This window comes from Capra hircus, chromosome 19, assembly GCF_001704415.2.
Source record: "Capra hircus breed San Clemente chromosome 19, ASM170441v1, whole genome shotgun sequence".
In the NCBI taxonomy this organism is placed as follows: domain Eukaryota; kingdom Metazoa; phylum Chordata; class Mammalia; order Artiodactyla; family Bovidae; genus Capra; species Capra hircus.
In genome coordinates, this window is record NC_030826.1 from 6165569 (window position 1) to 6237657 (window position 72089).

Consider the following 72089-nt stretch of genomic DNA (forward strand, 5'->3'; position numbering starts at 1 on the left):
CACTTTCTAAATGCCAGGCATAGGATCAGCAATTTCACAGACATTAGATAATTTCATCCTTACACTTATATACATATAAAGATTCCTAGAGAGCATAGAATTTTGCCTAGTTACCACCTATACACTCAATATAGAGAACACACAAAATACTGAAACTCTATGTTGAGGAATAAATAAAATAATGGAGAAGCAGTATCTCTAAAACCCTGGGAAGACAATTCGACTCTATGGCAGAAAGATGGGTAAAAAATATACACTTAATCTTATTTTCCACTTTATCCTCATCAGAAGGATGAATTTTGAGAACAAATAAATGTTGAGGCTAGAATTGTTTTGGCTTGCAGAGTTTTTGTTTTGTTTACTTTATTTTATAACTTAAAATTGTATTTGTTTATTTTTGCCTTTCCATTCTGATTTAACACTTTTGGAGGACTTATACTGACTGTCTAGAAGTCCACACGAGAGAGAGAGAGGCAAGAGGCAGAGCAGGATAAGGAAAGCAGAGCTTTTCATTCACAGGCATGGATCCTGGAAGTTTAAAAAAAAAAAACAAAACCTGATTCCCTCAGGGAGAGATATAGAGGCTGGTGGGGGTGGGGGCAGCCACCAATCCCATTTTCTCCTCTATATTTTATTTGATTCCTCTCTAGTGGTTCATAAACTGAGAAACAGCCAATGGAAACAAAACAAGAGAAAAACAGTACTTGGAGCTCAATGAAGGACACACAGCAACTTCTGTTCTATGCCAAACAGCTTAGGAGAGACTGGGTCTGTTTTTAGTGGTCAGGTATTCTGCTCCCTTCATTTTCCAAGGGATAGGGTATAATAGTTTTTCCAGGGACAGTAAGTATTATTTCAGGTCAGTGTTGAATCACTGCTGGATTGCTGAAAGCCCCCAAGTAGGAGTTCTCACTCCACTACACTGTGTGGCTCCTGTTGGCTTCCAGCTACTTCAGGCTCTTGTAAACAGCATTTGTTTTCCATCACAAGCTAGGAAATAGGCCTGGGCAGCCAAGGTGCTTGGTCTCTGGAGAGGGGGTCCAGGGAGCCCGTTTCCTCACATCTCATTTTAGTTTGCAACTTGCTGGTGGGGTTGAGTAATCACTGAAGTTCTGTGTCTTCACATCCTATTCTGTTCCACTAACTTATGAAACAGCCAGTGACCTGCTGGATCAACCAGATGTTTCCTGAGCAGAGAGAGCACACACAGCATCTTGCGAGAGGGAGGGCTGGCGGGCACTCACCCCTCTGACATCACTGGGTGAGGTAACCTATGGGGAATTTCAAAGCAGAGCATCCTGGCCAGGGATGAGCTCAGCTGGCCACTCTGCACTGAAATTAACTGACCCAGACAACTAGGGAGAAGGAATCAGCAATTTAAGTGTGTTTATTCTCCAGGAGTGGCTTCCCAGGTGGCGCTAGTAGTAAGCAACCCAGTTCTCTAGTATTTCTCATTCTATTGTTTTCCTCTACTTCTTTGCATTGTTCATTTAAGAAGGTCTTCTTATCTCTCCTTGCTATTCTGTGGAACTCTGTATTCAGTAGGGTATATCTTTCCCTCTCTCTTTTCCTTTTTGCTTCTCTACTGTCTTCAGCTGTTTGTAAAGCTTACTCAGACAACCACTTTGCCTTGTAGCATTTGTTTTTTCTTTAGGATTGTTTTGATCACTGCCTCCTGTACAATGTTACAAACCTCTGTCCATAGTTCTTCAGGCACTCTGTCTACCAGATCTAATCCCTCAAATCTATTCACTACCTCTATTGTGTAATCATAAAGGATTTTATTTAGGTCATACCTGAATGGCCAATGGTTTCCCTGTGTTCTTCAATTCAAGCCTAAATTTTGCAATGAAGTTCATCATCTAAGCCACAGTCAACCCAAGGTCTTTTTGTTTTTTGCTGACTGTATAGAGATTCTCCATCTTTGACTGCAAAGAATATAATCAACCTGATGTCAATATTGACCATTTTGTGATGTCTGTGTGTAGAGTAGTCTCTTGTGTTGCTGGAGGAGGGTGTTTGCTATGACCAGTGTGTTCTCTTGACAAAACTCTGTTAGCCTTTGCCCTGCTTCATTGTTTAATCCAAGACCAAATTTGCCTGTTACTCCAGGTTATCTCTTGACTTCCTACTTTTGCATTCCAAGCCCATATGATGAAAAGGATATCTTTTGTTGGTGTTAGTTCTAGAAGGAGTTTTAGGTTAGCATAGAACCATTCAAGTTCAGCTTCTTCAGCATTAGTGGTTGGGGCATAGACTTGGATTACTGTGATGTTGAATGAGTTGCTTTGGAAATGAGCAGAGACCATTCTGTCATTTTTGAGATTGCAGCCAAGTACTGCAGTTTGAGCTCTTCTTTTGACTATGAGGGTTACTCTATTTCTTCTACGGGACTCTTGCCCACAGTAGTAGGTTTAGTGGTAATATGAATTAAGTTTTAGTTCACTGATTCCTAAGATGTTGATGTTCACTCTTGCCATCTCCTGCTTGACCATGTCTCGATTTGTGGACCTAACATTCCAGGTTCCTATGCAGTATTGTTGTCTAAAGCATCAGACTTTGCTTTCACCACCAGACACATCCACACTGATCATCGTTTCTGCTTTGGCCCAGCCACTTCATTCTTTCTGGAGTTGTTAATAATTATCCTCCAGTCTTCCCCAGTAACAAGCATACTGGACACCTTCCAACTTGTGGGGCTCATTTTCCAGTGCCATATCTTTTTGCTTTTTCATACCGTCCATGGGGTTCTCATGGCAAGAAGACTAGAGTGGTTTGCCATTTCCTCCTCCACTGGACCACATTTTGTCAGAATTCTTCACTATTGCCATCTGTCTTGGGTAGCCCTGCACAATATCGCTCATAGCTTCTTTGAGTTTTGCAAGCCCCTTAGCCACAATAAATCTGTGATCCCCTTATAAAGGTCACTAAAAGTAACTAGAAACAAACAAATAAATAAACATAATGAAGGTACTATTTGCTATCACTGTGATCTCATTAAAGCAAGATTAATTTCATTTCCTTTACTCAAATCTCTTAAAGGACTTTTCTTCACGTTCATAATCAAGCCCAAACTACTGAGACCTAAAACGTTCCATATGACTAGGAACTGACACCGCCTGGTTTATAGGTTCCACCTCCTCCTCTTCTTATTTCTCTCCCACCTTTTCTCTGTCACTCAAACATGCCCTTGTCTTTGCATTTGCTCTTCCCCTCAGCAGCGTGCTCTTTCCCTAGATCAATGGACAGCACCATCCTGTTGTCTGCAGCTTTCTGGCTGGGCTTCCAGGCATCTGCCTCCTGGTATTCATGTCTGTGTGATGCTGTCCCCTCTGCGTGACTTCTAAAAAATAAACCAGCACAGACCTGCTGTCAAGAAGAGCAACAGTGATGGGATGTCCCCCAAAGATTAGGCTATGAAAGACTGTGAAGTCTTGCTCACTCTCTCTGTTTGATGCTTCTCACTTGCTCTGTGAGTTATCATCTTGGGGCTGCTCTCTGGAGAGAGTAATGTGACAAGGAACTGGAGGTGATCACTTCACCAGCAGCCAGTCAAGAGCTGAATCCTCCAACAGGTTGGGAAGGACTGAGTCCTACCAGCAACCTCCTGAGACTGAAGAGGATCCTTTTCTGTCTTGTCCATCTTTGCAAGGACTGCAGTCCTAGAGGACTCTTGACATCAGCCTCATGAGAGACTCTGAACTGAACACCAGAAACACTGAAAACCTGCAATAAGAAGTGTTGTTTTTAGCCAAGAAGCTCTGGTGTACTTTGATACAGCAGTAATTGATTAATCTTCCACCTCACTTTGCTCAGGTCTCTGCTCAAGTGTCTCCCTGTCTAAAAGAGTCCTTCACCTCCCAAACCAAATAGACCAACAAAATATGACCACACATTATGACTTTTCCTTTACCCACCTCCATTTTTCCTTATGAAAATTATTGCTACTTACATTTATGTTATATATTATTTTTTAGCTGTTTCTTTCCTACTAGAATATAAATTAAAAAAAAAACACACTATGTCTGTCATTTTCCTGGTAAATAAGATGAATATATATTTGTCCTAATGGTACTTAGGTTCATTTGTCGAATTCTTATGGTAGGGCTACTGTATACCAGGGACCACAGATTTATTCCCATCCCATGTCACATAATATAAAGTGCACAAAGTGAAGATGGACTAGGATCCCAGCATTAGTGACTTTGTGCACCCTGACAAGCCTCTGAGGTAGCATTTTTCTCATCCATAAAATAGGGTAATAGTCACATCCTAAGTTGTTCACAACTGAGCAACTGAACTGAAGTTGTTCAGAAAAGTAAATAAAATTATGTACATAATCACTTAGTTTATTTAAAATGTGTCTGCCCCACTTTCACTATTTTCTTTATTTAGCCATCTTGCACGTAACTATTGCTTCCTTTTTTCTTTTTTTTACAAATCTGAATTAAATAGTTAATTCATTCTTTTTCCCTCTTTTACTTTTTGAAAACTAAAACTCTTAGAAAGACAAATCTATAGCATATTATTAGATGCTTCTGTCTAGTAATTTTGGTGTTAGAAGACGTGAGTTCACCCATCACCTTCAAGTTTCTTCTTGTTCAGATATGGGATTGATGTTAAGAAAGTGCCTTTCTTATCCTGGCTAGGTGGTCAGAAATTGCCACTACTTTTTAAATGCTTTATTGCCAACATGTGTCTTGATTCAGCAAGTTCATGCTATTATTGTCTGTGTGTACTGATTCCTCTGCTTACAGTGTTAACTTCCCTTTTTGAATGAGCAAAAACCTTGCACTTCTTCAGAATGAATTCAGTGCTGCATCTTCCACTGAAAGCTTTCTGAATCCCTTCTTCCAGCCTTCACTCATATGTTTCCAGCGTAGTGTGTCGTTATATCCTTTGCTGCTAAATGGTCAGCACCATGCAGCCAGAGGAAAGCGCTCTTTTGTCTTTCTATTCCCAGCTGATAGGACTGGGAACAGCCGATAGGCACTTGATAGAGAAAGCCGATGAGTGCCTGTGTTGATAAATGGCTAGAGTTCATGGGCTTTGGGCATCAGATTTCAGCCTCTAAAAAAGGAGAGATAGCCAGGGGCCTTATTAAGCACATTTAAGCACCAACAGGTGAAGTTTCTTAGCGTTTATATTTTGTTACTCAAATAAAGTATGTTTTTAAATTTCAAGTGTTTGTCTTAATGCCAGAGATTTTGGTATGGTCAGAAGCTTTATGATTTTTTGTTTTGTTTTGGGCCATCCTACATAGCATGCAGGATATTATTTCCCCAATCAGGGGTGGAAACGGCACCCCCTCTGCACTGGAAGCCTGGAGTCTTAACCAAAATTCCCTTGAATTTTGAGCAACTGAGATTTGAAAGCTTATACAACTCCTGTCACTGACTCTTTGCCTGTAATTGCACCAATGATGTGGCTGAGTTATCACTTCCTGACAAAGCCCTCACTCCAAACAAACAAAAATGCATCTCTTCATTTCCTTCACCTCCGTCTCCCGGATTGCCGGGCTTAGCACGTTCCTTCAGTTCTGTGAAGGTTTAGTGGATTCACACATCCTCCAGGCTGCTGGGTCTCTACATAAGTATTAAGATAATCTGGGCTTTCTAGGTCTCAGACCATTTAATCCTCCAGCAGCTACTGGGTCCAGTTGCTTGGAAAATGTTTAAATTCTAAGCTAACATACTGTGAGCCTCCACTAATTATTAGAGAGGATGAACACCACTAGGGGTGAGGAGAAATGCTGTGTGTGCTTGTGTGCTCCGTCACTTCAATTGCTTCTGAATCTTTGCAACCCTACGGACTGTAGCCCACCAGGCTCCTCTGTCCATGGGGTTCTCCAGGCAAGAATGCTGGAATGGGCTGCCATGCCCTCCTTCCAGGGGATCTTTCCACCTCAGGGATCAAACCCGTGTCTCCTGCCTTTCCTGCATTGCAGACAGATTCTTTTCCCCTGAATCACTGGGGAAGCCAGGAAGAATATTAGGGAGGTGCCAAACCTAATATTTCACCCCTCCCTCCTCACTATTTAATTACCAGTCATGCAGAATATACTTAATATTCACAGTGCCCTACACTGTCATCCAATCCTTTACTTCTACTTGACACAGTTGTTGACTCTTCTCTAACTTCTGTGTCTGCTAAAGCTTATTCATCCCCCGGGTCTCAGCTGAAAATATCACTTCCTACCAAAGGAATCTCCTGATTCTCCTATTATAACACTTACTGCACTCTTTGGCAATTTTAGTTGTGTGTGTGTTCTCTTAATTGCAATTTGCCTATGGGATAAGATGCTCCCTCTTTTTTTTTATTGTTTTATCCATAAAGCTTAGCACAGTGTCTGACACACAGAATACCTCATCCTATGAAAGTGAAGTCACTCAGTCGTGTCCGACTCTTTGCAACCCCGTGATCTGTAGCCTACCAGGCTCCTCTGTCCATGGGATTTTCCAGGCAATAGTACTGGAGTGGATGGCCATTTCCTTCTCCAGGGGATCTTCCCAACCCAGGGACTGAAGCCGGGTCTCCCACATTGTAGACAGACGCTTTACCATCTGAGCCACCAGGGAAGTCCCTTACTTAATGAATAAATTAATGAATGCAGGAGTCCCAGCTCTCATAGGGGCTGAAATGTTATAGAATGCACAAAATAAGCATGCAAATTGTCAATATTATATTCACGCCTATTGTTTATTCTTCCCAAGGAATCTGGCATTAGCATTATTTCTCCTATTTGCAGAAAGGAAATTTTAGACTTAGAAGATGTATTCTTACCAAAATGACTTTACAGCTAGAAAGTGGCACAAGTGGATTTGAATTCTAGTTTTGTAATATCATGTTAAGTGTTCTCTACATAATGCTACCAAAATATGCAGCAAGTGGGAGAAATTGGTACAAAAATCTATTGCTTTTCAGAAATGGGAGAATTCGTTTCTCCATAAAGTATTTGAGTTTGAATCTGAACGATAAATCAGTTTTTTTTTTTTTAAGTAATTATTTTCAACTAACAAAACAATCACACAACTCTTATGCATGCTGAGTCACTTCAGATGTGTGTGACTATTTGCAACCCTATGGACTGTAGCCTGCCAGGCTTCTCTGGCCAAGGGGTTTTCCAGCAAAAACACTGGAGTAGGTTTCAAGCCCTCCTCAAGGGCATCTTCCCAAACCAAGGATCAAACCTATGTCTCCTGCGTCTCCTGCATTGTAGGCAGATTCTTAACTGATGAGCCACCTGGGTAGCCCTTTGTATTAGAATAAATTCAACTATACAGACAAATTGATTGCAAGAAGTGAAAGTTTGGCCCACTCTTGCTTTAATCACACTCACAAGACATAACCATCATAAAACATATCTGTGTATGTATACATGATATGCTGGTTTTGTTTGCTTTAAAATTAATCATACTACAAATACCGTTTGGCAGTGCCCCACCTTTTTAAACTCCAGTATAACTTGGACAGCCTTCTACTTATTATATTTATATTTATCTATTGTACATTTAACTTCTGTATTTCTTTTCTTTGTAAGAATGTTTCATAATTTGCTTACCCAATCTGCTCTTATGGGCATTTAAGTGATTTTCTATTTTTTCTTTATGAATATTTCTGGAATAATTCTCTTATATATGCATCTCATATACAATGGCTCTAAAAAAGTCATTTAAGACTTTCTGTCCATTAATTCCTAAACAAGAATTTGTTATGTCATGGCTTATATACCTTTTTAGTTGTGAATATACTACGCATACAGTTGTACATTCTGTGAATACAAAAATGTGCAGAATGTGAAAAGTTTTAATTGGGGGGCAAAAAACATTCGAGGTGGGGGCAGTCACATAAGTAAAGGTATTGAAAAGCGCTAGTCACTTTCCTTTATTTCTCCTGAGAAACTTCAGCATTCTGACACTGTGAGTGAACCCAAATGACAAATTCCAGCTCCTGCCAATTGACCACAAGCTATTTGTCAGTTTCTCTTTCTCCTGGCCCTTCAGTGATGAAGTTCCCAGAGGTTAAACTCTCTCATTAGTAATCTCACCACTAGAACTCCTGAAAACCAGTGTTTGCTGCCCTTTTAAAAATTTTAATGACTCTGCACCACACACAGACCCTTCATTGTGCTTTTGGAACTTTCCAAATGAAACCAAAGACTTGATTCAACTGTAGTCAAAGAAAAGGAATTCTGCAAAATTTCACACACATACTAACCCTCCATTTTCTACCAGCAACTAAAACTTAAAATTGAATGATCATGATGTGAGATGTTTCTAAAGAGCTCTCTCCTTACCTTCAGTTTTATTAAGGCACAAATGTGCAGCCACATTTAATGATGTTTACCTGGAAGAGTGCATGCTTACCTTTGGAAATCTATTATGTATCTCTCAACTTACCATGAGCAAAGGGGCATTGTTACTTCATATATTCTGACTGCTTGCTTAAATTTATATCTACACTCAAATGAGAAAAATGCTTGTGTATCAGTCATCTTGGAATCCAAGGGACTTATTCATAGAGCATGTGGGGCTCTATTCATAAATGATTTATGTCTTTGCATAAAAGGGAGTGGGGGCTGTGTGTGTTTGTATCTCAGAGAACCATCAATTGCCTCTCCTGAGTAATTTATACAAGATCAATATTTATCAAAGTGAACCAAGAATTGTGCCCTACTCACTGAGAGCCAGATACTTCATTTTCAGTTCCTTCACCCATGGAAGGGAGCACGACCGATTGAAATGTTTGCATAGAAACCAAAGTGGTCCTAACTTTGTTCCTATTGCTTTAGATGCAGCGTAATTCTCTGGTTAGATTGCAGATTTCTGTCATGAATAATGCTCATAACTAGTACATAGTAGATATTCAAAGTGTATTTGTTGAACAAATAACTAAAGAAAAATAAGCAAGCATCGTTGGCACTGTTCCCATAGGAAAAAGAGAGTTGCTCGCTGAGATTACTATTTTAATGTATGTTAATTGAGCACCTACTAGACATTTTGCATTGAATGAGAACACTGTTTTTAACAGAAATGCTCTCCCAGACATATACGTAAGTAATTAAAAACATAATAGTGAGAAGTGCTGTGTTCTCAATTAAAGACTAAAAAGGTGTTCTGGAGATCTAGAGGAAGGGTCAACTAATTCTGCTCAGAGAAATTTAGAAAAGATTAAAATCAAAATCTGAGTTAAACAGGCTTATAGTAAAAAGGGAACATAAAAAGCCGTTTAACTCAACCAGTGAGCAGATGCCTTTTTGTAAGCAAGAGGAGATTCTTAAACATGGAAGTGACATAATCGGATTTCCTGCAGAGATATATCTCTGATGGCACAATTTATACTATCTACTGACCATCTGGTAGAGAAGGACAGAGAGGAGATGGTTTCAACTGGTTTCAACTTGCTTGTCAACTCTAAAAGTGTTTCTAGAGAATGTTGCTTTGAGGAAAACTTCAGAATTGCATCTGGATTCCAGTAATAAAGTAATAGAGTCTCTAGTAATAAAAAATAAGCTTGTCTTTAGTGAAAGAAAGGGAAGAAAAATGTGGAAGCAAACGTAAGTTAGGCATTTGCCATCTCTGAATTAGTAGGATGTTGGGAAAGTCTAGGTGAGCAATCGTAAGTCCAAACTTAGGCAAACCCAGTGTGTAAGTGGGAGTTAAAGGGAGCATACTTAAATATTTTATACTAGATATATTTAATATATATACTAAATATATGCTTTTATAAAATATCATATATCTACTCTTCATATAATGTACATGATGAATCACGCAAAATTGACAATAAAAGGATAGAGGATAGCTTTAAGTAGTTTGTACTGAGCGACTTCACTTTCACTTCTCACTTTCATGCATTGGAGAAGGAAATGGCAACCCACTCCAGTGTTCTTGCCTGGAGAATCCCAGGGACGGGGGAGCCTGGTGGGCTGCCGTCTATGGGGTCACACAGAGTCGGACATGACTGAAGCGACTTAGCAGCAGCAGCAGCAGTTTGAGATAGGATCCCAGGGAAAGCAACCGACATTAATTAAGACAGGGGATAGAAGCAGAAAAATAAATGGAGAGCAGTGAGGTGGAAACGAAGACAACGGCTTCATCACTGGACATTCTGCATTCTAGGAGCACAGAAGCTGTCCAGAGAGAGGTATTCCACAGTGTTTAAATACTGGGGTCAAAGCCGAGATGAATGTTCTGGAATGGGTTTATAAATTTGAAGATTCATCAGAGCTAAGGCAGCATATCATGCTTTGTACGTACAGTTCCACTCAAGGAGAAATACTGAGGAATACCAACATTTAAATAATGGGCAGGAGAAAATGAACATCCATGCGGATGATTAAAACATCCAAAAACAATATTTATAGTTTGAGAAAGATGTGAAATTGCCTCTCAGTCTGTCATTATCACACACGTAGAAAACAAGAGGCATTTCCATTTCTGGAAATGGAAGCTATCCATGATAGGGTACCTTGTTTCCACAAATGATTCTGCAGAGAATGACTAGAAAAGGTAGATTAATTTTTTAAAAATGTTTGAAACCATGGGAATACTACAAATAAAGTGGTGACTTAGGAGCTAAAAAATCCACACAGAAGTGGAGATAGACAAATGAGATATTAAACTTTAAAATGATAATTTCTCTTGAGATTTTTGCTTATTTAGTCAAGGCAAGAAATTAAGAAGCTCAGCAGATCTTAGAAAATCTAAGATGTGAAGAAAAATCAGGGTTCAGAACCTGTCAAGGAAAAATTGCTTGGTAACTAGCACAGATTTTCAGTTCATATCAGGGCCAAGACTAAGAAGATGCAAATTAAGCATTTATGGGGCAAAATTTTAGGCAGCACTCACTTATTAACTTTTGTGCCTTATGTGTCTCTCTTTCCTCACCCTAGTCCTGATTTTTTTCAGAAACATGAAAGTTTGCTTCAAACAATAAACTAAACTGTGTTTCACAAGGACAAGATCTAAAATAGATGAATGCTAACTTTATTTGTGACTTGCCTCTACCATAATCACCTGATAGAAACAAAATTTTATCCTCTCTGGAGGAAAAGCATATCATCCACAAACATATTACCACATCTTTTTCTGACAAGATGACTTTCAAAAAAATTTACCAGGCATGAAAGTGAAGTCGCTCAGTCGTGTCCGACTCTTTGCAACCACATTGACTGTAGCCTATCAGGCTCCTCTGTCCATGGGATTTTCTAGGCAAGAGTGCTGGAGTGGGTTACCATTTCCTTCTCCATGCAAGGATGTAAAATATAATAATTGATAACCAAGAATAAATTCAGGTAAGAGTAGCAGGCCTGAAAGATATTTAGATCATCTTGTATTTATAAGATTTAAACTTTTTAAAATGGGGGTTTATATGTCCAAAATATTAGATTAGAACATGAAAGATTTAGTGAGAACTAGAATATATTTTAAAATCAAATAAAATCATGAAGCTGAAAAAATATAACTAAAATTAAGAACTCAATATAGGAACTTAAGAATAGATTAAACACAAGTAAAGGGGGGATTAAAGCATGTGAAAATGTATAGAAACATTCATTGAAATAACAGAAGAATGGAAAATACTGAGTAGTTGAGAAAGGTATGAAATAAACTGTTAAAATTTAAAATGTGTGCAGTAATAATACCATAATAATGAGAAAGTAAGGTAAGGCAGAAGCAGTATTTGAGGAGGTAGTGGTGGAAAACTTTTTAAATTCCTAAAGAACATCAAGCTGTAGATTCAAAATGTGTTACAAACAGTAAAAATATATAAATAAAACCATATTTTAAGTCATCACAGTATTAACTGGTGAAACAAGATAAAATATGAAAAACTGTTGGTGGGAAAAAAGAAATGCTTTATCCTTTAAAACCCCCCTAAGACTTACAGGTGACTTCTCATCAGAAATTACAGAAATCAGTGAAAATTGATTGGCATCTTCAAAATGTAATACAAATAAAAACCTGTCAACCTAAAACTCTCTACTACAAAATATGTGAAAACTATATGAAAATTTTGACACATTAAAAGCACTTCTGGGGACTTCCCTGGTGGTCCAATGGGTGAGACTTCGCCTTCCAATGCAGGGGGTGTGGGTTTGACCCCTGGTTGGGGAGCTAAGATCCCACATGCTTGGAGGCCAAAACAACAAAACAAAAAGCAGTGACGATATTGTAACAAATTTAATAAAAACTTTAAAAAATAAAATCACTTCAGGAGAGAATGGCTAAGATGGCACAGTCAGAGGACAAGTGCTTATCTCCTCCTGCAACTGAAATCACAACAGTTGAACAATCATTGACAGGAAGATGCTTCTTGTTGCTGTTCAGTCACTAAGTCATGTCTGATTCTTTGCAACCCCATGGGCTACAGCATGCCAGGCTTCCCTGCCTTCACTATCTCCCAGATAGTGATTTGCTCAAATCCACATCCATTGATTGAGCCAATGATACTATCTGACCGTCTCATCCTCTCCAATACTTTGGCCATTTGATGCAAAGAGCCAATTCATTAGAAAAGGTCCTGATGCTGGGAAAGATTGGAGGCAAAAGGAGAAGTGGGTGACAGAGGGTGAGGAAGATGCTCAGTTCTGAACTGGGCACAGTTGCTCAGTCATGTCTAACTCTTTGCAACCCCTCTTTGTATGCATGGACTGCAGCATGCCAGGCCTCCCTATCCATCACCAATCCCAGAGTTTACTCAAACTCATGTCCATTGAGTCAGTGATGCCATCCAACCATCTCATCTTCTGTTGTCCCCTTCTCCTCCCGTGGAGTTTCAGCTTCAGCATCAGGACTTTAGGATGGACTGGTTGGATCTCCTTGTAGTCCAAGGGACTCAAGAGTCTTCTACAACAGCACAGTTCAAAAGCTTCAATTCTTCAGTGCTCAGCTTTCTTTATAGTCCACCTCTCACATCCATACATGACTCCTGGAAAAACCATAGCCTTGGCTAGATGGACCTTTATTGGAAAAGTGATGTCTGCTTTTTAATATGCTGTCTAGGTTGGTCATAACTTTTCTTCCAAACAGCAAGCATCTTTTAATGTCATGGCTGCAGTCACCATCTGCAGTGATTTTGGAGTCTCCCTAAAATAAACTCTGTCACTGTTTCCACTGGTTCCCCATCTATTTGCCATGAAGTGATGGGACTGGATGCCATGATCTTCGTTTTCTGAATGTTGAGCTTTAAGGTAACTTTTTCACTGTCCTCTTCCACTTTGATCAAGAGGCTCTTTTGTTCTTCTTTGCTTTCTGCCATAAGGGTGGTGTCATCTGCATATCTGAGGTTATTGATATTTCTCCTGGCAATCTTAATTCCAGCTTGTGCTTCATCCAGCCCAGCATTTTATATGATGTACTCTGCATATAAGTTAAATAAGCAGGGTGACAATATACAGCCTTGATGTACTCCTTTCCCAATTAAGCAAATGTGAATAGGAACATACATATGAATAACTACCTCAAATGTACATGGATTAAATGTTCCAACCAAAAGACATAGACTGGCTGAGTAGTTACAAAAGCAAGACCTGTATATATGCTATTAGCAGGAAACCCACCTCGGATACACCTAGGGACACATACAGACTGTAAGTGAGCAGATGGGAAAAGGTATTACATGAAAATTGAAGCCAAAAGAAAGCTGGAATAGTAATAATCACATCAGACAAAATAAACTTTAAAATAAAAACTGTTATAAGAGACAAGGAAGGACATTACATAATGATCAAGGAATCAGTCCAAGAAGAAGATAATACAATTGCAAACATGTATGCATCCAACATAGAAGTACCTCAGTATATAAGGCAAACATTAATAGCCATAAAAGGAGAAATTGACAGTAACACAATCATTGTGGAGAACTTCAGCATCCTACTTATACCAATGGACAGATCATCCAGACAGAAAGTCAATAAGGAAACAAGCCTTAAATAACACAATAGAGCAGATAGACTAATTGATATTTATAGGACATTCCATCCAAAAGCAGCAGAATGCACTTTCTTCTCAAGTGCGCATGGAACATTTTCCAGGATAGATCACATCTTGGGCCATAAGTCAAGTCTCAGTAAATTTAAGAAAACTGAAATCATACCAAGCATCTTTCTGACTGCAATACTGTATGCCTAGAAATTTATTACAGAAAAAAAGTCCTCTTAAGAAACATAAACATATGAAGGCTAAACAATATGTTACTAAACAATGGAGATCACTGAAGAAATCAAAGAGGAAATAAAAACATACCTAGAGGCAAATGACAATGAAAACGCTATAATCCAAATCCTATGGGGCACTGCAAAAGCAATCCTAAGAAGGAAATTTATAATAATAAAATCCTACCTCAGGAAACAAGAAAGATATCAAATAAATTACCTAAAATTATACCAAAGCAATTAGAGAAAGAAGAATAAACAAAACCCAAACTTAGTAGAAGGAAAGAAGCCATAAAGATTAGAGCAGAAATAAGTGAAAGATCAATGAAACTAAAAACTGGTTCTTGGAGAAGATAAACAAAATTGAGTATCCTTTAGCCATACTCATTAAGAAACAAGGGAGAGAACTCAAATCAACAAAACTAGAAATAAAAAAGGAAAAATTACAGCTTTGACAGCACAGAAATTCAAGGGTCATAAGAGACTGCTAGAAGCAACTACACGCCAAAGAAATGGACAACTTAGAAGAAATAAATAAATTCTTAGAAAGGCTTCCCGGGTGGCTCAGCTGGTAAAAATCCCTCTGAAATGTGTTAGACCTGCATTTGACCCCTGGGTTGGGAAGACTTCTTGAAGAAGGGAATGGCTACCCACTCCAGTTTTCTGGCCTGGAGAATTCCATGTCCTATTACAGTCCATGGGGTCGTAAACAGTAGGACATGACTGAACGACTTTCACTTCAGAAGGTTACAACTTTCCAAGTAGAAATAATAGAATCTTCCAGGAGGAAATAGAAAATGTGAACAGAAAATCACATGTATTGAAATTGAACCTGTTATTTAAAAACATTCAATGAACAAAAGTACAGGACCAAATGGTTTCATAGGTGAATTCTATAAAGTATTTAGAGAATATTTAGAGAATCTTTCTGAAACTGTTCCAAAAAATTGCAGAAGGAGCAATCCCATGTTCAACATCACTAATTATTAGAGAAATGCAAATCAAAACTACAACAAGCTATCACCTCACACTAGTTAGAATGGCTATCATCAAAAATCTATGAACAACAAATGCTGGAGAGGGCGTAGAGAAAAGGAAATATCCTGCACGGCTTATCAGAATGTAAACTGATCCAGTCACTATGGAGAACAGTATGGAGGTTCCTAAAAAACAAACAAACAAAAAAATAGAGCTACCATATGATCCAGCAACCCTAATCCTGGTCATATTCCTGGAGAAAACCATACTTTTGAAAGATAAATGCACCCCAATGTTCACTGCAGCACTGTTTACAATAGACAGAACATGGGGAAGCAACCTAAATGTCCATCAATAAACTGATGAATGAAGAAGACGTGATACATACATACAGTGGCATTTTACTCACTGAAGCAATTACTCAATGAAGTAATGCCATTTTCAGCAAAATGGATGGACACAGACTGTCAAACTGAGCTAAGCCAGTCAGAAAGAGAATACATATCATATGATATAACATATATGTGTTCTAAGAAATGGTACAAGTGAACTTATTTACAAACAGAAATAGAGTTACAGATGTAGAAAACAATCTTATGGTTACCAGAAGGATGGGAGGGATGGATAAACAGGAGATTAGAATCAACATATGTACACTGCTATATATAAACAAGCAAGCTAGTCATTCAGTCATGTCCAACTCTCTGTGACCCATGGACTGTAGCCCGCCAGGCTCCTCTGTCCATGGAATTCTCCAGGCAAGAATACTGGAGTGGGTTGCCATTTCCTAATCCAGGAGATCTTCCTGACCCAGGGATCAAACCCAGGTATCTTGCATTGCAGACAAATTCTTTACCATCTGAGCCACCAGGAAAGTCCTATACATAAACAAGATAGCTAATAAGAGCTTACTATATAGCACAGGGAACTGTACTCAGTATTCTGTAATAAACTATATGGAAAAGAAATCTAAAAAGCAGTGGATATATGTATATGTATAACTGATAGTGTTACACAGCAGAAAGTAACAACATTGTAAATCAACTATACATCAATTTAAAAAATTAACAAAATAAAATAAATAAATCCCAAAAGATATTGACTTGGTAAAAAAAAATAATAATGCCATATAGGTTTTAAAATATCAGTACATTTAAAATGAATTGCAACACTAACACGCAAGACAGCAAGAGTTAAATAATTTCAATCTTTTACATTGATTAAAGTGATAAAAATTATATCAGACTTTATTTTATTTTTTTAGTTATTCTCTTTTTTAAATTAATTTACCTATTTTAATTTGAGGCTAATTACTTTATAATAATGTAGTGGTTTTTGCCATACAGTGAAATGAATCAGCCATAGGTGTACATACATCAGACTTTAAAAAATGAAGTATTCATGTTTTATTATCAAGAATATACATTAAAGAATTTGTTAAAGAATGTGTAATCAACAAGATAACAAAAGGTGGAATTGGAATAGTGATTAATGAATGGAATGAATGAAATGAAAAAATAGATATTTATTTAATCCCAGGTATGTTTATAATCACTTGAAATCTACATGATTAAATATTCACCCTAATAGACAAAGATTTTCACAATAAAAAACTCAATCATATGCTGCTTACAGGAAACACAGTTTAAATATAGAAGGTTGAAAGTAAAAGCCTAGATAGAGAGAGATGGAATAGCTATAGGCATACCATATAAAATAGACCTGAAGTTAAAATCACTAATCTTGAATTTTAAAGCAAATTTCAAAGTGATAAAGGAGTCAATCACCAGGAAGATAGCACAATCATAAATTATTTTACAGCCAATAATATCACTTCAAATTTTATAAATAAAAAACTTGAGAGAAGTAGGAAAAATAGACAAACCCAGCATTATAATGGGAGGCTTTAACGTACCTATTTCAAGAGGTGAGTGACAAACTTATGTGTTCAGTAAGAATACAGTTCTGCACTATACAGTTAGGAAATTTGTATTCTTTTCATACCAGATTTGCTTGTGTTTGGTTTCACTTTTGAGACAATATATAATAAGTCTAGCAGTGTTTCTGGTGTTTCTCTCTTTCTGTGTGTGTTTGGGAGGGAGAGAACGCTTTTAGAGAAGTCTCTCTGGTCTAACTGGAAAGAGTGATACATCCTGAATAAGTCCTGAATAATGAAAATGCTTTTATTTTCCTTCAAGTGCAAACAACAGATGGTATTTGTGGTAAAGAACTCACCCACCAGTGCAGGAGACAAGGGTTTGATCCCTAGGTCAGAAAGATCCCCTGAAGGAGGATATGATAACCTGCTCTAGTCCCTTTGGCTGGAAAATCCCATGGACAGAGGAGCCTGGTGGTCACAAAGAGTCTGACATGACTGAGTGACTGAACACTCTTTGGTCTTATTGGAGAGAGTGGCACACCCTGACTAATGAAAATATGTTTATTCTTGTTCAAGTGAAACGAAGTAGGCTATTGTGTTTCTAGGGAATGGTTCTCCTTACCATTCTGAAAGGATGAACAGGAAGCCAAGGTTTGGGTTCTTTCTAAAGGCCATTAAGCTCTTTAAAAACAGACCGCTGATTCCTTTTATTAGAACACAGAAGGACAATGAGAGTTTTGCAATCAGAAAAGGGAATTGAGAGAGAAGAAAGAAGGAACCAGGACTCAAACACTTACCTAGGTGCTCCATCTGAGAGGGCTCTTCTAAGGAGAGTGCAGAGGCAGTACATCAGGAGAAGAATCTCATTGCAGGGTTGTGCTGGAACTACTGGCTCATCCTGTCTCCGGAGAACCTTTTGTGAGCAGCCCTTCCCAGCTCTAAGTTCTGTAATATCACATTAGTAGAATAAAATCACCTGTGATAGGAATATTCACACCATGAAAGTGAAAGCTGCTCAGTCATGTCTGACTCATTGTGATCTCATGGACTCTCCAGTCCATGGAATCCTCCAGGCCAGAATACTGGAATGGGTACCCTTTCCCTTCCCCAGGGGATCTGCCCAACCCAGGGATCGAACCCAGGTCTCCCACATTGCAGGCAGATTCTTTACCAACTGAGCTACAAGGGAAGCCCTTTTCACTTTCACTTCACCATCAGTTCAGTTCAGTTCAGTTGCTCAGTCATGTCCAACTCTTTGCGACCCCATGAATTGCAGCACGCCAGGCCTCCCTGTCCGTCACCAGCTCTCAGAGTTCACTCAAACTCACATCCATCGAGTCGGTGATGCCATCCAGCCATCTCATCCTCTGTCGACCCCTTCTCCTCCTGCCCTCAATCCCTCCCAGCATCAGAGTCTTTTCCAATGAGTCAACTCTTCGCATGAGGTGGCCAAAGTACTGGATTTTCAGCTTCAGCATCATTCCTTCCAAAGAAATCCCAGGGCTGATCTCCATCAGAATGGACTGGTTGGATCTCCTTGCAGTCCAAGGGACTCTCAAGAGTCTTCTCCAACACCACAGTTCAAAAGCATCAGTTCTTCGGTGCTCAGCCTTCTTCACAGTCCAACTCTCACATCCATACATGACCACTGGAAAAACCATAGCCTTGACTAGATGGACCATAGTTGGCAAAGTAATGTCTCTTCTTTTCAATATGCTATCTATCACTTCACCATAGACATTGGCAAATGCTGCAAGTCAAGACTTTTTGAGGTAAGCTGGTTAATAGACATTTACCACTATACCACTGCCTGATGACTACTGTCTGATGCCCTGGACTAAACAGGACCAGGAAAAAGAACTCCAGTCTCTCAGTCACATGACTGTTTGACAGGGTAAGTTACCCATTGGAGACACAACCCATTGGGAAAATGGACCCAATACTAGCCACTATTGTATTCAGTCACTGTATAATTGGAAACATCATTCTACCACAATTGTTGGGACCTGACCTGAGCCATGACAGGCTCAACAGGGCACACTAGGCCTAAGCCTCAGGTTCTTGTAAGCATGAATCATAATTCTAGGAAGCCCCACCAAGGTCCCCAATGACACCAAGGTCCCCCCCGATGACACCAAGGTTGAGTCAATCACCATGCTATTGCTGAGACAAAAGACCACCTGTATATAAGCAGCTGTGATTCAGAGCTCGGGGCTCTCATCAAGACTCCACTGCGCTGGATGAGACTTGAGCCCTAGCTCAAGCTAGCAATAAACCCCTTTACGCTTTTGCATTGCTGTGGACGTCTTATTCTCTGTTTTGGGGACTCGGACACGGGGCATAACATTTGGGGGCTCGTCCGGGATTCCTTTTAACTGAGGGGAATAACATCCTCCCAGCAGAAGGGGTTCCTTAACCTGAAAGAGGTCATCCTAGCTGGCATAAGGCCGAGGCCCAGCATCGTGCTGGGAAGGCGGCTGGCTCTATAAGGGGATTATACCTAGCCGGCGTAAGGCCAAGGCCCAGCATCATGCTGGGAAGGTGGCTGGCTCTGTGGACACCTTGTTGGTAAGATAACCTCAAGGGAAAGGAAGTTACAGGGGGGGCCCAAGAAGACCTAGTGCTGTGTTCTCGGCTGATGTGTATTTGTTATCTGTTTGTCGTGTCTGTGTGGGTGCCGGCATTGTCTCTGCACCTTGTGTGTTCATTTTGTCTCCTGTGTCTTCTCTGTAATCATGGCGCAAGCAACTTCTACTCCTTTGTCCCTTATGACTGAGACCTTTTATTCCCCACCACTTTACTTCCCCTTCCCCCACTTCGTCTATCCCACAGGTACTTGTTGTGGAAACATCCAAAGAGGAAGAACACAAAGAGTGCAATGGCCGGGTAAAGCCGGTATTCCAGGAATTCTCACTATATCCTAACCTAATTGACCTAGAAACCGATCTCTCCCCACCCCGCTATGCGCATCCACCTTTGCCCCCTCAGGTACCTCAGATTTCGTCCGGAGGAACGTGAAGGGATACCGAAACTTCGGCCCCAACCCAGGAAGGGGGCCCCACCCAGGGAACTCGGGAAAAACTAGGAGAGTCCCCAATACGGCAGACGAAGATAACCTGGAAGCCCCCCACCTCCACAGTCTGGGCACTTCCTGTTCGGGCAGGGCCAGCCTGCCCGGACAGGGATGGAACATACCAGTACTGGCCGTTTTCCACTAGTGATTTATATAATTGGAAAACTCAAACCCCTTCATTCTCGGAAAAGCCTCAGGGCCTCATTGACCTTTTAGAATCCATTCTTTTCACCCATAACCCCACTTGGGATGATTGTCAGCAGCTATTACAAGTGCTTTTCACCACAGAGGAATGCGAATGGATATTGTCGGAAGCATGGAAGAATGTTCCAGGGGTAGATGGGAGACCTACAACGCAACCTAATCTGATTGATGAGGGATTCCCCCTGATGCGGCCCCGATGGGACTTCGAGCACGCTAAAGGTAGGGAGCATCTCTGAGTGTACCACCAGACTCTTATGGCTGGTCTCCAAGCAGCCGCCAAAAAAGCAACAAATTTGGCTAAGGTAAATCTGGTTAGACAGGAGCCAAATGAGAGCCCGGCAGCCTTCCTTGAGAGATTAATGGAAGCTTTTAGGCAGTATACCCCCATGGACCCACAGGCCGATGAGTCACGCATGGCAGTTATGCTAGCGTTTGTGAATTATCAGGAGGAAACTGCAGAAAATAGAGGGATTAGGGGAACAATCCATACAAAACCTGGTGAGGGCAACAGAGAGGGTTTTTAACCATAGGGGAACTCCAAAAGAAAGAAAAGGATGTGTTAGAGGGAAAGAGAGAGAGTTCAGGGCCAAGGAAAACCACAAGAATCAAAAAGAATTAGCCCAGACATTCTTTGCAGGTGTGAGACAAGGAGCTAATTGTCAGGGAACTAGTAAAGTCAGGCCGAGAGACAAAAGAAAAAGACTAAGAAAGGACCAATGTGCATATTGTCAAGAGCGAGGACACTGGAGAAGAGAGTGCCCTAAAAGAAAACCGGGGGGAAAGCCCACCAGGGAAGAAGTACCTTCCCTGGGGGCCCACGTCTTATATGCAGATGATAACAATTAGGGGGGTCAGGGCTCAGCCCCCCTCCCTGAGTCCTGGGTAACTGTACATGTGGAGGGGAAACCGGTCCGCTTCATGGTGGACACAGGGGCCCAATACTCAGTCCTTACTCCTTGTCAAATGAGAGAATTTCTTGGGACTGTTGGGTATTGCAGGCTGTGGATCTTGGGGTTTGCTGAAAAGGCCCGGCCATTATATGAAGGGAGTGAAGAGAGTAAAAACTGGACTTGGACTGAGCCAATGAGACAGGCATTTTAAGAACTTCGGCAGGCTCTGCTGAAAGCCCCAGCCCTTGCTTTCCCTAACCCGTCTAAGCCCTTCCAACTGTTTGTGGATAAAAAACTGGGAGTAGGAAAGGGAGTCATGACACAGCAATGGGGGCATTGAAAGCGACCTGTAGCCTACCTCTCTAAAAGACTGGACCCAACAGCCACGGGGTGACCACCCTGCCTCCAAATCATCGCAGCCACTGCTCTCCTGGTCCATGATGCTGACAAGTTAATGTATGGACAACAGCTCCTGGTCTACACTCCCCATGCCATTGAAGGGATTCTCAAGCAGCCCTCGGAGATTGTAAAACCCCCATATTGACTGTGGGATTGCCACCCCAGGGAATGGGAACCCTGCCCCTGACCCCCGAGTATTCTTCTTCCGATCTAAGCTAGATTAAAGAGAATGCCAACTGTCTGGAGGGCAAAAATGGATGGTATCGAGACCAAAATGACAACTTGTTGCTTCCGGCTAACTTGGGTTGATACCGTTGCATGCACCTATGTCAGACCACCCATCTGGGAGAGAAAAAGACTCTAGCACTCTTACAGACAGCGCGTCTGTAGTTTCCCTGACAAAAGGCAACTATACAAGACATAGTCCGTGCCTGTAAGGTGTGCCAGATGATGAGACCAGGAAAAGGACAGCACAAGGTACTGGGGAGAAAGGCCAGGACAACACTGGGAGATAGATTTTACAGAGGTAAGGCCAGGCAAGTACGGGTACTGTTATCTGTTAGTTCTGGTCGATACTTTCTCTGGGTGGGTAGCAGTAATCCCACTAAGAGGGAAACAGCAACAATGGTAGCTAAAAAACTCCTAAAGAGATAGTACCTAGGTTTGGGCTGCCGGTAACCATTGGCTCTGATAATGGACCTGCTTTTGTGAGTCAAATTGTCCAGGGACTGGCCTTAGCTCTGGGCACCAAATGGAAACTACATTGCAAATACAATCCCCAAAGCTCAGGACAGGTAGAAAAAAATGAATCGGACTCTAAAAAAAAAAACTTTGGCAAAACTGGCAATAGAGACTGGTGGGGACTGGGTGACTCCCCTTCCCTTCGCTCTCTTCTGAACGCGGAATACCCCCTCAAACGGCATCAAATCAAGACATTAAAGCCTAGATGGAAGGGCCCTTATGTTGTTCTTACTACCCCTACTGCCTTGAAGGTCGACGGTATTGGACCTTGGGTGCACTGTAACCACATGTGCTGTGCCACTCTGGAAGAACAGGAAAAGGCCCAGAGAGAATGGAAGGTGACACCACATCCCTCCAACCCTTTAAAGATGAAGCTCACCCGTCAACAGGACCCAGACGAATCACCCTGGGCCCTCAGATAGAGGAAGATTCTTCTATATGATCAAAAGACAGGGGGGAATGTTGGGACCTGACCTGAGCCATGACAGGCTCGACAGGCCACACTAGGCCTAAGCCTCAGGTTCTTGTAAGCATGAATCATAATTCTGTGAAGCCCCACCAAGGTCCCTGATGACACCAAGGTCCCCGATGACACCAAGGTCCCCCCCGATGACGCCAAGGTTAAGTCAATCACCACGATGACCCAAGGTTGAGTCAATCACCACACTATTGCTGAGACAAAAGACCGCCTGTATATAAGCAGCTGTGATTCAGAGCTCGGGGCTCTCATCAAGACTCCACTGCGCTGGATGAGACTTGAGCCCTAGCTCGAGCTAGCAATAAACCCCTTTATGCTTTTGCATTGCAGTGGACATCTTATTCTCTCAGTTTTGGGGACTCGGACACTGGGCATAACACAATCTACTATTCTGTTCTGCAAAAGGGTAGGAAGCAATACCCTACGCTATGAAGATGATTCCCCTCAATACGTGAAAGTTAAGTAAGTAGCAAGGTTCCTACCTCAACCTGAAGACTGGACAGGAATTTGTGAATATACTCAGTTTAAATGGAGTGTTAATATTCCTGCCATAGTGTTTGTGTGTGAGTAATATAAAGCATCTCTTGCATTTTGTATCTTTTATGGAATAGGAAAATATTTTAATTTTCATCATTAAAAATATGTTTGTGGAAGAGATAGTGACTTCCCAGTTGAGTCCTAAGAAGTAGTGACCTTCTATGTTCCTAAGTTATCCATAAGTCATGGATAAATGCGGCTCTGTTGATGACTCAGGAGACATTTGGTGCGCTTTTCCCTGTATTGAAAATTAAATTTACATACATGTATAAGAAAACAAGAGATATCAGAGCATGTGAAGAATAGCTGTGAATGGAACAGTGATTTTGAAGGTGAAATTCCTTATTTTCAGAACTTACTTGGATGATGGAGTTAGGCAACAATGGAGTCTACAAAACTGAGCTGTGAACTATAGTCTAATCCTTAGGGCAATAAAATGATGCCAATGGATTATGACTTTTTTTTTTTTTTTTTTTGTCGTTCACCTTCGTCATCATGACTGCTACTGGGAAACCACTCGGTTTATACCAGCTGCATTCATGAAGGGCTGAGCTCTCAAGAGTTTATAGAATTAATACATCTCAGAGATTTCTACTGTCAAAAACTAGTCATCAGTGTTCTGGGCTGTTTAGTTTCTATATTCCTTTCTCATATGGGGCTTGACAAGACTGACACAAGTGTCAGGACTATGCCTACAGTTTTAAATTAAGATTGACTTTCTTCTTTTCCTTCCCGTCTCCTCTGGCACAAAAAGAATCCTTGGATCCTTATAGTTTTTCCCATTTATTAGTAAATTTTGGAGAACCTTTTCTTATATAAGAGAGTAAATCTCTGATACCCTATCCATTTTGATCAAATGCACTGTAAAAGATGTGACTGACCTTATTGTTAAACTTTCTGCATGAAACCCCTGATTAAATGAGTGAAGCTTCAATACTTTGGCCACATGATGCAAAGAGCCGATTTATTGGAAAAGACCCTGATACTGGAAAAGATTGAGGGCAAGAGGAGAAGGAAATGACAGAGGATAAGATGGTTAGATGGCATCACCAACTCAATGGACATGAGTTTGAGCAAGCTCTGGGAGATGGTGAAAGACAGAGAAGCCTGATGTGCTGCAGTTTATGTGGTCGCAAAGAGGTGGACATGGCTTGGCGACTGAACAGCAAAGCATACAGCTGCTCTTTACATAGGCAAATATCACAGTCTAGAGAGACTGGTGACATGTGTTTCATTTTTCACTTTCAATCATCTTTTAGCATTCTCCAGAGTTAAAATCCAGAAGTAAGGTGAGAATAAAGACAATTGTTAAATGCACAACAGTTATGTTGAATTTAAGTTAATCCACTTGGAAATTCTATTTCTCAACTCCCTCAGAGTAAAATAAATTTCAGCAATTTTAAATTATCTACAACTTTTTATTTTTTCGGTAGGAAGCCTATCCATTATTTTTGGTGGGAAGTTTATCTATGAAGGTCTATATTTATGATTACAACCTCCTAAAATGCTGGGAGTAAATAAGGGAGTACTGGTGATAATGATACTTACAGTGTTGGCAAGAGCATTGGTTTCAATAATGATGATGGCACTTCCTAAGTTCTAGGTCTTGTGATAGCTTCTTGACACATTCCACATCATTTGATCTTTCCAACAAAATTTATGAGGCAGAGAACTAAAACCTAGATATGTGAAGTAATTTGTTCAGGTCACATAGCCCATAGATACTAGAACACATTTTGGAATCTAAGAGTTTTGTCTTCTGGCTCAGTCTCTTTCATGTACTCATGTACTTATTGCCAAATCTGATCCATAAAGTGTCTTTCCTTCTCCTGACGTGATGCACCTCACCTCAGTCAGAACTTGGATTAACCTTACCTCAACCCAGAAACATTGCCTGAATTTTATCAGCTCCTTGGTTTTAGGCAAAATTATATAATGCAAGTTTACTCATCCATAAAAAGGATGTGAAAGTACTTGCATCCAGAATTGTTGCAGGGCTTCTCTGGTGGTCCAGGTGTTAACAATTCACCTGCCAATGCAGGCTCCAACCCCTGTTTGGGAAGATTCCGCATATTGTGGAGCATCTCAGCCTGTGCACTACTGTGACTGAGTCTACACTCTAGAACACAGGAGCCACGACTACTGAAGCCCACAGGCCCGAGAGCCTATGCTCTGTAACAAAAGAAGCACCACGGTGAAAAGCCTGTGCACTGCGATGAGAGTGAAGTCTCCATTTGCCACAACAAAAGAAAGCCCACGTGCAATGGAGACCCAGGGCAGAAACCTTTTAAAGAAATTAATTAACTCAAAACCAAAAACAAACAAAAAAATGAGCTGATGCAAAAATAAAATGGGTCAGTGTAGAAAAGTCTGGGCACTAGCTTATACTTTCCAGATTATATTTCATTTTTCTATACTGGCCACTAGAATGTTATGCTTTATCTTGCGAGTCCCTTGGACTTCAAGGAGATCCAACTAGTCCATCCTAAAGGAAATCAGTTCTGAATATTCATTGGAAGGACTGATGCTGAAGCTGAAACTCCAATACTTTGGCCACCTGATGGGAAGAGCTAACTCATTTGAAAAGACCCTGATGCCAGGGAAGATTTAAGGTAGGAGGAAAAGGGGATGACAGAGGATGAGATGGCTGGATGGCATCACCGACTCAATGGACATGAGTTTGAGTAAACTCTGGGAGTTGGTGATGGATAGGGAGGCTTGGCGTGCTGCAATCCATGGGGTTGTGAACAGTCGGACATGACTGAGTGACTGAACTGAACTGGATATGAAGAGTGTAAGCAACAAGAAAAGAGTCATATTAACCTGTCTCACAGGATTTTTATGTCAGCATATTATTCCAGATCACTCATATGAGCCCAGAGGTTGAGATGCTTTCTTTCTGTCCAGAGCTCTTAACAGCATTGCACTGGACCTTGGTAATGGAGAACAAAGCAAGGTGTCCAAAGAAAAGGGGGAAAGAGAACCCTGGGTGATTCTCTGTTCTAGAATGGGCCAAAGCTTGCCTCTCCTCAGAGAAAAATACGTTTCCTCAGCTCATTTCATGTATAGTTACCAAGAGGTTTGCCTAACAGACTTTAGCCAATTTGATATCAGGCAACAGCTCCAACACATTTCCCATCCATACCTGGTGAGATGGCGCTGTCCAAGAAATAACAAGTCAGAGCAAAGGGAGCAAAATCTCAGTCATATCTGAATGCCACATCATCAGTTTTCTCCAACTGTTGCTTTAAAAAGACACGTTTGGTAAAAGACTACGGAATACTACTTTTTCTTTCAAAATAATGTTATTTTTCTTATCTATCTCTAAATAAGAAAATACAATTCTGACATGAAAAAATAACATTTAAAATCTTCCTCGTATAGTTCTAAGTGTTTGCCCTTTTCATTTTTTCTTTTCCTCCCATAAGAGTATTTTTTTCCATAAAAAAAGCAGATATAAACTCTTTATTAGTTGAGACTGAGTTCAGTATGTTTTTCTTTTATTTGGAAAGGTTCTCTAGGTATGATTGTACATCTGTTGTCTGTTGGCACTATGATACTCCTTAGGGTAAACACAGCTACTTTCACAATTTTTAGTTTATAATGGGGAAGGAAGCTTAGAAGATTTTGTGACACACCCAGATGTCTCAGCTTGTAAGTTGTGGGGCAAGGACTGGGACCTACAGGTTCTGAGTCTGGTTTCCAAAGTCAGATGCTCACAGAGCTTCTGTTTACACCTTTGCTACTATTGCTCTTGTGATGGTGTGTGTTTCCTCCATAAATACCAAACATAGATATTCATTATGCTTAATCATTAAAAAAAATAAAAGAAATAAAGAAACTCAAAATAAAGAATACTAAAGACTTCTGGGAATAGGTGAGGACCCACCATTCTATAATATTCACGTCCCTGGTTTTCCCAACTGCTGTCATAACCAGGGGTAAGGGGATTTTCTCACTGAGTAGTCTTCACTTTTAGGAAGTTCTGTCATTGAGTGTGTTTTTAATAAGCTTTACAAAAAGTTTTTTGATGAAGTATAGTTGATATACAATGTTGTGTTAGACTCTGCTGTACAGCAGAGTGATTCTCTTACACATATATTATTTTTCATATTCTTTTCCATTATGACTATCACAGGATTTTGAATATAGTTTGCTGTGCTATACAGTAGTACAATAGAATGTTTATCCATTCTAAGCATAGTAGTTTACACCTACTAATACCAAACTATCAATCTATTCCTTCCCAAATCCCCTCCCTCTTAGCAACCATAAGACTCTTCTCAAGAACATGGGATAGCTTTCCATTTCTTTGTATTGTCTTCAGTTTCCTTTATTAATGTTTTATAATTCTCAGCATATAAGTCTTTCACCTTTTTGGTAAGGTTTCTTCCTGAGTATTTTATTGTTAATATGATTTTTGAAAAAAATTGTTTGCATTCCCTTTCTGATATTTCATTGTTAGTATAAAGAAATGCTGTCAATTTCTACATGTTAATCTTGTGTCCTACTACCGTACTGGTTTATCAGTTCTAGTAGTTTTTTGTGTGGAGTTGTTAAGGTTTTCTATGTATAGTATCATGTTATCAGAGTGTAATGACAATTTTGCCTCTTCCCTTCCAATTTGGATAGCTTTTCTTTCTTTTTTCTTGCCTGATTGCTGTGGCTAAGACTTCTGATTCTATGTTGAAGAGAAAGGTGAGAGTGGGCATCCTTATCTTGGCCCATATTTCAGCAGGAAAATTTTCAGCACTTCACTGTTGATTATTATGTTGGCTGTGGGTAAATACTTTTTTGTTGAGATATATTTCCTCTATGCTCACTTTGATAAGAATTATTGTCATGAATGGATGTTGAATTTTATAAGTCTTATAAATTCTGCATCTATATGGATGATTATGTGGTTTTGTCTTTTCATTTGTTGATGCAGTGTATCTCATCGATTGATTTGGGTATGCTGAATCATCCTTGTGACGTTAGAATGGACCCTACTTGATCATGGTGAATAATCTTCTGTATGTGCTGTTGGATCTGGTCTGCTAATACTTTGTTGAGAATTTTTGCGTCTATATTCATTAGCGATATTTGCCTGTAATTTTCTTTTTCTTATAGTGTCTTTTTCTGGTTTTGATGTCAGGGTGATGGTGACTTCTTAGAATGACTTTGGGAGTGTTTCTTCCTCTTCAGTCTTTTGAAAGAGTTTAGAAGGCTCAATGTAAGCTCTTTGTATCTTTGGTAGGATTCCTCAATGAACCCATCTGTTCCTGGAATTTTGTTTGCAGGGAGTTTTCTCATCACAGATTCTATTTCACTTCTAGTGATCACTCTGTTCAAATTATCTTTCTTCTTTATTCAGTATTTGTAGGCTGTATGTTTTTAGAAACTTGTCCATTTCTTCTAGGTTGTCCAGTTTGTTGGTATATAATTGTTCATAGTATTTTCTTATGGTTTTTAGATTTCTGAGGTATCAGTTGTTATGTCTCCCACGTCATTTATTATTTTGTTTATTTGTGTTCTCTCTCTTTCCTTCTTATTGAGCTTCTCCAGAGGTTTGTTGATTTTGTTCCCCCTTTCAAAGAGCTAGCTCTTGATTTTATTGATTTTTTTTTCTTACTGTTTTTTAAATCTTTATGTATTTTTTCTCTGATCTTGATTATTTCCTTCCTTCTGCTCCCTTTAGGTTTTGTTTGCTCTTTTTTTTCTAATTCTTTTAAGTGGTAAGTTAGGTTGTTTGAGATTTTTCTTGGTTTCTGAAGAAGGCATATATGAACTTCCCTCTGAGAACAGTTTTGGCTACATCTCACAGATTTTGTAAGGGTGTATTTTCATTGTCATTTGTCTCAAGCTATTTTTAAAAAAAATCTCTTATTTGACTTCATAATTGAACCATTGAGCTTTTAAAAATTTCATTTAATTAATTATTTTTTGGCTGTGCTGGCCCTTAATTAAAATTTCACTTAATTAATTGATTGATTGATTTTGGGCTGCATGCAGGCTTTCTCTAGCTGTGGTGAGCAGGGGCTGCTCTTCCTTGCAGTGCACAGGTTTCTCATTGCTGTGGCTTTCCTTGCTGTGGAACCCGGGCTCTAGGTGCATGCTTAAGCAGCTGCAGCCTGTGGACTCAGTAGCTGTGCTTCATGGGCTCTAGAATTCGGGCTTAGTAGTGGCGGCACATGGGCTTAGCTTCTCTGCAAGCATGCGTAATCCTCTCAGACCATGGATTGAGCCCATGTCCCCTGCACTGGTGAGCAGACTTTTATCCACTGTGCCCCCAGGGAAATCCAACCCATTGGTTTTTCAGTAGCATGCTGTTTAGTCTCTATGTAATCATTTTTTCCCCCCTATTTCTCTTACTGTGGTTGATTTCTAGTTTCATGCCTAGAAACTAGGCATCTTTGTGGTCAGAAAGATGTTGAAATAATTTTTATCCTCTTAAATTTGTTGAGGCTAGTTTTGTGTCCTCGTACGTCATCAATGTTTCATGTGTACCTGAAAAGAATGTGCATTCTGTTATTTGTAATGTAATGTCCTAAAATTATTAGCTATGCCTCACTGTTCTGTTGATTCATTTAGGATCTCTGTTTCCTTTTTGATTTTTTTTTTTTCATGCAGCAGATCTGCCCATTGATGTCAGTTGGGTGTTTAAGCTCCTACTATTATTGTATTCCCATCACAATGTGTTCCTCCTTTTTTTTCCTCTTAGCATTTGTTTTGTATTTGGATGCTCCTATATTGGGTGCATATATCTTAATGAATATAATATCTTCTTCTTGTTTTGATCCTTATATCATTATACAGTGTCCTTTTTTTATCTTTCTTCGTGGCCTTGTTTTAAAGTCTATTTGGTCTTTTTTTTAAAATTTAAATTTATTTTAATTGGAGGCTAATTACTTAACAATATTGTATTGGTTTTGCAATACATCAACATGAATCCGCCACAGGTGTACACGTGTTCCCCATCCTGAACCCTCCTCCCACATCCCTCCCCATACCATCCCTCTGGGTCATCCCAAGCATCCTGTATCCTGCATCGAACCTGGACTGGTGATTAGTTTCTTATATGATATTATACATGTTTCAATGCCATTCTCCCAAATCATCCCACCCTCTTCCTCTCCCACAGAGTCCAATGAGGACAGCTACCCCCACTTTCTTGTCATTTCCACTTTCATAAAATATTGTTTCCCATTCTCTCACTTTCAATCTATGTATGTCCTTTGCACTAAAGTGAACCTCTTAAAGGCAGAATATTGCAGGCTCTTATTTTTTTACCCAATCTGCCACCCTAGACTTTAGATTGGAGCATTTAGTCCATTAATATTTAAGGTAATTATTGTTAAGTATGCTTTTATTTTCATTTTACATCTTGTTTTCCAGTTGATTTGTACTTCTTCTTTGTTTCTTTGTTTTCCTTTTTGTTTTACCTTTTGTGGTTTGATGGTTTCCCTTTGTATTATACTTGTGTTCTCTTTGTGGAATTTGTAATTTCATTATGCTGTTGATTTGTGGTTATCCTGTTTTTACAAGTACATTAACCCCTTCCTATATCTACTTGCTTTGACTGGTGGTCGTATAGACTCAGACATGTTTTTTAAAATCTGTATTTTCTTACTCTCCTCCCTCACATTTTAGGATTTTGATGTCTTCTTTTACATCTTCATGTTTATCCTTTTGCTGTTCATTGCAGTCATCACAGAACTTTGCTTTCACAGAACTTTTGTTTCACAGAACTTTGCTTTCACAGAACTTTTGTTTGTTTGCTTATAATTTGAGAACTGGCTTATTTAAGTGGTTTGCTTTCCTATGGTACTTTTGTCTTTCCCATGGATTCTTGCTTCTTTTTTATTTTGAGAAGATCTAATATTTCTTTTAGGATAGGTTTAATATTGCTGTATTCTTTCAGTTTTTGCTTGTCTGAGAAATTCTTTATCTCTCCTTCTAATGTAAATGATAATCTTACCGGTTAGGTATCCTAGGGTGCAGGGTTTTCCCTTTCACGACTTTGAATATATCTTGCCAATTCCTCCTAGTCTGCAACATTTCTTGAGAGGAAATGAGCTGACAGCCTTGTGGTGTTTCCTTTGCAATTAACTCTTCTGTTTGTTTGTTTATTATCTTTAGACTCTTTTCTTTATCTGTAAATTTTGCCATTTTAATTACAGAATGTCTTGGTGTAGGTCTGTTTGGGTTCATCTTCTTTGGGACCCTTTGTGCTTCCTGTAACTGGATGTTGAGTGATGCTTCTTAAAGGCCCACTTAGGAATCCTTTGTATGACAAACCTACCCAGCATATTAAAAAGCAGAGACATCATTTTGCTGATCAAGTTCTGTATAGTCAAATTTATGGTTTTTCCAGTGGTCTTATATAGATGTAAGAGTTGTACCATAAAGAAGGTTCAGTGACAAAGAATTTATGCATTTGAACTGCGGTGTTGGAGAAGACTCAAGAATCCCTTGGACCACAAGGAGATCAAACCATTTAATCCTAAAGGAAATCAACTCTGAATATTCATTGGAAAGACTGCAGCTGAATATGAAGCTCCAATACTGTGGCCACCTGATGCGAAGAACTGACTCATTGAAGTCCCTGATGATGGGAAAGATTGAAAGCAGGAGGATAAGGGGACAACAGAGGATGAAATGGTTGGATGGCATTACCAACTCAGTGAATATGAGTTTGAGCAAGTTTTGGCAGATGGTGATGGACAGGGAAGCCTCGCGTGCTACAGTCCATGGTATCGCAAAGAGTCAGACACAACTGAGCGGCTGAACTACAACAATAATATAAGTTTCAGGTGTACAGCATATTGATTCACAATTTTTAATGTTTATTTTTTATTTAGAATTATGATAAAATATTGACTATATTCTGTGTTGCACTATATATCCTTGTATCTTACTTATTTTATACACAGTGATTTGTACCTCCTTATCTCCTCTCCCTATATTGCCCCTCCGCTTTCCAATTTATATTTATGCAGACACATTCTGCCACACATGGAAGTAGTCTTCATGGGTTTTACTGGATGCATAATACTCCAGTGAGTAAATGCCCATTAATTAATCATCCTTTTTTGTTACATATTTAGGTTATATTTATTGCTCAATACTCTATGCAATTCAATAATGAACATCTTTGTAATCAAAGCCTTTTAGAGAACCTTATGATTATGACATTAGGATTGTTGTTTTTCAGTTGCTACATCATGTGTGACTCTTCCTGTACCAGATATTAAGTGAGGCCTCCCATTTGCTCTGTGGTTGTCACAGTCCTGTTGAGAGTGGATCTGATGCCCATTTGTTGGAGTAGAAGCTTCCAGATCCATTTCTGAGCTGTAGTGTGAGGTAGGCAGTGTTGGAGCACACCCACTGGGAGAGGAGCCACTCTGGAGCCCACTGGGAAGTGTACTCTGTGGCATCACTCGCTGTGCAGGCTCAAAAAGTAAGGGTTGTTTTTGGTGCTGCATTCATCCCCACCTCAACTGTGGAAACCAGCAGGTAACTAGCTGTGGTGTCCCTCAGGTGCTGTGTTCACAAACTCACCAAAGTCAGGTGCCAGGACCACAATCGTCATGGACCTTGACCCACTGTGGGAGCTATGGAAGGAGCTACGGAAGCATCCCAACCCAGCTTCCACATGTGTGTGGCCACATGCCGCAGAGCTGCCAAAGCAGCCCCATTCCAGCTATAGGGGCACATGCAGTCTCCTGCATGTCCCACAGCCTCTAAACTTATGAAGCTGGAGGCAGTGCCATAGGCTGGCTGATCACATGGATGGAAGAAGGGGGCTTAGATTTCAGCCTTACTTTCCAGAATACAGGGGAGTTGTTCAGTTGTCATGTATTTCAAAGAGCTCTGTATCTTCATTTCATTTGTTCCATACAAATTATTTTCTCCAAAAAGAATATAAGCTTATTAGAGCAGAAGTGCGAATGTGATGCATTTTGAAAGTACCAAAGGTCTTGGTATAATAATCACTATCATAATATCAAAATGATCCTATATGCAGGACAACAAAGGAGATGAAGACTTGAAGAACAGACTTTGGGGCCCTCTGGGAGAAGGAGAAGGTGGGGTGACTTTCAGGGACTAGCACTGAAATATATGCATCACCATATGTAAAATAGACAGCCAGTGAGAGTTTGATGTATGACGCAGGGAACCCAAAGCCAGTGCTCTGTGACATCATGGATGGATGAGGTGGGGCGGGGAGAAGGAAGGTTCAAGAGGGAAGGGACACATGCATGCCTATGGCTGATTCATGTTGATGTATGGCTAAAGCCATCACAATATTGTAAAGTAATATTCTTCCAATTAAATAAACACATTTTTTAAAACCGCATTTAGGCTTTACTTGTGCCATGATCTTCCCTGAAAATTGGTCTTCATAACAACAACATACACAGTATTTCCTATTATTTCCTTATTTTATACATATGAAAACTAAGTCCTAGAGAGTTTAAGTGATATTCCAGAGGTTTCCTTGCTTAAACCATTGAGATATTAACCTCTGATATCTCTCCAGACCCTGAACAATTTCTCATAGATTCTTTTCCCTGGCTCAACTGCCAAGGAAGTAGATATTATGTGCAAACTGAATACAGTACCTAAATGGGGAAGGCTATTTGCCTGATGACTCACACTTTTAAATAAAACAATAAAATTCTTGGCTGGTCAACTTCACCACCCAGCTCCAACTGGAATGTGGTCACTGTGGGTCCAAAACATACTTGGATGATATTCCAGCTTGAGTAGCATAATTTGCACATTCAGTTGGGAAATTCTGCACAGTGGTCTTGTGATAGCAACACTCATCTAGCACCTGCCAGATCTGGCTCCTGCTTTGGCTCCCTATCCTGCTGCTCTTTGCTGGAAGCAGCGCAAGGAAGCCTTCTCCTTTAACTGCAGGCTTAAATTAAAAAGTTACAAGCTGGGTGAGTGGCTCAGCAGAAGTCTTGATGCAGCGATTATGTACTACATTCTTTACTAAGCGTTTATTATATGTCAAACATTTCCCAGCTCTGTTGAGTGTCACTATCTATGTTTTACAAATGCGGTAATATATTCAAATGTGCTAAGTACTTGTCAGTGTTATTCAGCTACTAGGATGGATGGGATCTAATTCCAGGTTCCCTGTCCTTGCCGCTCCATCAGGTGCTTCCAGCCTCACTTTGTGATGAAGAAAGTGAAGAAGGGAGGGTGAATATAATAAAGACAATGATAATGATAGTAAACATCACTGCTAACATTTATTGAGTTCTTATCATACGCAAGTCAACCTGGGGATATTTTACAAGTATCTTTTCATTTCATCTTCACAACAACTATGTGAAGCAGGCACTAACTTCCCTCATGTTACCAAGTAGGAAAATAATGCCCAGATATGTTAAGTCATCAGTCCAAGATAATAAAAAATAGCATCAAGGTTTGACCCAGGCATTTTGTCAGTACAGCTGGTTTTAACAGTTATACATAAACATACAAAGTAGGGATTCTAGATTGAATTCTTCCCCTGGTCTGAATACCAAGAGAGAGGTGAGATAAGCACTTTGAAAAAATAGGCCTGACAGCTAACATCACCAACAGTAATAGTTAAGGTCTCAATTCTCAATATTTAACTCTGTGTTCTAAGGCTGAATTAAATAAAGCACAAGCAGAGTTTGGGGCAGAGAATAGAGTTATCGAGATGCAGTATCATCTGGTTTGGAGGTCGGGATGCCCAAGCCAGTTACTTGTGCCAGGAAGACTTTCTTATCCCACCTGATTGGGAGTCAACTACAGAGGAAATTTGGGTGCCTTGCTTAGTATTTGAAAATTCACAACCCTGTCATTGAGATGCAAGAAGCACCTTAGGTTAGTAGCGTTATGACACCCCTTCTGGAAGAGATTCAGCCATGTGTCTCTGTTGCCATGGGGGTTGCCACTCTGCTGGCGAAGGCAGTGGAAACTCTTCTCAGAGTGACTGAGAACAGAGTTATGCCTGCCAAGGAAGAAAGGGAAAAAGGAAAGGAATGGCAAATTGATGATTAGTTTTATATCCAGCTGTTAACATATTAAACCCAATAGAGGCAGGATTATTTTGTGTGTGGGCACTATCTGTGATACATTTTCCATTCCTTCCTCACTAAAAAAAAATAATTTAAACAATATTATAGCACATTAGAAGTTAACAGAGAAAATATTCACATTCTTCTTTAGTTCTTTCTGATCCTTGCTACTCTTTGCTCATATGCGATCCATTTTTATGTGACTGTGATCATAGACTAGACTGAGTGTTATGCCATGGTGTCCCATAGTCTCAAAAACAATTCTAATCAGAAGATAACTTAATATGTGGGATTACCCAAGCCTATTACTTCTTTCTGTCTTCTTTGCACTGACAATGTTCAAGTTTGCATCTTCATTCTAGAGTGTAAACTTATTCATATCCATTTCAGAGGGTGCAGAAGCCATGAAAATCCAGGGAAGTGTGAATTTTTCTATTCTGTCATGTAGTCATGACTCTCACTAAAAAATAAGACAGCTGTCAGAAAGATGATTATCGAAGGGAAAGAAGGGTGAAAACAGTTTACTAAAACTAGCTTTCATTCTAGCTATTTTCAAGTTATGAAAACTGAAGGTGAAGAAGTTCACCAAAAAGCTGAGAAGCAGCTCTGTACTCTGCAGGCTTGGCAGTGGCCTTGCAGCTACACCCAGGGGAGGGTATCTCTGGCTGTGCCAATAGCCTTGCCAAGGCTGGGAGAGGGAAAGGAAAAATGCCTCACATTCCTTTGTCTCTGTTTAGTGTCACTAACTCAGGAAATAGGTCTGTTTCACTCATCTGGTAGCTTCACTACCTTTTCCTGGGAGGCCAAGGGTTCAAGGCCCACACTAGAAATTTGACAGCTTCCCAAAGGCAATACTTGCTTTGCCGTGGAAGGTGGATGGAGGCATTCACTGGGAAAAGGAGCTCTTTCTCTTTGGTTCTCCCAGGGAAAGAGGGATCAGTTTGACCCACAAACTTCAAAGATCTGCAGTATGAAACCAGCACAGATATCACCCAGTTGTAGGCACTTCGAAGAGGAGGGAAAACATTGAGCTCCCTGACTCATGTTCCACTCTCTTCTTAACTCAGCACTCAACTCAGCCTTTGTTCCAGTGACAAGAATGGAAGGATTAGAACAGCATAAACTGGTGGCAGATCCTCATCACCAGAGCGAGGAAGTAGAGATCCAAGATGCAGAGGACACTGAACCTGGAACTCAGTGTCACACTCATGCAGAATAATCACCTCTCAATCAACTTTTTCTTTAAAATGCTTATACACAACACTGCTTGGCAGTTTATTATTATGTAAAAAAGCAATTTATCACTTATTTATAATTAGTCTAAAGTTTTAAAAAATATAATCACATTTGAAATTATTTGGCTGTATTTATATTAAATGTACCTGATAATCTCACTTTTGAATCAATTTTGGAAATTGAGGGAATAAACAAAAATGGTGGCTGAGTGAGTATACGGTAAAGGTAACAATAGAGACTGATTCTTTTAAACAAAGTAAGCCCACATCAACAAAAACTAAGTCCCTTACACATGCATAAAATGTCTTTGTCTGCCTGAAGAATTTCTACGGCAGCTTGCAGAATAGGTTAGTGTTGCTTGTGTATGGGGCAATAGTTAGGCTTCTAAGTTGCTTCAGGGCTAATTCTTGTTGATTTATTTTGTGGACAGCCCTGATTCCAGAGCCTTTTCCCTAGGAGCATGGGAGGTGGGATGAGAGTAGATAGTGATCTGGGGAAATTTAGAATGGAGAGGCCAGGTATAGGAAACCCTTTTTAGATGAAGGAATGTCACATTCCCCTACTCTCCCCCTTTGAATGAGACGTGTCATCTCCACCGGCTGCCCAGGAGGTAGAACCTGCTCTGGGGCTACACCAGGAGGCTCAACTCTGGTGTATCTGCTCCCAGGACATCTTTGCCATCTTCTCCTTGGTTTCATTGCTAGTTATTTATTAGAAACTCTCCTCCTGCTCCTGTAAGTCCCTCTCTCCCACCCCCCAGACCTAAACCTGTGCCAAGAGAGGTTGTGACCACTCCAGATGAAAGGAAAACCCAAAGCTGGAAGAGAGCTGTGCTATGTAGATCTCTCTCAGCCCCTATGGAACCTGACTTTAGTTCTTCCTGCTTCTACCTGAAAGTATTAACGTCTTTTCTCTCTTTGTGAGGGCAAGATTTTGTGGTTTTTAAAACAACTTCATTGAGTGTAATTCACATACCCTACAATTTGCCCACTCAAAGTATACAGTTCAAAGGCTTTAATACATACACAGGCTTCCCTAATAGCTCAGCTGGTAGAGAATCCACCTTCAATGCCGGAGAACCCAGTTTGATTCTTGGTTCGGGAAGATTCCCTGAAGAAGGGATAGGCTACCCACTGCAGTATTCCTGGGCTTCCCTGGTGGCTCAGACAGCAAGAATCTGCCTGTAATGTGGGAGACCAGGATTCAGTTCCTGTGTCGGGAAGATCCCCTGGAGGAGGACATGGCAACCCATTCCAGGATTCTTGCCTGGACAGTCCCATGGACAGTGGAGGCTGGCGGGCTACAGTCCATGGGTTCCAAAGAATTGCACGTGACTGAGTACCTAGGCACAGCACAACACAGGGTTATGCCACCCTCACCACAATTAATTTTAGAATACTTTATTATCATCCCCTCTTTTGAGGCAGTTCTCCATAATCTCCTCATCCTCCTAAGTCTAGGAAATCAGTAATCTAATTTTTGTCTCTATTGATTTGCTTATTCCAAATGTTTCATAGAAACAGAATCAATGATCTTCTAAAGCATTTCACTATTTTCCCACTGAGTCTGGGAAAAAAAAAAAAAAAAAAGAAAAGAAAACAAGACCCAAAGCTTGAACACAGCAAGTGAATTAGTTAAATTAGCTACTTCATTAGGTATATTAGATTACCTGGTTTTAAGGTTAATATAACCCATTAATATTTTAATATAATATAATCCATTGATATAACCCATTTCATCTTGGACTATCTGGAAACTAGTTAGTCCAAGATGAAGTCTCAAATGCTATACTCAGAGCCTGCTCTGGATATTACACAGCTTTCCCTAGGTTGGCACCCACAGACATGGCCTTCTGTGCTCCCAGCCTTTACAACAGAGACACTCTAAACTCAACAATTAAGAAATTGGTTCCTTAGAAGAATGGCATTCTCTCACAAGCTAGCACACCACTCTGCATTAACAGGCAATAGCACTAAAATGCACTAAAGACCATGTAATTTATTCCCAACATGCTGCTATTCTTTCCAAAACATTAGCTTTGGAGCAGAATATTTGCTAAATGTCTTTATTTTCAGAGCTTGGGGGTAAAAATCATATGCAGCCAATGGCTGAGAGACCATTGGCTGCTGTATAGTTTCAACCTCAAATGAACTCCCCTGTCTGAGTAAATTTCCTGGTAAAAGATCCTGTTTTAATAGAATGTGAAAGCTTCAAGAAGGATGGAGTTTAAAGATCACAGCATGGTCTGTTAGATAAATGACCAGGAGTATATTTCTTTAAACTATATATATATATATATGTATATATATATATATTAGAAATAGTTAACAGAAAACCTAGGGGGGAAAAATTACTGACTGGTTCAGCATTCATGCTTAAATGAAAATAACATGTGTGATTCAGCCCAAGATGTGCCAGGACTTGGAGGGAAATTGGCAAGAATTAATTCCAAGAGACCTTCAGGGCCTGTTAGGCATTGCCATCCTGGGTCTGACCTCCAGCCTTCTCTCTGAGAAAAAAGCAAAAGGTGACAGGCTACATTAAAGCTTAGCTCTCAGAGTTGTGACAAAGGCTCCAGAAATATCTTCTCTTGTAACTGGTTTCTTTTCATGGGAGCTGGCATTGAGTCAGATGAAATGATCATTTTGTTCAATAATTGAAGACAGAATATCTTGTGCTTTTCAAGCTAAATGTGGTCCCTTGGATGTCGAGAATTATCTAAGAAAGTTAGGGTGCTCTTGCCCTGTGTTTACAGTGAGACCTTTAATTTCTTCCTTTGAATCATCGTATTTCCTGAGACGTGCCTCATGGTGACCTGACGACCATGAGTGGTGCTTTGCAGAATGGAAAGGTAGTTTTACCTGTTTAAATTAAAATTTCAGGGGCTTGAACCACAGTGTTAAGATTCAAATTCTCCATAATGGAAGAAAACATGCAAATGGCCAAGCCATTCCTCTGCTTGGGTAGAGAGGGCATCTATCAGTAGGATCTCATCTTGAAGATTAAATAAGTTATTCAAGAAACACTGGACTAGAAACTATCCCGAGTGCTGGAAAACAGGGGAAATCTAACAATGCCCACTGTCTTCAAGCTGCTTGCGACCTATTGGTGACTGGCTTTGGGGAGAGGGGGCAATGTGGTGAGCATTATGACATAGGTGAGTATGTAATATGATGGAGCGTAGCCTGCTACAGATCAGAAAGACTTCCCTGGGGAAGTGATTCCTCTACTGGGTCTTGAGTTAGTCAGGCATTCTAGAAGTTGGCAGTTGAGTAGAAGAGACAGGCAGAGACACATCCTATGAAAAAATACAGCAATAGAGAAAGCCTAACATATGTTTTTTGAAAGATGCGGCCGGGCCAATAGGCAAAAGCCAGAGAAATAGAACCCTTGTATTTGAAATAAGATGTGCTACTTTCCTGGATTTTCCTGGCTTTTTCAACAGGGCAACTGGCTTCATGAGTTCTATCTTAGCAGTTATGACTGTACACGTGTATTTTTCTTTTTCTCCAAACAGACAAATCTGTAATTAAATAATGGTTCCAGCACTTACTGTATGTAACCTCAGACAAATTAGCCACGTGGTACCTCTGTTTCCTACTTGTATCATGGGGTTATAGTGAGTGTTCTCAGGATCAAACAAGCACAATTCCTGGCACTAAAAGTTAACATAAAATATTTGTGGAATTAAACTGGGCATATGAGTGAAAAAGGAAACTAATGCCTGGAAACATCCTTTAGCTCTCCAAACAGCAGTAACTGCCAGTGCAGTCTAGGACACCTGGAAAGAGGTAGAAAGAGGATCTGAACACTGGAGAAGAGTGACACGAAGCCAGTGACCCAGGAGCAGGAGACAGCAGGTCAGAAACGCTGATCAAAGTGGAGGGATGCAGCTTGCGCCAGAACAACGGGGTACTTCAGGGAATGGATGCACAGCAGTCCACGGCTTCCTCTTTCCGGATGCCAGACCCTGGACAGAAATCAAAAGAGGAGAGGAAAAAAGGAAAATAGAACAGTTGCATTTTTGTATAGTGATAATAACATTCTTTCATGATAAATACAGTCATCTAACTTGGAAAGAAAAGGAACTTCATCAATTGTGTGAAGATCATTCATGAACAGACAACAGCTAACCTCATCTTAATGATGAAATATTTTTTTTCCCCTAAGATCAAGAGCAAGACAAAACTGTCTGCTCTTGTGACTTCTATTAAAAATTATAGTTGACGAAAGTAAAAGAAATAAAAATTATCCAGATTGGAAAGGAAGAACTAAAAGTATCTCTGTTTGAAGATGGCATGACCTTGAATGTAGAAAAACAACCTTGGAAGAGAACAAAATTTTGAGGATTTATAGCTTCTGATTTCAGAACTTAATGCAAATCAACATTAATCAAGACCGTGTGGTATAGGCATGTGGACAATTATAGATCAATAAATGGGAATTGAGAGTCAGCAATAAATCTCATTTGGTGATCAATTGGTTTTTGACAGGGGATACCACAAAATTCAAAGGGGAAAGTATAATCTTTTCAACATGCAATACTGGGACAACTGGATATCCACGTACAAAAAAATGAAGTTGAACTATTACTTCATGATATATCTAAAAATTAAATCTAAATGGATCAAAGACATAAATATAAGAGCTGAAATTACAAAATGATTAGAAGTAAACACAAAGGAAAATCTTCATGATCCTGGGTTTCACAATGATTTCTTAGATGTGACGCTAAAAGCACAAACAACAAATAAATAAATTGTACTTCATCAAAAGTTATACATTTTCTGCTTCAAAGGATACTATCAAGAAAGTAAAAATGGCCCAAAGAATGGGAGAAAATGTTTTCACATTAAGTATATATTTAGATTAAGTACTGATAAATCCTACAATGCAGTTGAGAAAATTATGTCATGTGAAAGAAGTCAGTCTCAAAAGAACATGTACTGTATCATTCCATTTATATGAAATGTCCAGAGAAAGCAAAGCCACAGAGACAAATAGTGGTCTAGTGGTCACCTAGGATTGGGAGGTAATGGGGAGTGACAGCTAACGGGTATGGAGTTTCTTTTGGAGTGATTAAACATCCTAGCATTAATTGCGGTAATGATTGCGCAACTATGGGAATATACAAAAGCCACTGAATTTAGGCACAAAATGCCTAAATTGTCTGATATGTGAATGATATCTCAATAATGCAGTCATAAAAATTACCAATAATGATACACACATTTGTCATTAACTGAGTGTTTTCCAAATGACAGGCACTGTGCTAAGCTCTATAATCTTATCTAAGCCACACAATATGGATGCCAGGAAGCTTTGATTATTTTAAATACAATGAAAAAAGGTAAGTTCAGAACATTAATGAACTTGTCTGTGGTCATAAATTAGTAAGTACCTTAATAGTTAAGAGTTAGGACTTTGAACCACTTTTGTCTCACTTTGAGTGTCAGAGTCTTATTAAAAAGTCTTAGGTGGATCTTGTGAGCCCTCTTGTGCTCCAAGACCAGGGTTTACAATTTGACCAAATGTCAAACAGCAGGAGTAAGTGAGACCTCTGCTTTCAACTTTCTCACCAGGGAACTGTGATGAGGTGTTGGGTCCTTGGTGCTGCTTCATATGAGGTGATGAGGACTCCGTCCTCAGTTAGCTATGTTCCCTGGCCTTCTAAGGACACATTTGTTCTAGAGATGCCCTCAACTCCCCCCTCAGAGGTGTCACAGCTATAATTCTAGAAGTGAAACTCTTGACCCTCCACCCCAGGACCTGCTTTTACAGATTTTACAGATTATGTCTTGTGTGTGAAACTGAGTCCTGTTACATTTGACTTCATCTGCCTCCTAGTTCCAAGAAATAAAACATGAGAAGGAAGGTTTTAGGTCTTCTAAGACAAAGTCACCAAATAGCTTTCACCAAGGGACATTTGAATTAATATTGGGAAAATGACTTTGGAGTAGATGGATTCCAGGTTCCCTTTAGGCTCAGCAATTAGAAAAAAAATAGGGACCCAAGCCAAACATGCTTGGGATCTTGCCCAATTCCCAATGTTGGAAAATATTTCAGGATGTTTGACTGAGCCTGGTAAAATCAGTACCTTGACCTTGCCTCTTTCTTCTTAGACAAAGGTGACAGAACACTTTGCAATGATCCAGGTCCAACAGAAGCCACCGGCATGATCACCCTTTAGTGAGAGGTGGCACAATGACACCTTCTATCAATGGAAATTTCACTGAGGTATTAACTAAGAACACGGTTATAATAGGGTTTTTGAGAAAGAGTGAAAATCTACTGAAGTATCAGAATTTCAGTCCTAGATGGAAGCAATGTATCCTTCCATTCCACTCTTTGTGATCAAGCACAGAGGCTGGAAGGGGAATTGTCTTTCCATGACTGTCCCCAGCACCTTTTGTGTTCTGAAATATTTCCAGGAATTTCTGTAGCCTCATCTCATCCTTTGGTTTCCTTCATTGGATCCTTGAGAATCAGAGCAGACCAAAATGGATGCTCAGGATAAAAGAGCCATTCTCTGGTTGTCAGTAAACTCAAACCCTCCCTGATAGGTTGAGTGGAAGGAAAGGGAGAGCAAAGCTGATGTCACTGGGAGAGCTGAGTCCTTGTTGAAACACTGAAAGGGGTATGAGACAGTTCATAGGCAGGTATGATGCTTTCAGATAGATTTCTCCCATTGATTCACAGTATTTGCTGGGTATTTCTTATGTTCAATGCATTAGAAAGACAGCAGTAAACAAAAGAGGCAAAATTCCATGCCCTCCTGGAGTTCACATTCCAATGAATAAAAAAGAAACTTCATTTTGGAGATATAATATTAAAGTACTAAAGTTCTTAAGTCAGTTGCTTAGCTATCAGAGGGAGTTAGAAAGTCTTTTTTCCTCCTCTATGCAGCTGTAATCTTCTGCAAGAATTTTTACCTTAGTACTAGAAATATTTATTCTATTTTCCTGATAAAAGTTAATCCACTGTTACTCCAGATGGAATCTGTTTTCTTCACCATTAACATAGCATTTTATGTCCAAAGCTAAATTTTCTAAGAAGAAGAAGCAACTAGATGCATCTTTAAAAAATTATTTTCTCCCCAAATGATTAAAAAATAGAAATTGGAAAGTGCTTATGTCCTCTTGGATATCTCCTTTTTATGCTTATTTTCTCATAACTGCATATTTTTTATGCACTGAGACAGCAGATTTGAAAGTAAAGATATACAAAAAAGAGTCTTATGAAAAAATTACCCAAGAGCCTTTTATTTTTGCTTCAAAGTGAAAGAATGGTTCCCAGTCTCCACTTCCTTCCATTTCTTCATGTCAATGTCATGCATGAATCCTTTGTGATAGGAAATCTTATTTTTAGTAGATTCCAGTTCAGGCAGTTATCAGCAGAGCTCCTGTATGGTCCTCATTGTGAGCATGTTAACAGGAATAGCCTTTTAAGCGCTACATTAGCCCCAGCCTTGGTTTCGCGGATTCTGAGTTCCCAGCTGGTCACAGCTGCTTCTGCTGATGTTCCCTGGCTAGAGATTTAGCTCTGTCACATATCATCCCAGACCCAAGATTCATGGCCCAGATGACTGAGGGGTTCCCACCCTGCTTGCCTCTAATCAGATCTGATATCTACTAACTGGACTGGTTACCAGGCAGGACGGGTAAGACTTGGTTGCGGCTCGTTGCTTCTACTTTCTTCCCCTACATTCACCCAGTACACAGACTGTAGAGGCAGCCCTGATGCCCTCTCTGTACCCAGTCAGTCTACACCTCTTTTCCTAGTCCAGATTCTGGCTGTAGTGATGCATTTACTTACCTCGATGTTCTTGCTGTGAACAAGACCTTGCAGAGCGTGCCCACCTGGCCTGTTAGGGCTTGTCTGTGCCCACCAGTCTAATTCTCATTGCGCTGACTGGATGAAGCTTGTTGGTGCAGTCTTTTCCTAAATGAAGATGGAAGCACGGACCACTCCAGAGCACTAGGCATAGCCTGTCTTCTAGCCCCTTTGGAAGTGTCCCTTGTCTCACCTCCACACGCACATCTAAATTCTACTCCATTCCCAGATGACCTAATAATATTGTTGGTGCCAGTGCAAAGTTTCTAAGGCCCAAATCTCAAGCAGTGATAATCTATCATTGGCGCTTCCTCATGGTAGGAAGGGAAGCTTTTGGTGTTGACATTTATTAGCTGTTAGGCATTCTGTAAGGTCACTTGGTCCCTGATCATAGAAATAAACAAATTTGGGTTTCATACTTATCTCAGTTCCTTGAAGAGGGTCAAAGCATTTGAAGTAGGAGTGACCTGGAAGTTCTCTGAAACTAACTCAAGTTCCCAATAAACACCCGCCTGGAATATCTAGAAATTCATATTCCAGATTCCTTAATACACCCAGAGTATGATATGGATTTAAATCATCACCAGTCCCTTTTAATGTTTCCACTTTTTTTTTCTTTCATGCCTGTTCTAATAATTCCCTGAAAAAAGACAACTTTGTGTGTATGAATGAATCTGGGAGTGGGAAGGAGGAATCTGGGAGAAAAGTGAAAGTGAAGTTAAGAAGAAGCTTCTTTAGGAAAATCAGCTACATTCCCACCCAAGTGCATAAATATTTTTGTAGCCTTTTTTAAAACTTATTTAAGAAAAAGAGCAACTGGGCTAAATATAGAACTCTTTGTCAAATACAAATGGTTCGGTTTGGTTCAGTTCAGTTCAGTCGCTCAGTCATGTCCAACTCTTTGGGACCCCATGAATCGCAGCATGCCAGGCCTCCCTATCCATTACCAACTCCCGGAGTTCACTCAGACTCACGTCCATCGAGTCAGTGATGCCATCCAACCATCTCATCCTGGGTCGTCCCCTTCTCCTCCTGCCCCCAATCCCTCCCAGCATCAGAGTCTTTTCCAGTGACTCAACTCTTCGCATGAGGTGGCCAAAGTACTGGAGCTTCAGCTTTAGCATCATTCCTTCCAAAGAAATCCCAGGGTTGATCTCCTTCAGAATGGACTGGTTGGATCTCCTTGCAGTCCAAGGGACCCTCAAGAGTCTTCTCCAACACCACAGTTCAAACGCATCAATTCTTTGGTGCTCAGCCTTCTTCACAGTCCAACTCTCACATCTATACAGGACCACAGGAAAAACTATAGCCTTGACTAGACGGACCTTAGTCGGCAAAGTAATGTCTCTGCTTTTGAATATACTGTCTAGGTTGGTCATAACTTTTCTTCCAAGGAGTAAGCGTCTTTTAATTTCATGGTACTAGACATTTATATTTTTGTCTGTGTTCAGACAAGGGTTGTTGTTGTTCAGTTTTTAAGTCATGTTCAACTCTTTGGACCCCATGGACTGCAGCACATCTGGGAAGATCCACTGGAGACAGGATAGGCTACCCACTCCAGTATTCTTGGGCTTCCCTCGTGGCTCAACTGGTAAAGAATCCGCCTGCAATGCGGGAGACCTGGGTTCCATCCCTCAGTTGGGAAGATAGCCAATTGGAGAATGGAAAGGCTACCCACTCTGGTATTCTGGCCTGGAGAATTCCATGGACTATGTAGTCCATGGGGTCACAAAGAGTCAGACAGGACAGAGAAACTTTCACTTCACTTCACTTCAACTGTCCATTGAGTCATGAAGTCTCTTAATATGAACTCTGAGAGCCCAGTCAGAAGCCTGTTCTTATAGTTTATGGAATAGCCATCCCCCCCCTTTTTTTTAAATAATTCTATGATTCTGCACATCAAGTGCTAAGTAATAATGAGACACGTTTAAGGCTGCTTCTGTTTTCTGTTGAATGAATGTTTGCTTGACATAGAGATGCAAAAGTAAAAAAAAATAATGTTTTTAAAATGAAATACTTTGATACATTTATTAAGTGTTGGATGTTACTGCCATCTAGTGATGACTTAATATCTGGCTGCCAGGGGAAGGCAAGAATCATATTTTTGCTGCAAAGACAGGGGCATCAAACTATAGCCTATCAATGCTTTATAGGCTCTGGAATATAAATGACATTGGGGGAAAATTCTAAATACCAGAGGAAGGTGCATGGTGAAACAGTCTTCTCTTTACAGGTCTGAGAACAATGTGTGGCCTTATATGAAATCCTAAATCTCTCTATGATATTTCTGCTTCTGTTTTTAAAACTTCATTGAAACAAGAACTTGGCTTCTTTAAATACAACTCATATTTCCTAACACATTCTACATGTTGCCAGGCACCAAGTTCTATAGCACCCCTCCCTGTGTCGTCCGCAGTCTTATCTCCTTGGGAAGCATCATTAAAGCATCATTAAAGCTTCCCTTTTGAAGGCAAAAGGGAAAGGGAACAGCAGAGGATAAGATGGTCTAAGTACAGCTTTAGCAGTCCCTCTGGTGCTGAGGGGACTTCCCAGGTGGCGCTAATGCAGGAGACATAAGAGATGTGTGTTCAGTCCCTGGGTCGGGAATATCCCCTGGAGGAGGGCATGGCAACCCACTCCAGTATTCTTGCCTGGAGAATCCCAAGGACAGGAGTCTGGTGGGCTACTGTTCATAGCGTTGCAGAGTTGTACATGACTGAAGCAACTTAGCAGCAGCAGCTGGTGTTAAGAGGAAGAACACTGAATTTGGTGGACCAGATAGAGCATGGGGCTTCTGCTGCCTTGGAATTTGGGATGAAGCCTTACAGCTAAGACTGTGGAAACAACCTTGCTTCATTTTCTTTGTTAGCACCAAAGAAGCTGCCCTTTGCATTTAGGTAGTCAAGGAAATCTAAGCCAAGTTCAGGCCAATAGGAATGAGGTAAGAAAGATCTGACCTCTGAAACCTCCTAGCTACCCATTTCACTCTTTTTTTTTTCCCCCTCTCACCTGACGTTACATATTTCTGAGCTTTTAAAAGAAGGTGGAGTCAAATCTGGGACCTTGAAAAATTACGTAGAGCAGAGATACTTCTTTCCAACACACACCACCCTTTATTGGACTGGGGTGTTAACAAGAAAAAAGGCTACTGAGATGTTTGGCTTGTTTGTTACAGCATTCAATGTAATGACTGCCTTAGCTAGACTGATGCACAGCCCATTTATGCTAAGTATCCTTCCAGTGGGAAATTGCAAAACACAGCCATGCTTCACTGTTCCTTGCATCAGGGTTTTGTCAATCAGGCTCTGCACTTTCTTGCACTAAAGAGATGGAGTCTCTTTCCCCACCCCTTGACTCTGAGTGAACTGTGACTTCCTTTACACACTCTTTGTGGAACTGAGGCCGTTAGAGGTTTTTTCCTGCTTCTGTTACTCTTAGGTTCTTGCCCAGCCATTGCAATAGCCACTCAACTTGCTGAATGAAGACAGATATGAGGTCCAGGCCCCCAACCAACCCAAGATATGTGGATGAGGCCATCATGGTTCTGCATTCAGCCAGCCCCCCACCCAGTCATCTCAGCTGACCACAGGAGCAAAAGTACCCAGCTGAAGTCAGCAAAACCTGGCCTGGAGCAGCAAGAACCCCAGGAGACAGTATTGTGTAGATTAGTAAATGCTATTTATTTTCAGGTGCTAAAGTTTGAGCAACTTGTCATGGGGCATTAGCTAACTGATACAACTGATTTTTACCATCTCACACTGCTGGAGGCTGAACCAACTGATATGCTTTGCTCCCTCTGAAGCTCCCTGTGAAGCCTGCCTCCTTGCCTCTTCCAGCTTCTGGTGACTCCAGATGTCCCTGGGTTGTGGCAGCCTGACTCCCAGCTTTGCCTCCATTTTCCCATGATCATCTTCCTTCCGTGTCTTCACATGGCATTCTCTTTTTGTGTGTTGTTTTCCAAATTTCCCTTTTCTTCTAAGGACACCTATCTCTGGATTAGAACCCACCCTAATGACTTCATCTTAACTTGATCCCATTTGGAAATACCTTGTTTCCAAATAAAGTCGCATCCACAGTCCTAGGGGTTAGGACTTGGTAGGGGAAGAGGATGGAGGGGGATGATCCAACCCAAACCATTGTCCGAAAGGTTGGGTGCTGGGTGAGGGAAGCCAGCAGTAAGAACTGCAGAGGTTTATGACTTTAGGAGCCGAGGTGGGGAGTGAGATGAGGCCATGTTGCCCTTCAAGGCTTCCAGAAGAATGCACAAATGCACCACAAGAAAACCAGCAGGAGAAGTCTCGCCTCACATCAGATGATGTCAAGAGAGGACCACTAACAGCTGCGGTCAAGTCAGAGGACGCCCGCTGCCTTCCCTCCCCACTTCCCTCCCAGCAGCAGGCCGTGCCTGTGGGAGGTGGGAGAAAAGCAGGAAACAGAGGCCGTGTCCCAGGAGTGAAAGATCAGGCCACAGTCTCACTCCCCACTGAGGGCCCTTGAGCCACAGGAAGGACCACAGCAGAGGAAAGGGAGTCATAAGAAGGACTGGGCCTTGTATGAGCTGGATTAGACTGAATGAGACTTTGCAAAACCGGGGTGGACATACAGAGCTGAGATTTGCCCAAGAAGTGATCGATGGGGCGGGGAGAGGAGCTTGAGGGATAGTAAGTGGGAAAACAAGCCCTGTTGTTGTGCCTGAAGGCTGGGTTGCTCCCTTTTTAATCTCTTTAGTTTTTTGTTTACATCTGACAACTGCTATGATGATGAAAAAAAATCACAGTGTTTATCGATAGACTAGGAACATGTTGATTTGGGTCTGATTTTTTGGACCCAGAGATTTTTTTTTCACTTTGTCTTTGTCAGGATTGTTGAACTAATTGACCATGTTCAGTTTGCAACATGAACATGCACCTGTCATCTTAAAAAAGAAACTTGGTTGAGAAAGTCTGAATTCTGATGGGAAAAATAACATCACTCTCATGAATCAGAAGGAGAGCTTTCTTTCCACTACAGAAACAATTGCTTTTATATTTAGAATAATCTCCGGCATCTTAGGAGGGCCACAGTTGCACTGTAGGATAATACTCAATGTGAATAAATCAGAATAAATGCAGTCACGCAAAACACCTTCAGAAGTGCTGAACAGAAAAAGACAAAGAATATCAATTATCTGGGGAGGGGAGGTAGACGAAAGTGCCCATGATGAAAGATTTCTGGAAGAGGGTTTAAACACATCTAGGAATTCATGAGCTCACTCAGGCTGTTGTGATACAGCGGTAAAACTGCCCTGTAGGAAATAGCACAGACTTTAGAAAGGAGTGGTTAAAAGCTTAGGTCAAAACCTGATGCTACAAAGGCAGATATGTTCTTAGAAGACTTTCTTGTCAACTGTGAGCGGCTTCTCTTCCAGTCCAGTTTGTAGGGCAAGGGCAGCAGGCTTCTTCTCCTCAGCCTAAACAGGAGAAGAGTTCATTTAATCTATTACAGGCTGTCCAAAGAGAGCTGAGACCAAACAGCTTTCTCCTCCTCCTCCTGCTTCTGCCCTAGAAGGCACAAGAATGAAATGCCAGAATTCAAAAGCAGCTCAGCTACTGACAGTTCCTGTAATACTCCCAGTCTCAGCTGCTCTCCTAACTCCAGGGTGTAATTATCCTGATACTTAATTGGAGGTTCAGGAGAGCTTATTAACTTGCTCTATTGTTGCATAATTCAGGAGTTTGGTTCAGGCTTCCTTAAGCGCCTTTTCTTTGCTTTTGGTCTCACAGGACCATTTTCCAAATGGTCCGTTTGGCAGGAAACTTCAGGATGGAGAGAGAGCTGCAGAAAGCAGTGCAAGCAGCAAGGCTAGAGCCCCAGGAACCAGAGACCTGGTCCCATCCCTGCTCTGCTGCTGATTCACTGGATGGTGTCAGCCAAATGGCCACCTCTCTGGACATTCGTTCCTTCCTCATCAGTGAGAAGGCAGAACTGGGTCAACACTTCCAAAAGCGTGTTCCCTGGAACATTGTCTCTCAAGGTGTCTCTGAAGTAAATGGTTCTATGGCTGTAAATAACTTCTGGAAATGCCGTGTAACCAGGCCTGCCTGTGGTGCGGATGACAGATGGCCTCACTGTATCACTGCCCCAGCGGCCCTCTAGCTTATTCCTTTAATACTACATTTCCCAAAATCTTTTGCCCTAGAGTCCAGATATGACTTGGGCTTCTGCTAAGATGCATTTGTGCATTAGGGACTCAAGGAACTAGGCAAGGAGGCCTCCGTTTAACTGGCATTGTGTATGGTTTTGGTGGCAACTTCCTGAATGCTCAGCTTCTTGACTCTGCCTGGGTTCCCTTAGCAAGCCGAGTCCCTGCTGTGGCTCTAAATGTTTTCCCTGGAGCCCCAGTATGGAGCTTACTTTGCTAGCATTCCGGCAGTATCGTAAGTTCCCAGCTCCCTGTATCAAGTCTCTTGCTGATTAAAATGACAGTAGTGGTTGTGTTATCTTCAGCTGAGTTTAACTGTAGCACAGCTTCTTGGATATTCACAAGAAACATAAAATCTGTTAAATGGTCTAAGAATTTTGGCAGTAAAGACATCTATTTTACCTGCTACATTTCAAGTCGAATAGGTCTATGTTGACTATTCCTATACATTATGTAATTCAAAGGCTCATGCTGTTAAAATTCATTATGGAAAGCAATATACTTTTTTCTTTATGTCTAGCAGTATATATTTTTCTTTATTGTCCTATGCAAATTCTGGTTCTCACTTTGCTTCTAGCCTTCTTGATACAGGTTATACAACTGAGAGATTGATGGAAATAAATGTTCATGATCCTCTCTTTTCCATTCCATGTCTCACTTCTTTGTAAGGATTCATTCTCCTGGACAGTTTATGACTCTTTGGAATATATTGAGGGGTCCAAGATGCGAGTGATTAGCAAACACCCCTGGTGATTCTGCTGCAGCTGATGTGTGCACCACTCTTTCAGAATCACAGCCCAGGCCTCAGAATGAAATGAGCAGGTGCTCATGGCTGTTTTCTGAGAAGCCCTCTCCGAGGCACACAGAAATTCAGCCTGAGAGCAGCTGTCTGGGCAGCCCCTTCCACTCCAGCACATCGAGCTAGGTTATGAGAGGAATATTTTGCATCATATATTTGCCCTCAAATCAGTCACAGCCCCGGTAGGCTAGGTCCCTTTCTTTCCTCTCTGCATGTATGACATGCTGCAATGCTTCCATCGTTATGCTCCTGGAGCGCTGTCTCTAAATGTCTCTCTCCAGTGAGGATGTGAGATCTTTGAGGACAAGGCCTATGTCTCAGTCATCTGTGATTCCCTAGTGTGAAGGGCATCGTCTTGCACAGAGTACAAAATTATTGCTATCATTCATTGTATTTTTTATTTTTAACATCCAGACTTATTCTTATTCTAATATACTTACTGTCTCAGGATATTGGAAGAGGGAAAGAGAAATCAAAACTTCTAGTCCAGGAAGACTCGGAATGAAGAACAAAGAGCAAATTGGTTTCCTCTCCTTGCCCCAATCCCAACTCTTAGAAGTCTCTTGCCTGTGTGAATATTTGTCTTGTCTCTTTGCTTTGTGGGTCTTTCAAAAGCAAAACCTGCCAGGTGGAACAGTGTGGACTCAACCTGAGTGCACTTTCTAAATGCTCCTGGGCCTTTGAGGACTACCCTGTGCACTTCCTAAGAATATGGCAGATTCGTGCTTGTATCAAATTACATCTTGTCTGAGCCATCTGGGCACAAAGGAATAATCCCTTTGATTGATAGGTTTGATGGGATGGCAAAATTTTGCTGGATATCAATTATCGCTGTGTTCTGCTGGACCCAAGCCATTGCAGAGTGATTTCCAACAGCCCACATGCTTTGATCAGGGCCATCAGCTAAGCTACGTTCTTGAGGAGCTCTAGAGGATTATAACAGCTTCATCACAATTCAGTGTAAACGGTTCAAGAGTTTGAAGAGACGGCTGTTCCCCTCTGGGAACATTTCCTCTTGGTTCTGCTTTTTGTCACGCGTTCCCCAGAGACTACTGCACCGTGTACACACTTCACATAATGACTGCCACTCTGGCCCTCAGCAGGGTGAGGACTGAAGCAGTTAGAGTTGGTTTCTGGATTGGTCTCTTAGGAAAGATCACTTATAAGAGTTTCAGGAGCAAACCTGAGCAAAATCATGGGTCTGAGGAGGTTAGAGCCAAGAAGGACCTAGAAGATAAGATAATTCAACACCTTTATTCAAGAGTAAGAAACCTAAGACCCAAAGACATATATACATAAACTTGGAAACCAGCAGTCTTTTCTGAGTACCATCAGAACCCTCCAGGATTTTTTTTTAATTTCTAGGAATAATCAGAGAAGGAACTTAAATCATGCTTCCTACATACCTCCTCTAAATTTCTCCAAATGCTTTTTGTAAAAACAAACGCCACTTGATCTGCAACACTGGTGCATGTAGGGGAGGAATCCTCCTACACTGGGTTGCCTCACACCCCCAACCCTGGTACAGCATCTGGCTCTGAAGAAATGCCAGATTTCACTAGGAGTAGTTCTCAAAATGGAGTCCCAGCATCACCTGGGATACTGTTAGAACAGTGAACTCTCACATACCACCCCAGACCTAACAAATCATAAACTTAGAGGTGGTCCCAGCTCTTCGAATTTTTACAAGTCTTTCAGGGGGTCTCTCATATATGCTCAAGTTTGCAAATGACTAAACAATTCTGGCCTCTCCTTACACAATGCGATTTTAGTAGCAGTTAGACTACTCCCCATCCTCCAAAAGACCCAGCCTCCTGCCTGCTGTGGCCTAGAATTTCCACTCCTTAGACTTACATATTTGGATTAAGACTTCTAGCTCTAGGTTATCCTGGAATATAAAGCATGTTGAACCTTCACATGTCAGTATGTAGATGCTTATAAAAATTTTATTTAAGATTATATTTTGATAGAATGCATTTATAATATATTTATAGCTAGTTTTAACTGAACCTATTCCCTGGTGGCTCAGACGGTAAAGCGTCTGTCTAAAATGCGGGAGACCTGGGTTCGATCCCTGGGTTGGGAAGATGCCCTAGAGAAGGAAATGGCAATCCACTCCAGACTATTGCCTGGAAAATCCCATGGACAGAGGAGCCTGGTAGGCTACAGTCCATGGGGTCGAAAAGAGTCAGACACGACTGAGCGACTTCATTTCACTTTCACTTTCACTTTCTTTCATTGAACCTAGCAGTTAAGAAAAAGTAGGAGAATTTATTATAATGGAAGAGGTAAGTATCTACCAGGAACTGAAATGCGCACAGCCACCCTGCTCGTCTCCCGTCTCTGCTCTGCTCCAGGACTACTTCTTTTTTGTTCTCCTTCCTGAACACTGGCTTTCTCTGCTTCTCAATTCACACGGGAGATGATGGGTACAGGTGGCAGCTCTCAGATGGAACAAGTCCAGCCACCAGCAAAGAACCTGAATGTCTCTCCCTGTCTCAGTTTCAAGTTTCAGAATGGACATTTCAGCCCAGGAAGGATCAGCTCTTCACCTGAAGTCAATCACCTGTGTGTTGGGTGTAGGAACATAGACTTGGGAACCCCACACCTGTAATGGTATGGCTGGTAATTGGATAGTTTCCTGAGAAAAGGGAATGGCTGTTAGTTACCCTAACAGAGTTTGAGGGCCCTGAATTGGAAGGAAATTTTCTGTTAAGAGATGAAGTGGACATGGAAAAGGGAAATAGAACAAGGGAATGCAAAGAGTGAACTTCCCAAATGATAGTTCTAAAAGCATTTGTTACAGAATAAATTGCGCCTCCACCCCCTGCAAGATACACTGAAGTCCCAATCTCTGGGACCTCAGGATGTGACCTTATTTGAGAATGGGGTCATTCCAGATGTCCTGAGTCAAGGTAAGACGAGACCACGCTGGTGCAGGGTTGGTCTTAAATGAAGCGGGAAATTTGGACAGACACCAAGGGAAAACAATCAAATGAAGCTGGAGGCAGTGATTCTAGTATGACCACAAGCCAAGAAATGTCTGAGGCTCCCAAAAGCTGGAAGAAGCAAGGAAGGGTTCTTCCCTAGTCTTCAGAGTGATCAGGGCCCTGACAACACTTTAATTTCAGACCTATATCTCCAGAAATGTGAAACAATGGCTGTTTTTTTTAATATAAATTTATTAATTGGAGGTTAATTACTTTACAATATTGTATTGGTTTTGCCATACATCAACATGAATAAGCCACCCATTGTGTGGTATTTTGCTATGGCAGCCCTTGTTCACCTTGCGATCATCACTCAGTTGTGTCTGACTCTTTGTGACCCCACAGACTGTAGCCTGCCAGGCTTCTCTGTCCATGGAATTCTCCAAGCAAGAATACTGGAGTGGGTTGCCATTCTCTTCTCCAGAGGGACTTCCCAACCCAGGGATTGAATCCTGGTCTCCTGCCTCACAGACAGATCCTTTACCACTTGAGCTACAGGGAAGCTACATGGCAGCCCTAGGAAATTAATTTCCTGTTGTTGTTGTTGCTTAGTTGCTAAGTCGTGTCTGACTCTTTAATGAACCCATGGACTACGGCCCTCCAGGCTCCTCTGTCCATGTGATTTTCCCAGCAAGAATACTGAAGTGGGTTGCCATTTCCTCCTCCTGGGGATCTTCTCATGCACTGCAGGTGGATTCTTTTCCACTGAGCCACCAGGGAATTTATACAGTGTTCTTTAGCCCTTTGCATGTCTGCTGACCTGGCATCCTGCCCCCATATTCCAAGTGTCAGAATACTACAAGCAGTGGGTGGTGACAGCAAGATTTTAAACAAATAACAACCCAAATTGATTTGCACTGGTAAAGGCTATTCTGTGTCTGCGTGCATAATGGATGGTGGAAAGGCAAGAATTGTGCTGAAGATTCTTACAGTGCACTCATGGGATCTTGTCTTGTATCTATAAAGATACTTGTCTTTGGTAAAATATGCAGCTTGGATGACTTAGAGGATTAAAACTCAGCATATCTGAAAACCATGTCATAGTGCTCTTCAGTACTGCCCTCCTTCAATACAATCCCAAACCTGGGTTTCATGTTTTCGCAAATAGCATAAACATTCATTTGCTTTTGCAATCCAGAATCCATGAATTTCTTTCTCTCTGTCACCTCCCGCTGCAAATCTTTCACCAAAGATGTCTATGCACCCCCACCCCTACAATAGTCCTCAAATCCATCATATCTCTACATCTGTGTCACCACCATCTGCCCGAGCCACCTCTTGCCTGGAGGACTGCTGCCTCTTCCCTCATCTACTCATGGGCACTCTATATAACTCTCCTCCAATCTGATCTTCATACCAGGGTGATCTCAAAATGCACATTTGATCATGTCACTTCCCTGCTTCACATCTTGTGATAGCTTTCTTTGCTCTCAACATCAGACAGACTCTGTTAACACGGCCTCCAAGTCCCTTCGATGGTTAATCTTAAACCCTCCCCCAGCTTCATCTCTCTCTCTGCTTCAGTCACAGTGAGTTCTATGTGTCCCCTGACTGCATCAAACTTCTCCTGCTTCAGGATTTTGTCCCTGCCGTGCCCTCTGCCCTATTCTCTCCACCCGGTTAACTTATATTCCTACATTATCTCTCTGTTCAAGGGTCACTTGACCTTGAAGTGACCTCAGTGAGCTTCTGACTTCTTTGACTAAGTCAGATCCTCTTCTAGCATCTTCCAGCTCCATGCTGGCGCCTGTCGCCACTGCAACTTTGCATTTGTCTCCAGTTTGCTATTTTCTCTTTCACCCACTAGATTGCAAATTCCATGATGGGAGTCACTGTTTTATTCACCATGTAGCCTAGAGCTTCATAGAACCTCAGTGGTATTTGTTGAATGAAAAGTAACTAAATAAACACATACCAAGTGGCATTTTTTGTTGAATATCAGTTGTGGACCAGGCACTTTACACACATTATTCCAGACTTTATCAGAATCTGGAAAACCAGCATCTTTTAAAATTTAAGATAAGGAAAACTTCAGGTTAGAGATGTGAATTTGTCAGAGATAACAGAGTTGATGATGGTTATCTATCCAGGATTAAAATCCAGGTCTAGCTATTTCTATAGGTGGTGTCATTTCTAATATAGCATATAGAAGGTTAAGGCTAGAGAGAACCTGGAAACACTGGGAGTATCTGGGAACAAAACCACCATCATCCTGCTGAGAAGGAAGCTGAAATGCCAAGTTAAGAAAAGAAAAAAAGCATACAAATTCACATAAAGCATCCACTACAGATCAAAGATAGAAATTAAACCTCTATTGGCTGTGTTTGTTCTATTATCATATGCCATTTTAACCCTTTGAAGAGTAGGAGCCATAACTTAATAGACTTTAGCCTATTTTGCACCACATGTAATTGTTGCAAGTGACCACCCAGATCAGGGTCATAGGTAAATTATACTTATAGGAAGGAATTCAGGGTCTAAGGACTGCAGAAGGGGAGATGAAGGCAGTACGACTGAATGGTAAAACAACCAATTTTCTTGATGCTGATTTTCTTGCTACTTAATATAAAGCCATAATCATTACCATAGCAACATGCTCATTGCACAAAACATGAATATGTAGACTCCCTAGGGGAAAATGGAATAAACTGTACCTTTGCACACATAAAACATTTAAAAAGAGAAAAAGCTTGCATAAATCCAGTTCACAGCTGCATAAGCAGGGTTTTGCATCTATGTAGATGATTTTTCCAGTGACTCTACAACCAGCAGAAGTGGATGATGCTCACTGAGGCCATAGGAAAATAACCAATAATTTATGTTGTGTGCATGTGCGTGAGAGAGAAAGAGAGCAACAGAGAAAGAGATCATAGCCATAGGGATTTCTGGAGGGAAATCTATTTAAATAGAAGCCTTCTTTCAGGGTTCAAGTTTCCAAAGTGCCCTGATTATTGAAGTACTTGTATCATTGAGGTATAGAGGTTACCGGAGTGGAAACGACTTTGCAGTTTGTGGATCTTAGAAGGGCACTCTAGTTCCAGAGTTTCCGTAGAGGAAAGCTTTAGAGTGACCATCTCGTGCGATGGTTGGAGTGGGGCTGGGTAACCATGGAATTGTCCTAGAATATTTGCAGTCTCACCATCATTTTTATTTCGATTACATTCCTAATGGATTAGTCTTAAGAGACGGGACTGTGATAAAAGCCCCTCAAGCCATTCTTTGGCACAGCCAGAGAGAAGCGCTCCCTTGTTTTCCACTTTACCTGTCCAAGGAAGACTGATGACGATGTCTGTGATTTGGATGCGGCTCTATGTATCGGAGAAGGCAATGGCACCCCACTCCAATACTCTTGCCTGGAAAATCCCATGGATGGAGGAGCCTGGTGGGCTGCAGTCCAAGGGGTCGCTACGAGTCGGGCACGACTGAGCGACTTCATTTTCACTTTTCATTTTCATACTTGGAGAAGGAAATGGCAACCCTCTCCAGTATTCTTGGCCTGGAGAATCCCCGGGGCGAGGAGCCTGATGGGCTGCTGTCTACAGGGTCGCACAGAGTTGGACACGACTGAAGCGACTTAGCAGTAGCAGCTATGTATAGGTCGTTCTGGATCTCAGCCTGATATTCCAGGTAAGGACGGGGGTCACCATTCCTTCGGTGAGAGCATCAGAGACCAGCCTGGGTTTCCTGGAAGAGTCTCAATTCCAAACACTCTTCTGGGATTCCATCAGTAATTGTTAGATTGGATATGTTTATTATCTCTACAGAAACCATTGTGTCTAAAAGCATATACACGGTGATCATCATCTGGCTGACTCTGTTTTGCTGTTTTCTATCTATTCTATGTCTCTTCCTTTGCACTCATATAAACACAAAGCTGTCTGTACCTACTCACTTATTAGCTATCTATATCTTCATCTGTATCTACCTACCCACTTGTCTTTATTGAAATATAGGTGTCATTGTGTATGTTTATCTACACATTTCTTACTATACACATTTATATATATATAAGGGAATAGAAAGCAGGCAACAATTTAAATAAATTGCAATAAAAGGTTCACAAGAATTCGGGTGGCACAAGTGGAATGGAGGTGGGGCAGATTGCAATCTTTAGTAACATTCTTAGGAAAGTCCTCAGTGAAGTGACACCGAAGTAGGAGTGTATTTTATCCAGGAGGAGCTCCTAAGTCTCAGAGCAAATGGGAACTGTTTGGTTTAAGTTACATGATTTTTCCATTGCCTGACTTTCATTGAGTTGTTGCAAGTCCCAGGACACCCAGCATTGTTAGATCAGTTCTTGAAAGGGCGGACGTTTGACTGAAAAAAGCCAGATCCTAAGTTAGTCAGAAAGAGACTGGAAAGATCCAGCCTTTAGTTTAAAAAGTGAAGAACCAGACTGGAAAGATAAAGACCAGATCCTGATGACAGGTTGGCGTCAGCTTGGAGGCGTGAAGAAATTGGACAATTTATGGTCACCCAGTGAAGTTGCATCATAATTCCTTGTCTGCACAAGAGCTCCAGGAAAAGAACAAATAAGTTTTCCGGTTCTATTTTCAGTTTATGCTGCTGTCTCTTTGTTGAATTTCAGACTCTTCAAAGATATGCTTTAGTGGCTTTTGTTTCCAAGGAAAACCTGGAGAATGATACTGGAATTTCACAAGATAAAGCTGGTGAAAGAAAGGCTCACCCTGTTCAAAATCCTGGGAACAACTGTTTTCACCCGCTAACAGCAAAGTGGGGAAAACACATAAACAAGATGGGCCCTGGAAAGTGCAAGTGGTTTGACCACATCCTGTCAAAGTGGAGAAGATGCAAAGAAGATGGAATCATTTACTGTTTGTACAAAACTGTTCTAAACCAAAGAAGCTGATTCATAGATGCTATCATCACCCCATAAACACATTAAAAATCAAGTACAGATTATATTACGCATACTATCCTACAATGATAAAATAGAAATTGTCAACAGTTTAAAAATTCTGATCACTTATTGTATTAATCCTCATTGATATACTATCCTTAGTCTTAGTTTTGTTTATGTTTTGAGCATTGATGCCTTTGAAATGCTTTCTGACTTTTCTTAAGGATGATTACATTTCAGGAAATCCTTCAGTGGCTTCCAAATTTCTTTAGGAATGTCAGCATTCCTTTAGGATGAACTAAATAGTTTATAAAATATTTTAAACTTATTTTTTAAAATTTATTTATTTTAATTGGAGGTTAATTACTTTGCAATATTGTATTGGTTTCACCATACACCAACATGAATCTGCCAAAGGTATACACATGTTCCCCATCCTGAACCCCCTTCCCTCCTCCCTCCCCTTACCATCCCAACCTAGATGTCCATCAAACTTATTTTTATCTGTCCCCTGCCTACCTCTCCAAATTTATCTTCAGTGGCTTTCCCACAGTCATCCTCTTGGTTGCCAGAATAACTTCATGCATTTCCCTGAATAATTCACAACTGTTCCGTGCAGCAGTATCTTTGCTCATTATAGTCCCTCTGCCTAGAACATGCTTCCCACTCTTACCTGTTAAGCTGGATTTGTCACTTCCTCATGATAGTTTTTCTAACCATTTTTATTTTTCCAGGCTACTTTGAGTTGTTGAGCCTCACAGCATCCTGCATAGCTCCCTTATGGCCATTTTGTCATGTAATGGTTGCTCTTTTCTTTTTTTTTTTTTTCTTATGCTATATAGCCTAAGAATTTCTTGAGGGTAAAGTTGAAATGAACTTACAGCCCATCTTCTAGAATAAGACTGTAGTGCTTAGCATTTATGGAGGATCAATGTGTGTGTGTGTGTGTGTGTGTGTGTGTGACAGAGACAGAAAGAAACAGAGTTTGAATTAAAGCGCTGAAGATCTCAAGTACTGCAATATTTACAAGCAAAGGAATGAAGACTTTTCAACTTCTTGGCAAACATTTAACTAATGCTGATAACAGAGATGAGGCTTAATATGTCATAAGCATTATTATAAGAAGCAATTTTCCAACCTCAGCAGTTCGTTAAGATCAGTGACTGGGTCTTACTGTCTGCTCCATAATCCTGAAGGAGACAGACAGATTTGGCAGGGAGGGGAACACAAACGACCTTTTAATTTCATTTGCTTTCACAGTTTTTAAACACTATACCCCAGCAACTTCAAATCAATTCTAATGACAATGGATTCTGTTCTATAAATGAAATTGATAAAATTGTAGCATGGAAGAACACTTTGCCTCTGATCTAAGGTAGACCAACTAACCACCTTAACAACCTGTGCAAGGCTACTTTGAGTACAAATTAGGAAGCAGGAGGAATCTGCGGTTACAGGACACACATCTGGCCCTGGCTCCTCTGTCTAGGACACCCCATATTCAGTTTTCCCAGGCTCCAGGTTCCCCATCACTGCACCCCACGCACAGTGGGCACCCATCCCTACTCCCCTGACCATCACTTCCTATTTTGTCTCCTTTCAGGGCTGTTATCTGACTTGCTAATCTGTGTTGAACTAATTCTTGTTACACTGTCAATGCCATAGCTTCACAGAAACTTAGCGCTTTAATCCTTAGAGGAGTTCTAATGCATTCCCTTCACTTTAAAGAGGGGAGGTGGACAGTGGAGAGAGAGAAGACAACCAGCTCAAAGTCATGGCGCTGATGGTGGCAGAACTAGCAACTGGGCTCCCCTGGACCTCACAGCACAGTCCCACACAGTGGGGTTCAAGCCTCTACTAAGCCATTTTCTGCTCACTTGGTTACTGAAAAGGACATCAGCCTCCAGAGCCTCCTCCTTGTTCTCCCTCAAACCCAGAAGATGATGATTAAATAAGGAAATAGGTGCAATGGACTTAGCATAGCTTCTGATATGTCTTACATCATAAGTGCTGAAAAGTTTTACGAGCCAGGCGACCCTTTTGGTTTTCAGATGGGCCAGTGGGCATCCCTGATTTTGACCAGCGACTATGCCCTTGGTTCATGAGTCTTTCAAGATCAAGAGAATGTTCCCTAACAACTCACATCTTAATTATCCACATTGACCCCTCTTGAGAAGGCAAAGCTGTTTCAGCCTCCTCCTTCCTGTCAATCTTCCTTTAAATCCTCACCTCGTCCTCTTCCACACGGATCCAGGCTCTGGAAGATCGCTTGTGAAGTTGGAGCTCTGCGCAGGATTTCAGCAGAATGCTCAAGGGGGCAGTGTGGTCATGCTGAAGAAGGCAGCCTCGCCTCAAGGAATGCCTTGGCCATTTTTGCATGAAAGTGTTTACCCTGGAAATTAAATTATATTTGGGATTTTGGTTTCCCCTCCCCCAACCACGCCGTGGGAGGTTTCGAAAAGTTACTGTGGTGACCGTTGCAATCAGAAGGCTGTCAGCATTTCAGCTCTGCACCGGGAGGCTCTGCAGTCTCCTTCAGCGCCCGGGTCTCCAGGGACCCTGTGCCCGTGGGGGAGGACGCAGTGCACGTGGGGGAATGAGGTCCCCGTCGGGGGCTGGGCCTCTAGCGGCGGTCACTGGCTCCCAGCACCCCCTCTGCACACAGACATTCTCCCATCTTCAGCCAATTTTGGATCAACAACTGAGCATGAATTTCAAACTTAGGTTAGATAGTTGGAGAGTTGCTTTTGTTTGTGTATTTTTATTTCCCAAAGTATTTCTGAAAGTAACTCTTAAAATGCTCCCAGTCTATCCATGGATTCTTGCATATTCATAGCTTCTTCCTCTAGGAAGGCTCCAGACTTCTTCTCTGTCAAACGAGGTAGGAGATAAGTTCCCAGCTCTGGCTTTCCAGAGTGCTAGGTTTTCAAGACTAGAGAGAAATATATGAAAAGACTCAACCCTTGGGAAATTCCTCTTTTATTTGTGGCTTCCCCCACCTAAACAACTCAAGATCTCTCCCCCCCCCCCCCCAAGCCCTCCCCCAAAAGTTTTATTTATTTTAGTTTTGGCTGTGCCAGGTCTTATGCACAGGCTTTTCTCTAGCTGCAGAGAGTGGGGGCCACTCTCTAGTTGCGTGCATGGGTTTCTCATTGTAGTGGCATTTCTTACTGCAGAGCACAGTCTCTAGGATGCACAGGCTTCAGTAGTTGTGGCTCCCAGGCTCTGAAACAAATAGCTGTGGCGTTTGGGATTAGTTGCTCATGTGGCATATGGTATCTTCCCAGACCAGGGATCGAACTCACGTCTCCTGCATTGGCAGGCAGCTTCTTTACCACTGAATCACCAGGGAAGTCTCTCGCTCAACACTCTTGATAGCCTGGAGATTAACAATTTCTGTTCTCCAGGCATCCTACTCAGTTAATCAACATGAAATGTTAGTCACTCAGTCGTGTCTGATTCTTTGCAACCCCAGGGACTGTAGCTCACCAGGCTCCTCTGTCCATGGAATTCTCCAGGCAAGAACACGGGAGTGAATAATCATTCCCCTCTCCAGGGGATCTTACCAAACCAAGGATTGAACCGGGGGTTTCCTACATTGCCGGCAGATACTTTACCATTTGAGCCACCAGGGAAGCACACGCAATTAATCATTATTCACCACCAAGTAAACACTTAAGGGGCACTTGATCTTGTCTCAAGGACTGATGTAGGTCCTTCATACCAAGTGGCGAAGAAAAGACCGTCCCTACTCTTATGAAGCTTTCAGATCAGTGGAGTTATAGACCCTACACAAATAATCACACACAGAGATAAAGCAATTGCAAATTGAAAGGAGTGCTTGGCAAGAAAATTAAAGGACAATGAAGATCAAGTATAAAGGGACCTAATTTAGAATTAAGAGTCAAGGAATGGGGAAACGATGTTTTAGTTAAGACGTGGAGGGGATGTGGAAGTGGCATACTATGTGTAAAACCTAGAGATTGAAACCAAATTATTGACTTATAATGGTCACAGTGACCCCCATATTTTGACTCTGAAGGAAGGAATTAACCCATTCTAATTTTCAGTGAATACTGGTAGCAAAGTTCTTGATATTGCTTGCAGATAATTGGATTTGTCAGAAACCCAGAGCATCCTGCAATGAGAAGAAACTTCTGATCCCCTCTCCTCTATTTTAGGAATCTCCTCAAAAACACGCTAAATAATTAGCAAGATTCCGCCTGGGGATCTGGTCATTTTTTCCACTTTTAACAGTTCAACTTTTTCTTTCCATTGATTTCTTAGATTTCTTATTACCTGGATTTCCCTTGCTAGACAGGGAGATGACATTTATTTTCTTTGTTCATTGATATATCTCGGCTGTCAAGACAGTGCCTACCATGTAGTAACTCCTCATAGGATATTTGTTGAATGAATTAACTGAGGCAAAAATAGACCTCCCTAAACTTTGGTTCATTGGCTCTAAGTCTGCTCTCCGACTCAACAAAGAACAAACCTAATATCTCCTATAAGGATAGCCTTACAATCATTTGAAAATATCTCTCATTTTCCAGTTCTTTTCTTAGTTAAATACTTCCTTTGAAACTTTCACAGTTTTGATTATTAATTGGGATCCAGTTAGGCGTGGTAATTCAACAAATATGGATATGCTTTTCTATACTATCATCTATCCATCATGGCTCTAATTTTTTACATAAGTATATTTCTTTCTTTAACCCTTCACATATTTGGAGAAGGAAATGGCAACACACTCCAGTATTCCTGCCTGGAAAATCCCATGGAGAAAGGAGCCTGGCAGGCTACAGTTCATGGGATTGCAAGGAGTCAGACATGACTGAGTGACTAGCACTTTCATTTCACATGCTTTGTGTTATTGTTCTTGGAAGACATTGTGCTTTTTATTTTTTTTTTTTAACAAATTGATGGTTTGTGGTTACCCTGGACCAAGAAAGTCCGTTGCATCACATTTGTTCACTCTGCATCTCTGTGTCACACTTTGATAATTCTCACAATACTTCAGAACTCCACCTGCAAAAAGGTTATGACTTGCTGAAGGCTCAGATAATAGTTAGCATTCTTTATTAATAAAATATTTTAAAATTAAGGTGTGTTCATTGACTTTTTTAGATATAATGCTATTGAACACTTAATAGACTACCATATAGTGTCGACATAAATTTTACGTGCACTGGGAAACCAAAAATTCATCTGAGTCATTTTATCTCAATATTCACTTCATTGTGGTAGTCTGGAACTGAACCGGCAATATCTTCGAGATAAGCCTGTGTACATAGACGTATGCTTGTATGTATAAGGCTGAGAAGTCCCAAGATCTGCAATTGGCAAGCTGGAGATCGTGAAGAACAGCTGTGTTTCCAGTATGAAAACTGACAGTCCTAAGACCCAAGAAGAGCCCATGTTTCAGTTCAAGTCTGAAGGGCAGAAAAACTGATGTCCCAGCTTAAAGCAGTCAAACAGGAGAAGTTCCATCTTACCTTAGATAGAGGAAAACTTTTTTTCCATCTTGATTGGATGCAGGCCACCCGCATTAGGAAGGGAAATTTACTGGGTCTATGATTCAAATGTTAATCTCACCCAAAACACCCTCACAGACACACCGAGAACAATGTTTGACCAAATATGTGGGCACCTAGCTGACACCTAAAACAAACCATCGCATTACCTATCTATCATACTGTCAAGGAGGAGTGTGCGTAAAGAAGCCTTGAGCTAACTTACAGAGAGAGTTCCTCAAAGGTGAGTAGCAAGTTGTGGTAGCTTCTGGGAGGAGGGTAAATTACTGGATCTAGGTACAAACAAGAGAAGAAGACTGTTTTCCCTTTATTGAATCCACAGAAGTCAGTGGAGCTAATAGCTCTGATTGGAGGAGATGGGACAGATTAGAATCAGGAAAATTCCACATGCACTAATAGTTTGCTTAAAATAATGATTTCAACAATCACCTCACAATTTTGTTTCAAAAAGGCCAGTGAAAGCAGAACCCCAAACTAGTAAGAACACTCTCAAGTATCCAGGGGGTCTTTGAAGTAGACCTGAAATAGCTCAGTCCAAGGGTGATGCTGCAGCCCATCTCCTCCTGGCTTCAGGATCAAACACTGATAAGAAAAGACTGACTCTTAGCCATGAGTGCCTACTGCAGCAGAACTGGCAGTTGGGAATTGAGCTAACGAAAAATGTGGTCAGTTTTTTAATGTTGGGGATCAATCCTGGATCAGCTTACCACATGGTAAAAAGTAAACCATCACTCTCTTATCTTTAGCTATTTACACATAAAAAGTGTTTACAACCTCTAGAATAAAACAAACAAAATAGCACAATTCCATCTCCATGATAATTAATATACAATTTTTTATAATAAAATCTTATGAGGCATATAAAGAAGTCAGATAAAAATATCAGTCATCAAAAAATTCAACAAACACTGACCCACAGATGAACCAAATGTTGCAATAAGACAGAGTTTTGTTTTGTTTCTTTTAATTGTAATCAGGCTTGAGGATATACAAGGAAAAGATGAAGGGAGTAAATGAATAGGCAAAGAATCTCAGGAGACATTTGGAAACTATGAAAAAGAGCCAAGATAGAAATTCCAGAGCTAGGAAATACAGCAGCTAAAATTTTAGAAATTATGTTATATGGCTGAAAAGGAACTTTCAAGGTCCATTGCCGGGAGAAATATCAATAACCTCAGATATGCAGATGACACCACCCTTATGGCAGAAAGTGAAGAGGAACTAAAAAGCCTCTTGATGAAAGCGAAAGAGGAAAGTGAAAAAGTTGGCTTAAAGCTCAACATTCAGAAAACGAAGATCATGGCATCTGGTCCCATCACTTCATGGGAAATAGATGGAGACACAGTGGAAACAGTGTCAGACTTTATTTTGGGGGGCTCCAAAATCACTAGATGGTGACTGCAGCCATGAAATTAAACGACGCTTACTCCTTGGAAGAAAAGTTATGATCAACCTAGATAGCATATTCAAAAGCAGAGACATTACTTTGCCTGCTAAGGTCCGTCTAGTCAAGGCTGTGGTTTTTTCTGTGGTCATGTATGGATGTGAGAGTAGAACTGTGAAGAAGGTTGAGCACCGAAGAATTGATGCTTTTGAACTGTGGTATTAGAGAAGACTCTTGAGAGTCCCTTGGACTGCAAGGAGATCCAACCAGTCGATTCTGAAGGAGATCAGCCCTGGGATTTCTTTGGAAGGAATGATGCTAAAGCTGAAACTTCAGTACTTTGGCCACCTCATGTGAAGAGTTGACTCGTTGGAAAAGACTTTGATGCTGGGAGGGATTGGGGGCAGGAGGAGAAGGGGACGTCAGAGGATGAGATGGCTGGATGGCATCACTGACTCGATGGACGTGAATCTGAGTGAACTCCAGGAGTTGGTGATGGACAGGCAGGCCTGGCGTACTGCGATTCATGGGGTCGCAAAGAGTCGGACACAACCGAGTGACTGAACTGAACTGAACTGAACGGTTTTACTGACAAATTTCACCAAGTATTTAAAAGAGAAATAACCCTAATTCTAGACAATCTCCTTCAACCAATATCAGGGAAATATTAACAAATATGCTAACAAGGTTATGCTAAAAATCCTTTAAGCTAGGCTTCAGCAGTACGTGACCCGAGAATTTCCAAATATAAAAGTTTACATATATAAATAGCTTAAATTATTAGATCAATTGATGGAAAAAAAACCCCACACTTTCAACAAAATTCAACAGTTATTTATGACAAAAGCTCTCAGAAAGCTAACAACAACAAAAAAAAAACTTCCACAAACTGCTGAAGAATATCTATAAAAATGTTGCAACTTACACTATACTTAATGATAAAATAAATGCTTTCCCCATAAGATTCAAAAAAGGGAAAGGATGTCTGCATTCATCACTTCTTTTCAGCATGGTACTAGAAATTTTAGCCAGTGAAACAGGGCAAGAAAAGGAAACAAAAGAGAAGACAATTAGTAAAGAAAAACTAAAACTGTCTCGGATTACAGGTGACATAATTGTGCACATAAAAGCGTCTCAAAGAATCCACCAAAAAAAGTTCTAATAATAACTAAGAAGTAAATTTAGCATGGTGACGGGACACATCAAGCATATTTCTTTCTTTTCTTTTTTCTAACTTGCTCTTGACTTTAAAACAAGTTTTTATAGACTTTTACTCCATGATAACAACGTATAAATTCATTTTTTTCAATTTAGTTTTAAAAATTTTATTTCATTGTAAGGACACTTAACATGACATCTACTCTCTTAGTTTTTTAAGTGTAAAATGCAGTCTTATGTTGTTGACTGTGGGCACAATGCTATACAGCAAATATCTAGAAGTTATTCATCTTCCTTAGCTGAAACCTTATGTGCATTGATTGGTAACTCCCCATTTCTCTCTCGTCCAGCCCAACAACCATCATTCTTCTCTTTGATTCCAAATTGACTATTTTTGACTTCATGAAACTGTGTTGTATTTGGCTTATTTCAGAATGAGGTCCTGAAGCTTCTACCATATTGTTGAATACTGCAGAATCCTCTTCTTTTTTAAAGCCAAGTGGTATCTCATTGTTTGTACATCTTTTTTATTCATTTATCTGCCAATGGACATTAAGGTTGTTTCCACATCTTGACTATTATGAATAGTGCTGAAAACTCTATAAAAATGCCACTGGGATTTTGATAAGAATTGCATGTGTATATCTATTGATATTTTGGGTAGTATGAACATTGTAACAATATTAATTCTTCTGATCCATAAGCATGCAAAATCTTCTTTAACTAGTTTAATCAATATTTTGTAGTTTCAGTACTCAAGGCTTTCACATTCTTAGTTAAGCATTTTCCTAAGTATTTTAATATTTTTCATTCTATTATGAAAGGGATTGTTTTCCACATTTCCTTTTTAGATAGTTTGTTGTGAGTGTATAAATCAAACATTTCTTTATACAGAGAGTAACAATACGAAAGCAAACATTTAAAACACAGTAGATTTACAACAGTCCTGTCCAAATAAAATACACACATGTAAATATAATAAAATGCATACAGAATACATATATTGAAAACTACAAAACATTAAATAATGAATTAAAACTTAAATAAATGGAGAGACATACTGTGATTATGGATGGAAAAATTGACAGTAAAGCTAATTTTCTCCTAGTTTATATACAACTTCTTTAAAAATTCCAGAAAGATGTTCAATATAAAGACAAGCTGATCTTAAAATGTATATCAAACATTTTAACTATAACAGCTGAAAACAATTTTTAAAAAATAAGAATAAAGTTGGAAGATTCCCATTATATGATTATAATACTATATAGTTAAAGCAATTAAAATGGTATAATTTTGTAGAGGGTTAGACATATAGATCAATAGAACAGGATAAAGTCCAAAGTAGACTCACATGAATATGGCTGACAGATTTTGAAAAAGTTGCAAAAGCAACTCAGTGGCAAAAAAATTGTGTTTAACAATTATTCTAAGAAACATGAATGTTTATGAAAACATGTACCTCATACAAAAATTAACATATAAAGATTATAAATCAAACCAAAAATGTTAAACTGCAAAATATATTAGATGGACTGAATATCAGAATGAACACTGCAGAAGAAAGGATCAATGAACTTGATGACAGGTCAAGTTTTAAATTATCCAAAATGAAGCTCAAAGGGAAAAGACTGAAATAAAAATTGAATAGAAGGTTAGCACATTGACAGAATATCAAGCAATATAATGATATGTAATCAGAGCCCCCCAAAAAGAATGAGACAGAATAATATCTGAAAAAATCAATATGATATTTTTTATATAGTAACACTTCAAATTTGATGAAAATCACATATCTTAAGTAGTAGAACTACTAAATCACAAGCAGGAAAAAATGCTAAGAACCACACTTATGCACAGTATATTAAAACTGCTGTAAAACAAAGAGAATAAAATTTTAACAAGGAATAAAAAGTTATAAATGACTTGGGGGTAGAGAGTTGGGAGGTATCACATATGGGCAAACAATAGGATTAATAGTTAATTCACCATGCGATCATGCTCTGGAATTATATAGATCATAAATAAATGGTAATCTTGATCAAATTTTATGTTTTCAGCCCCTTTGGTTACCTTCTGTGAATTACCTGTTTATATACTTGGCACATTTTTAGAGCAGTAGCTGTCGTTTGAACTGTGGTGTTGGAGAAGACTCTTGAGAGTCCCTTGGACAGCAAGGAGATCCAACCTGTCTATCCTACAGGAAATCAGTCCTGAATATTCATTGAAAGGACTGGTGCTTAAGCTGAAACTCCAATACTTTGACCACCTGATGCGAAGAACCAACTCAATGGAAAAGACCCTGATGCTGAGAAAGGTTGAAGGCAGGAGGAGAAGTGGACAACAGAGAATGAGATGGTTGATGGACATGAGTTTGAGTAGGCTTTGAGAGCTGGTGATGGACAGGGAAGCCTTGCATGTTGCAGTCCATGGGGTTGCAAAGAGTCGGACATGACTGAGCGACTGAACTGAACTGAACTGAACTGAACTGTCTTTTTCTTATTGATTTATAAGAATTCTTTATATGTTGTAGATATTAAATTGTGTTCAGTTATATGAATGATTATTAACTCTAGTTCATGGCTTGTCTTTTAATTTTGTGTGTATCTGTGTGTTTTTTTCCTATGCAAGTATTTACTTTTAAAAAAGACTTTGTTAAAACACTCTCTATGTGAAAATATTCAACAGAGCATGATGAACTCACCTGTATAACCAGCACTCCAGAGGCTTCACCCTCCCTCTCAATTATCACCTTCCCTCAAAGGTAACCCCTATGCATATTTATAACACAGTTAGTTGTATCTATCGTCTGTATTTCATCTAAAAGTAGTAGTGCAGAATATATTGCTCTCCTTTGACTTATTTTTCTCAACACATCAGTGCAATGTGTCTGTGTTTTGTTTGAAATAATAGCTTGTTTCTTCTCATCACTATATGATATTTTATTCTTTGACCATACTACAGATAATTTATCCCTTCTAATATTAATGGGTGTGGCTTTTGCTTAATTCAGATAGTTTTTCTACAAACATTCTTGTGTTTATTTTTGAAGAACATGTCAAAGATGAACATTTCTACTTGACATGGTCTATCAGTGGAATTGCTGGTGGCAGGATATGCATGTACCATCTTTACTAGATAGTTCTTTTCACTATACAATATTCCATATTTTTGTATCAAGGTGCATTCCACCAGCAATGCATAAAAGTTCCTACTGCTCCACAGGCTTGCTGCAGTTTGGTACTGGCAGTTGCTTTTATTTGCAACATTATAGCATATATACTCATGGTGAGTTTAATATGTATTTTCCTCATGGCTAATGAAGTTGAACATCTTCTCCATGTTTATTGTAATGAGAATTTCCTCATTTGCAAAGGGTCTGTTATGTATTTAGCCATTTGAGAGAGGAGTTGTCTGTCTTTTCCTTTCAATTTTTTTTTTATTTTATTTTTTTTTTAATTTTTTTATTTTTTTTTTAAATTTTAAAATCTTTAATTCTTACATGCGTTCCCAAACATGAACCCCCCTCCCACCTCCCTCCCCACAACATCTCTCTGGGTCATCCCCATGCACCTGCCCCAAGCAAGCTGCACCCTACGTCAGACATGGACTGGCGATTCAATTCTTACATGACAGTATACATGTTAGAATTCCCATTCTCCCAAATCATCCCACCCTCTCCCTCTCCCTCTGAGTCCAAAAGTCCGTTATACACATCTGTGTCTTTTTTCCTGTCTTGCATACAGGGTCGTCATTGCCATCTTCCTAAATTCCATATATATGTGTTAGTATACTGTATTGGTGTTTTTCTTTCTGGCTTACTTCACTCTGTATAATTGGCTCCAGTTTCATCCATCTCATCAGAACTGATTCAAATGAATTCTTTTTAACGGCTGAGTAATACTCCATTGTGTATATGTACCACAGCTTTCTTATCCATTCATCTGCTGATGGACATCTAGGTTGTTTCCATGTCCTGGCTATTATAAACAGTGCTGCGATGAACATTGGGGTACATGTGTCTCTTTCAATTCTGGTTTCCTCGGTGTGTATGCCCAGAAGTGGGATTGCTGGGTCATAAGGTAGTTCTATTTGCAATTTTTTAAGGAATCTCCACACTGTTCTCCATAGTGGCTGTACTAGTTTGCATTCCCACCAACAGTGTAGGAGGGTTCCCTTTTCTCCACACCCTCTCCAGCATTTATTGCTTGCAGATTTTTGGATCGCAGCCATTCTGACTGGTGTGAAGTGGTACCTCATTGTGGTTTTGATTTGCATTTCTCTAATAATGAGTGATGTTGAGCATCTTTTCATGTGTTTGTTAGCCATCCGTATGTCTTCTTTGGAGAAATGTCTATTTAGTTCTTTGGCCCATTTTTTGATTGGGTCGTTTATTTTTCTGGAATTGAGCTGCTTAAGTTGCTTGTATATTTTTGAGATTAGTTGTTTGTCAGTTGTTTCATTTGCTATTATTTTCTCCCATTCAGAAGGCTGTCTTTTCACCTTGCTTATATTTTCCTTTGTTGTACAGAAGCTTTTAATTTTAATTAGATCCCATTTGTTTATTTTTGCTTTTATTTCCAGAATTCTGGGAGGTGGATCATAGAGGATCCTGCTGTGATTTATGTCTGAGAGTGTTTTGCCTATGTTCTCCTCTAGGAGTTTTATAGTTTCTGATCTTACATTTAGATCTTTAATCCATTTTGAGTTTATTTTTGTGTGCGGT